The sequence below is a fragment of the Benincasa hispida genome, chromosome 11 (assembly GCF_009727055.1).
Source record: "Benincasa hispida cultivar B227 chromosome 11, ASM972705v1, whole genome shotgun sequence".
In the NCBI taxonomy this organism is placed as follows: Eukaryota; Viridiplantae; Streptophyta; class Magnoliopsida; order Cucurbitales; family Cucurbitaceae; genus Benincasa; species Benincasa hispida.
Genome location: NC_052359.1, coordinates 54,648,453 through 54,720,541, shown reverse-complemented (window position 1 = coordinate 54,720,541; position 72,089 = coordinate 54,648,453). Strand labels below are relative to the sequence as shown.

Below are 72,089 nucleotides of genomic sequence, written 5' to 3'. Positions count from 1 at the left end.
TCTTCGGGGTGATCGTCGTCGAATTGGTCGGCCCCGAAGCTCTCCAGAGATGGTTTGTGGCCTCCAGTACCAATGGAGATTAAGTAAATTGCTGTGAAGAATAGAATTTCGTGCAATTTTCTTGGCTCCTCGCATGTTTCACTGCCGCACGGCTTCAAGCTTGGTACCAGAGTTGACATTGTCAGCAGAGATAGCCCCTGTTTTTAATCTCATTAATATTTTGGGGAAGCAATGAATTAGAGAAGAGATTAAAAAACTAAAAAAAAAAGTTACCAAAAGGTAAATGATGGTGGAAATGAGAACAGTGGAGAAACGACCGAAATAAGCATCGGCCAAGAAGCCACCAAGCAGAGGCATCAAAGTGGTGACACCTGTCCAATAATTTACATTTCTAGCCGCTGTTTTAAGGTCTTCATGTAGAACCCTTGTCAAATATATTACCAAACTCGTCGCTATTCCAAAGTAACTCAGCCTCTCACTGAACTCAATAGCTGCACCAAAAATAAAGCTCCATAAATATTTAATACGGCTATGATCATGCAATCTCTGTCGTTTGTAACATGGTAATCAAAATGATAACTATTCCATTTTTTTAAAAAAATAAGAGTCTAATCTGTATCCCTCTTTTAATATATAATAAAAAACATAAACATTTTTTTGAAAAAAATTGCCGCATACCAAAAGTTATTGAATAAATATACAGTCCAATCAAACACCTAATTTTTTTCTTATGTAATATATCTTTAGCATATTCGTAATACTTTAGTGTTTTTGCACATACAAATAATGAATTTAAATATTTCAAAAATAAAAGAGAAGGAATTTTTCATGTGATAAATTAAAATTAAACCATTCATGGATGTAACTGAAGTTATACCTAAATATATTCGTTAGCCTACTACTATATTCAAAATTTAAAAATTTGATGTCTTGGCTACCTCTGTTTTTTTTTTTTCCTTTTAATTATTGGTTTTTTTTTCGAATGGTTAAAAAAATAGAGAAAAGTAAAATCTAATCGCTAGTCATATCCAAGATTCTTCCTAATAAAGAGAGGGGAAAAAGAGAACTTTTTTTTTTAATGCTTTGATCCATCCATCCCTATTTCACTTTCTCCACCTAAATAATTAAACAAAGTTCCAAACTATTTTCCCCCCTTGCTTCCGAATGATAAAAACTTTACGAAAAATACATTTTTTTTACATTGAATTTTAGTTTCCATTTAATTTTTAAATTTGAAATTATTATATTTTGTTGATACATAAATTTTTCATTAAATACTCAATTTTAATAATGAAATTATTATGTCTACTAACTAATTTAAAAGCATAAAATTAATTATAATTAAATTAATTTTCATTAATTCTTCATCATTATTAAAATTAATTTAAAAAATCATATCATAACATTATTACAAATTTAAGGTTAAAAATATAAAATATTGAAACCCAAGAATCAAATGAACTAATATTTTTAAACTTAAAAACAAATAAAAATTAAATTCAAAGTTTAAGAATAATTGTGTAATATTTAAAATTAAAACTAAATTGAAAACCTAGAAACTAAAAAAGCATTTTTCTAAAAAAACTTAACATAGACTCTTACTAAAAATTTGATAGTTATTTATTATTCTCTATGTGATGTTTGTGGGAATAAGAATATTTGAGGACTTTAGGAACAGTGGAAAGAAAAGAGGACAGCCAAAGCTCTAACACACTTGTTTTATTCTTTAATTATGATTAGCATTATTAAGTAATTATAAGCCTTCTCCTAAATCAATAACTGTTACACTCCAGAAAGAAAGACCCCAACTTCGTACGGTGGAAACAAAAAGGTGATAAATCTTTGTAAATTTTACTGCATTACAAGCGTTACGGAAAAGGATACTATATATGTCCGAGGATTCCAATTAAGATTAATAAGTTATATGAACAAGAATTTCAAACAAAGGGTATTTGTTGATAAACTTTTGAACTAAAATATATCGATTAGAACCCAATAAAGGGAAAAAAAAAATGATAAAGTAGAAAAGAATTTTGTGTAAATGAAGAGACAATTATATTCGTAAGTAAAGAAGTATTAGCTTAGACATTACGTGGAGTTGAACTAATAAAATTACAAAAATTACGAGAAAAAAAATGGTTACCGATGATGAAGAGGGAAGATTTCCAAACGCCGGTGGAAGCTCGAAGAGGAAGATTTCCTTTATGATCGACAGAAGAATCATAAACCCAAGTTTGATTATCCTTGTTTAATTTGGGATCATCTTCAAATAATTTTCTTTTATTTCCCAGTTGATGATCTGGTTTCATCTTTTTAGGAGAGGAATAGCAATATAAATTTTATTTTTTTTGCGTGTGTGTGTGTATCGTGTAGGGTTTAGAGTGAGAGAAAGGCAAGTGGGAGATGGTGAGGGAGAGATTGGGTTTGGACTTCCTTAAATAGGGATCTCAAAAAATCTGTACTGGACACCTTTCAATTTGACTCTTCTTGCATGTTGCAATCATTTATAGATTATTCTGTGCAAATACACATTTTTTATGCTCTTTTTCATTTTTTTTTTAATCTTTTTACACCTACCACTCAATTTCATAAGTTAGAATATTGGAGTCTAAATTGAGAATTGTCTAAAATATTTGGGACTATTTGGTGTTTTTTTTTTTTTTTCTTTAAAAAAAAAAAGGAAAAGAAAAATGGATTTTAGATAGATTTATGAAGAAATATATAGTATATGGAGTGAAATAAATCTGGAGGGACCAACCAAAAACGTCATATAAAAAGGGAATAGTGTTGGAGATGCCGTTTTTGTAGCTTTTGTTTCCCATTGGGTATTTGGTAAGGGGGCCATATTTTTGAAGCATTGGACTTTGGCAAAAGAAAAAGATGACCAAACGCCACTATTCCGACCAGAAAATACACCCAGCCGAAAAAATTGAGTTATTTTTCATTCAATCACTATTCTTTTCTTCGACTCTTCTGCCGACTTTCTGATTTAAGTTTTCAACTTGTTACCGGTAATTTCGAACGGATAAAAGGTTAAATGTAAAAATTGGACTAAGAAAATTATCTAATCTTAAAGAACAGACACGAGAGAGTTCTTATGAAGGAGAGGGAAAAGGATTTGAGTCCACCAAAGCCTGCAGACCAAGGTTGAGGCCAGAAAGGCCTTCATGGCCATAAGCCCGCCTCGTCAGGTCGAGGCCCATCCCATAAAGTAAGGTGGATCCGGTTCGACCCTCTTAATTGAAATATTTGTATCGATCCGATTTAAGTTTCGAGTGTTTGGTTTCAAAATAGGAAAATGAAAGACAATTTCTAATCTAAAAAGGATAAGGAAGACCTTTAAATTTAATTATAAATAGAGGATGACAGCTCTACAGAAGGTAAGTTCAAACTAAATACTAATTTAAACATCGGAGTGTGTGGTAAATATCACATTGGTATATTATTATTATTTATTGTTTTGTAGGTAACCTTTTCTCCAAAATAAAATTTACCGTTGGTGGCATGTGACAGTCAGGTGAAATCACTTAGATCGGATTTTGTCATCAACACAATCATTTTAACACTATTTATTATTATCTTTTGTTTAAATTTGTGTGATTTTAATTATCACGTTCAAATTACTTTGATGTCTTTAATAATTCAAAAATCCATTTGGTTGCATGAAGACAGCATGTTTGGTTTGAACACAACAATTTTGTTTAATCATTTTAAAATGATAATTCTCAAACACGTCCTTAATAATTTCTCAAACACATACTTATTAAAATGTCAATCGAGCAATTACTTATTTAAGTTTATTTTACTCTTCCTTCCATTTTTGGGTTGACTAAAATAAAAATTATTTAGAAATGTGTATTTCAGGGGAAACCTTAAAAAGATGGCAATATTTCATAATTGATATTATATTGTTATTGAATTTCTAATCGAACAATTATTTTTGCAAGTGCGATATCCTTTTCAACCAATTAGAACTAAAATAAATATTTTAAAGCGTTTTCTTTATTTTTGGCATTGTAAAGATTTATAAATGAAAATGAAAATGAAAATAGGACAAAAATTAAAATGAAAATGAAAATAAATACACAAATTTAGAGCTGAAAATAGAATGTTTCGAAAAGTTTAAGTACTTTAAATCTGACATGTATTTTGAAATTTTATTTCTTTTTACTGTTGGTGTTCAGTTTTGAAATTGTCAAATACAAAAATGTGTTTTTTGCATTCTCTATTTTGCCTTCCAACCCCATCACTGATATTCGATAGAATGGTATCCCCTTTTCTTAACAACATTCTTCTCTCTCCCTCTACATTTCTCTCATTTTGAAAAAGATATGTCAGGATAGTAAGTACATCCGAATATTTTTATTAAGTAGACATATTCTTAACATCTTGATTATCTTCCATAGAAATATACATTAAACATAAATGAAAGAGGATACAAATAGTCCATCAGAACTAGAGCTAAGCCCAGAAGAAGAAGAAGAAGGAAGAGATAGATTAGATATTACAAAAAGAATTAAGATTGATGGCTATCATTGTAGTCATAGTTATAATTATAATGATCCTAACATTGTCAAACAAAGCTTAATTCAATAACAATTAATATGACCATCTTTCTTAAAAGTCGAAGATGAGTCAAAAGAGCAGCCACCAATAAGTTTACTTCATATATTTCCATTCTTTATAATGGAATTAATCATTTATTTGTTGACCTGTGAAATAAACCCTAATGTATATAAAATGTTTTTGGCACCGAACCGAAGGAGGAACCCTAAATTAGTGGGAAAGGAGAAGTTAGACCATCAATTTGTAGGCGGAAATGGTGCGCATGGTCAACTATGAAAATATAACGAATATTATGGATAATATGTTGAAATGGGCAATTTTAAATATATATTGTCACCATCATAAAAATTTAACAACTATTTTTTTCCCGAACCATGCACCCACATGTTAAATGAGCTAAAGCACCCAGTTTTGAATATATATTATCCTACAGAATCCTCCTTCGGTCTGAAGAGAACTTCGTGTTAGAACATGGAATTAAAGAAAAAAAAAAAGTGTTAAAAGATTTTAACAAACAATGAATCATACTACTGACCTAAACCCTAATCTAATAAGTACCAACTTTTGAATCAAATCCTTCTCATTATTATTAATTTTTTAAAGATTAAAATATTGATTTCGAAATTTCAATTCTACAAATATACAAATAAAAAAATGGATGAAGATATTAATAAAATATTGATATTGTCAAAAATAGTCTTCTCAATTTTTCATTTGATCTCGATCCATCTCATCTGAGATCAACCACTGAGATTTATATAAAAAATTTAACTTTAACTAACTTATCTATTGTTTTAAATTTATAGGTGAAATTTTGGGCAGTTGACAATGAGATTTTATCAATATTTAGGTGTTATTTTTTCAAATTTTGTATCAAATCTTACCTAATTTTCAAATCTTTTAGTCCAAAGATCAAATTTTACCAAAAAAAAATATTGAGTAAGATTTCGAATATATAAAGAATTTCAATGTTATCTCAGGATTAATACCTATATATTTGGGCTTTTTCGGTAAATTGTATATTGAGATTCTTTATATATATATATATTTTACAAAATTTGGTCTTTTACAAAATTTAAAAATCAACGTCATGCACATGAGATCGATCTAAAAAATCATAGTTAGTAAATTATTTGAAAATTTGAAAATTTGAAAATTCATATAATTGTTGGAATAGAAATTATAGTAAAGATCTGAAAGATTATATCAAAATTTGATATAATATTTGGTAAAAATTTTGAATTTGGAGAAAACTTGAAAAGATAAAGGATTTAACATAAGATTTAATACGATTGAAAAAGTTCAAAACAATTGATAACATAGAAAAAGTTAAACTTTTATGTAAATCTGGATAGTCATTCTTAATCGAGATAGATTGAGAAAAACTAATTTAACGGGTTTTAAAAAATGATACTAGTAGAAGTTAGAGGAAGATATTTGCAATCATTTCCTATTATTTTCATTGATTGATTTTAGAAAAAAGAATGGGTTCACTTCAAATAACATTAAAAAAAAAAAAAAAAAGAAGATAAATAAATAAAAAAAGAAAAGAAAAGAAGAAGAAAAATCCACCATTCATTATTTCGAAGTTGCTAATGATGATTGGTGAAGTCTATATAACGAAAATCTGAAGGCAGTCACCTTTGAAAATATACAATTGAAATAATAGCCTTTTTAATAATGAAATTTTATACATTTAAATACAAGAAAATTAAAATGAGAACAAAATCTTCTCCATCATTAAAAGTTTGAACTTAGTAGGATCCTTTAATGCAATTAGATTTACCTATGGTATGCAAATTAGGCATGTTTGATAACATTTTTGTGTCCCGCTTTCTGTTTTCTTTTTTTGTTCTTGGTCAAATTCACAAAACAAAAGCAAACTTTTAAAAGTTAATTTTTAAATTTTTAAAATTTTGGCTTGATTTTTTAATCCATTGGTAAAACATAGACAATAAAGTAAGAAATTTATAAGTAAAAATAATGTCTATAGGTTTAATTTTCAAAAAACAAAAAAAAAAACCAATGGTTACCAAACGGGGCTTTAATAACTATTTATTGTTTTGTTGTTTCTTGTATTTTTTCCATCACATTTCTCTTATTTTTTTTCCTTATCACCGTCGCCGCCCACCACTTGTGACCATCGCCGTCCTCGTTGTCCAACTCTGGACACCCCCACTGGCGGCCACCTTCGACAACGACTACCTTAGATGATCAATTTTAGCGATCATTATTTTAAATTATTAGTTCATGATATTTTATAATCATCCTTTATAATAATTTGATAAAACAATATTAGTATATAACAAATCAAACAAATTTAAATATAAAAATATAAAATACTTTTGAGGGAGAGTTATCAAACACGTGAGAGTTTTTATTTTAAATCATTTTTATTGAAATTATTTAAATAAAAATGACTCTTTGAAAACATTTTTTTTAAGTCAATTCAAACAAATTCTGAATGCCATAGTTATAAAATATTAAAGTAAAGTTAAATTAATGTTTTAGTAAATAAAATTTATATATTATAAAATTAAAACATGTTTCAAATGTACAAAAAAAAAAATTCAAAATTAATATAATATATAAACATGCATATCGGAAAATTTGAAATTTGAAAGTAAAAAAAATATTTAAATATATCTATTGAAAATTAAAATATATTATAAATTTAAATATTGGAAATTTTAAAATTAAAATTTAAACTAATATATAAATATAAAAAAAAATTAAGAAATGAAAAGAAAAAAATTAACAAACAGAATTAAAAAAAAAAAAAAAAAACAAAACAGAAAAAAATAGTGATTCAAACCCACAGCCTATGAAGAAAGTCATTCGCACATGGCACCATCAACACAGCCTAGGTAGGTCTTGATTAATTTTGTGAAACAGTTTTTATTACTTTAGAAACAAAACATGGAGAAATTACTTTGGGTTGGTTTTGTAGTTTTTTAAATTAAAACATATTTTTTAAATTATAGAGACGAATTGGAAACTGTTATCAAATAAATCTATTTTCTTAAAAAATAAAAAATATAAATATAAATATTATCAAACGTGTCCGAAAAATAAAAACATAAATATTATCAAACGTGTTCTTTGCAATTTTAAATCATTTGAATCGGCCTAATTATAACTTTTCTTCCTCAAAATTCTTCTTTCTTCGTTGGAATTAAATTTGAACCAAATTAATCAAGTCAACTGATACGGAAACATCAGTTGGTTTTATCAATTTAAATATTTTCAAAGGATAGTTTTTCATAAAAAAATTTATTTGAAATCATTAACAACACAAGTACACGTACTTTTTCAAATATAGCATATCGTTTAAAATGTTTATAAATAAGACACACAATTCAAATTAGATCGTTTAATAAGTTTACAAATATGGCAAAGTTCAAATTAAACTCAAATACTTGTAGTGTAAAATAAAACATAATAAGAGAAATTCACACCTATGCTATATTTGAAGGAAAAAAAACATGAAAAGTTTAAGTTGTGAGATTTGATTAAGAAAAGAATAATACATATTAAATTCATACTACTAATACTACTTTACTACTATCCTATAAATTACAAATACGGATACAGATACGAGATATGGATATAATAAGATATGACGATACGTCAATTTATAAAAAACTAAAATACTGATACGTTGAAGATACGTTTTTCTTTTCTTAAAAAATCTAGGATATAGATAAACTTAGCATACAAGTTAATGATAATAATACAAAACACAGTAAAAGCACGATAGTACAATATAAAAAACAATATCGATGTTGAAGAAAAATAGTCAATAAAACACAATAGAAAAATAACTCGTATTGATTAGAGAAGAAGAAGAAGATTAGAGGGAGAAGTATGAAGATAAACAAAGAACTTATTCGTTGAATTGTTGAAGATATTGAAGTGAGTTATATTTTGGTGGATTTTGTGGGGACTCAAATGTGAAGATGAAGATTAGATATTCTAAGTTTTGGTATTTTATTTTTCTTTTCCTTTTAGTTTTGGTCTTAAGTAGTGAGCTTTTTATATATGCTACTTAGTTTTAAATTGGGAAAGATTAAATGAATTGCTTATATATATATTTTAAAAAAAGATAAGCATAAAAATAAATATGTCAAATCGCGTGTCAGATATGTATCCAAAAAGTATATGAAAGTATCGATATCTGATACAGATTTTTTGTCTCACATGAAATATCTATACCTCATAGTAACTAGTAATAATAGTAAGAATAAAACCTTGTCCACAAATTTCAACACACCATAATACAAAATACTTGATAAATAGCTCAAAGCAATTTAACTGAGCACCAATACTATTCATTTTTAAGTTTTTTGTTTAATTCAATAAACCAGACGCGTCTGCTTCAATTTCACTTGTCACTTGTATCGCATAATATAGAAAGACTACCAAGTGCATGCTCAACTAAAATTTATGCACTAACGAGAAACTATTTATTAGGTTTGCAGTACCTCTCTTGGTGAGTGAAGTTTATGGAGTGACATGTGTATTCCAAAAAATTTTGATCTTTTGTTTTTGGGGGTGCACTAATGTTCAAACCAGTCATGGTTAATGATTATTATAGTTAGTGAATTATAATAGTCTGTTTATGATGCAGTAATATAGATTATATTAGTTTGTGTTATCAGGTGAAATTGTTTTAGTTCGGGTTCAAATTTTTTTCTACTTTTTTTTATTCTAAAAGTGATGGTAACTTAATTATCATATTTTTCCAACCACATAATTTAATCGACTTATTCCTTAATTTGTGCATAATTCAACGGATTAAAACATATCTTTTGTAATCAAGTGAGAAAAAAATTAGGACACTATATTTTATACTATTATTAAATGGGTAATTGCAAATATAACAACCAAACCCAAAGTATTATCATATATAGCACAATGCAAATACAAAATAATTTGTAAATATAATAAAATTTAAATAAACTCTTGAAGTCTACCGCTGATGGACTCTATCGCTAATAGACGTATATTAACATTTTTATATTTACAAATCTTTAAAAATATTATTTTACGCTTAAGTTATTAGTATTAAAAGTGCTGTATAATGTAATTACCTATAAATTTAGACACCAAAGCATACAAATGTAGAAGTTTCTACCTAAATGGACTAACATAAGACCCAATATTACATAAATGTTAAAAAGTTCCAATATTTACAAATCCTTCTGACAAGAAATAATTAGGGAATTTTCTTTTTTTATATAAAAGCTCAATTACTATGATAACCTTCCAATATTGTGCTCCTTATTAATTAAAAAAATAATACTAAAAATTCTGAAAAAGAGTTTGTTTTCCATGAAATAACCTCCATTTATGCAATTAATGCTGCCCGAAAATCCAAAGAATGTGAAAAATAGAAAAAAAAAAATTCAAGTATGCAATTGATGGTTTTAAAATAAATATTGAAAAGAAAATAATGTGTAAAAACAATAAATCTGGAAAAAAATTATGTTGAACTTTTCAAAAAAATGAAAAACAAAAAGGAAAAAAAAATCCATGTACAATAATTTTTTTTTATTGTTTTTATTTATTTTTTAAAAAGTAAAATACAAAATTTAACAAAAAAAAAATGAGAATCTTGTAATCTTTTCATTGATAATTAAAATCTCAATAATGTGTCTGAAAATTGCCAACTAAAATTAAAATAAAAAAGCCCATTAGATTATTCAAAAAGAAATCTATTAGATAAAAAATTGAAAATTTAAAGATGTTTTAAATGCTTTTGATAGTTTATTAGAGACTGTTAGCCACGATTAATATAAAAACTAATACAAAAATCGAGAATTAAAACATGTAATTTAACAGCTACTTTTTCATTAATTAGATGAAATTGCAATTTTCACATGGCAGACATAAATTTAACTATATATATATATATACTTAATTAGTGGAGAAGAAAGCCTTTGTTTTTCATTATGGCCACACAAGATCTTTCCATTTTGATATCAAATCATTCAACAAACACAAAACACAGGATGAAACCTGTATGTGTCAACTCTAATCCACCACTAACATCACATTTCATTTCCTTTTATCTATCTTCTTCTTCCAGTTTCTTTATAGATACATTAATGGGACCATATTTGTTTCAATTTCTTCATCTTATTATTTTATATTTGCCTCCCACCAATATTATTTTCATTTTCTTTTCAATCATTAGAGGACTTGTAGAGAATTCATATTTACAAATATACCATTTTTAATAATTTAGCACCAATAAATTTATAAAGGTAAATTAGTCACACAAATAGAATGCCAATCAATATTAGATATCTATAACTAATATATATCTACTATTCATATATAAATAGATATCTATTATTGATAGACGAATGGGTTGTGTTTGTTTTGATATATTAAGTGAACACCCACTAATTTTATAAATTAGGAATTAAGAATACTTTTACTATAAATGGATTACAAATAGTCTTTGTCGACACACATCTTTTTGTTTCATATATATCAAAGTTGAAATATATGGAAAAAAAGTTTAAATTTATTATAAGTTGAGTGTTGTGATAGAAGTCATAACAAAGAAATTTAAGGCATGTGAATTTAATGTCTCTAGTTTCATCTTTATAGGTAGCTTTGAAGGGGTGACTGTCTATGAATTGTGAATCAAATCATATCAGAAAGAGAAAAATAAAGTATATCATATTAAAAGAAGGGAAGGAAAAAACAAAACAAAACAAAAAACTCAAGTAAAGGCCATTTTCCCAAGTTGAGTGGGAGATCCATTTCAGTCACAATCCCCAACTTATTATTCTTGATTAATTAGAATCTGTGCGATGAGATATCAAGTTGGCAAATATTACTATTGTTATTCATTGAATTAACTCCAAAATGATTTTATAAAAAAGAAAAGAAAAGAAAAAAAAAACAATATGAAGAAGTTTCGTTTTCAAAAATAAAAATCTAGAGAATCCGTTGAGCTTTGTGTACAAGTTTGAGAGGTAAGGAGTTAATGGGGAGAGAATTTCAAATATTTTGGTAATAATGAAGTATGAAACATGTGGTTGGATTTTTGTTGTTAAAATTTAGGGTTTGTATGCTTTTTTGCTGATTCTAACTTTACAGTTCATTGAAAATGAAACAACACTTTCAAAGCTTTACTATTACTGAATTGGTGAATTTATTCCCTCATTTTTTTTTCTTCTTATAATTAAAATCAAATTTTTTCTAATAGTCATACTCATTGACATTTATCTACCCACATATATACAGTGCATGGTAATTCTTTTTCATCTTTGTGATTTAATTAAGGTACTTTTTATCCACATCGAAAGTTATATTTTTGTTATTTGTCATATATTTGCAAATCTATAACACTGTTCAGAATATGTGCGAAATATGATATATATTTATTTTAAAGCACCTATTTTGACATTACATACTAATAAAAGTTATTCTATCATTAATATACTATTTTTACATCTATCAATATTATACATCTATAACCCATAAATGGATGGATAGAAGATGGAAAGATGTCAATAGTTCTTTTTAACTTTTTAAATATGTTAATCGGTAAGACTTAGAATTATATCATATTTGTAAGGATATTTGTAATAAACAGTAAAATAAGGAAAAAAAAAATCTAAAAATATATCATCTCTTTCAAATATTTGTAAATATGGAAGTATTGACTAGTCAACTTTTGATTTATTTTTTTTCTAATTTTCAATTTCGTCCTCTTTTATCTTGCCTTGTATACTTTTTTTTAATCTTTTTATTTATTTTTCTTTTCTTTGGTTTTTTTCTTTTTTTCTTTTTTTGTTTTCTTTCCTTTCTTTAGTTTATGTTTCTTCCTTTTTTTAATTTTCTTTTCTTTCTCCAATTTTTGTTTGTTTCTTTTCCTTTCCTTTTATTTTCTTTCTTTTATCCGGTTTTTGCTTCGTCTTTTTATTTATTTATTTATTTTTGTTTTCTTTCCTTTCCTTATTCCCTTTCTTTTTTTCTTTTTATGATTTTCTTTCCTTTCCTCGTTTTTGCTCATTCTTTTTCTTTATTTTCTATTTTTCATTTTCTTTTCTTTATCCGATTTTTGCTTCTTTCCTTCTTCTTTTTTTTTTTTGTTTTCTTTTCTTTCTCTGGTTTTTGCTTCTTCATTTTTTTCTAAAAAAATCTCTCATTTCTCCGACTTTTTTTTTCTTTTTTCTTTAAAATTTTCTTTCATTTCTTCAGTTTTTGCTTCTTCTCTCTCTTTTTTTCAAAAAAAAAAAAAAAAAAAATTATTTTCTTTATCCAATGTTTGCTTCTTCCCTTTTTTTTATAAGAATTATGAGGCTAAGTTTCATACCCAAGACTTGAAAGTACCAAATTCGTAAGTGACTTAACACCAACAAATCAATCATCAAGTTTGATTATTATAACGAAATATTAAATATAAATAGCAAATGAAAGTCTACCAGTGATAACCAATAATATTTTCTATCATTGATAACTCAATCTTTGATGATTTTTTCACAGTTACTAGTCACTTATAGAAGTCTATCATTGATAGCCAACTTAGTGAGTTTAATTGATAAAGTTGAATGTCGAACTAAAGTGTAAATGGAATGCCTATAATTTATCAGTAATAATATGTTTATCAGTGATAGAACTATCAACAATGACATGTTATTTGATAGTAAAAAAGAATGACAGAAGTTATCTCTAATAGCGTATTATCAATGATAAAAATTATCATTGATAACTATGATATCAGTGATAGAACTTAGGTGATATTCATATATCGATGATATCAATGATATAAAAGTCAATTCCATTTGATGGAAGTCTATCATTGATAGCCACTGCTAAAAGCTATTAGTGATAGCCACTGATTGAAGCTAACAGTGATAGTCATAGCTATCAGTGTTATCTGTATATCAGTGATATGACTTAGGTGTATATCAATAAAATGAATGATATTAATGATGTTGGTGATATGACTTAGGTAAATATTAGAGATAGTCACTTATAGAGCTCTTATTGATAGACTTCTATCACTTATAATTTTAAATATTAATCTTTAACATATGATAGTTTCCTTTCAAAAGTTGATAATTAATTATAAAAGTCTATCATTGATATCTACTGATGCCTTAGGTGTTAATATTAAATTTGATTCCAATGGATCAAGTGTATCAATGATAGCCATTGAAAATTGATATCAAATGAAAAGGTGATATTTCAAGTATTACTATTTTAAAGTTATATTAATATTTCTCAAATTAAAAGCTATTGCTAATAGCAGCTATCAATGATAGCAACTAATAGTAGCTATTAGTGATAGTTTTCAATTTGAGAAAACTGGAAAAAGAAGTGCGAAATGGTAGGCTACGTGTGGATTTTTTGGTCATTTACCTATATAACTATCACTGATAGCTGCTATCAGTGATATTTGACTCTAATTTTGTATTATATCCCTAATATGTTTATCCTTGTTCTACATCTTTTATTATTTTGAGTCTAATTATTATTTGTGTAACCAATCCTATTTGTAATTTTTTAAATCTAGGGGTAAAAATATATTTTTTGGGTCGAGTTCCTATGAAAATATGAATTCCAAATTTTAGGATTGATATATGATCAAGGGTTATTGCTTTTTACTAATTTTAATTTACGGCAATTCTATTGATATATATATATATATATATTTTAAAGGAAATGGAAATCTCATTGAGTCTAACACAAAATATTATTTGATCGTGAGTTGGTTATTTGGAATGTGTAGCTTTATAAATAATAGAAGTTAAAGCTAAAATATCTCTTAAATTTATTTCATAATACCTCTTAAACTAATTAATTTATGTTCAAGTCGGAAAACAAAAATAGGCTGTTGTATTAGAAGTTATTTAAAATATTCGGTGTTCGATGAGATGATACTCGATGGTGATTATCAGAAGTTCTTAAAATACTCGATGCTCAATGAGATTATACTCGATGGTGATTATCAGAAGTTCTTAAAATATTCGATGCAATGCTCGATGACTCGATGAGATGATGCTCGATGGATCTAATCAGTTTGTTAAAACCCATCTCTGTGTATATATATATACTTATAATTACTTTAATAAAGTATGTGAAGATATTCACTCTTTTAAATGTCGGTTGTTAATTTGTTATTAATTTTGCTAAGATATTTGAGATATTTTCTAAAATGACAGCAAACAAATATCATTAAAGCAGGCACTTTTTGTTAAGAACTTTATAATTTTAATTGCTTTTTTTATTTTCAACAATCAAATTTCTAAAGTTTTGTTTTGTTTTTATTTTTAATTTTTTTAGAAGCTAAAGTTTTGAATTGGATCTCAGGTATTATTACGTAACAAAAATAATTGATGAGCTTTTGAGGGGAAAAAAAGCCCATGATTTGGACTAGAGCTCTTTTACAGTTTTGTCTTATTGTTTGACTCACTTGATGACTGGACTTCAATTTCTATCAAATTGGTGAGAGACAGAGAGAGAGAGAGGCCCCATGAATCAGACAGAAAGGGAAAAAATGGTGCAGTGTATTTGTCGTGTTTAAAGCTGAAAACTAAAGCTCGCTTAGTAGGAAACTTAAAACAAAAATTTGAAAACAATTGATTTTAATGAAAAAAATCGTTTTTTTTTATTTTTTATTCTTAGACATGTGTTTGGTAGTAAAAAATGAATTCTAATTAGTTTTAATATGTTTGATAATAATTTATAATTCATAAAATTAGTGATAATTACTCACTAGATATTAATTGACAACAAACTATTAATTTATTCATGAACATGTATTATGATAAAAGAATTGTACAATAAATATTTTGCAATATTATATGATTTATAATACTTTACCTAATACATATTTTAATTTTTTTAAAACATGAATTGAGTTTATAAAATGTCTCCACTTCTAATTGTTTTTATTTTTACTTAATATAATTATGTACTTTAAAATTTAAAATTCGAAATCTAGTTATAATGAAAACATAAAAATATTTTTTTTAAAGAATTTGTATGGTTTGGATCACAGAATTCAAAAATAGTTTTTAGAAACATAAAATTGAATCTAATTATCAACCAAGCAACCCTAAATTATACTGTACATGCATGTTTAATTAAAATTTACATCATTTAAAATAAAAATATCATTTTACAACGACCGTTCATGCATTTACCCTTTAATTGTCGTTCATTTTGTAAAATTGAGATTTGATATTTACAAACTTTTGAGAATTAATGCATGGATAATTTTTAAATGCAATGGTAGTGAATTATCTAAATAGATTGACTTATGGAAATTTAGAAGTTTAATTGACTCAAATTATATGTTCCACAGGATATTGATCAAACAAAATCCGAATGAGCGTGTACAAATTGATACACTTATAAAAAGTTAGTTTAAGTTGATATAACTTCCAAAATTATAGAGTATAAATTGATATTTATTCAAATTTAAAATGACAAAAGATATAAGGCATTATTACAATAATGGTGACATCCAACCTTAAAAAATACGTAAGCTTTTACTAGTGTTTCTTTTAGATCTTTTATGACAATTACAACTAAATCAAAGTGAAGTTAGCTTTTCACAATAATTGACATATCTTTCTTCTCTTGGGATCGATCGTTTCTTCATCTTCATAACATTTTTACTAAAAAAAGATATAACTGCAACTAATGCAAATGCACACCTAGGTTAAAAGGTTAAAATTTTAAATTCTCATTCACACATGCTTGAAATCATATTAAAAAGTCTATGGTTTTTCTTCTACCTAGTACCTATTCTCTCATTCCAAGAATATAGGTAATATCTATTACCACTTTAGTATGGATTCTCATTATTTAAACGTAAAGAGTGATCCGTATATTATGCAAGTGACAAATTATGTTGATTCTTACAAAACTTTAGATTGAAATCAAAAGTAGAGTGATTAGTGCTTATGTCCAAAGGAATAAAGTTATCATTCTATTGTAAAGATATATATGTGGAGGCTCTTCATTTCTCTTAATAAGAGGTATTAGAGAGTCATGATCTATATCCCATCTATGTCACACATTTATTGTGTGGACGAGTCTTAGCTAGCTAGGTCTAGATTTAGTAGGAGAAAGGTAGGGTATAATTTTTGCAAGAGTGCAAACTTTCATAATGTCTAACAAAGAGAATATACGTAGTACTAAGCAATTATTTTCGCTAATAGATTTTGGATGAAAATAAAAGCAAAATCATGAGAACTTATGTTCGTTGATGCCAATTTTTGATTGAGCGAAAACGTACCTTACCTCCACGTTACAACAACGAAAAATTTGTAATTCGAGAAAAAGAGGACTTGCAAACAAAAAAAAGGCTCCAATGTCTAAGTTAGTAAGAGAATTAAAGAATGTAGAAAAAGTCAGAAGTTTTAAGATATCTCATGTGGAGTTATAATGATGTATTTATAGATAAAGTTGACCTAGGGTGTTCTCTACGGTTTCATATCAATGAGCAATTATCTTCTTTGATATATATAAAAAAATTTGGATGAAAATAAAAGCAAAGTCATGAGAACTTATATACTGAAAATGGACACTATTATATTATTATAGAGACACGTGGAGTTTTTATGATGTCCTTAACAATCAAAATACAAAAATTTTCTTTTCATCAACTTTTTCCTCAAATATTGAAAAGATAGAATAAATATGTCAGACTTTAAACGAGCGTCTTCTTTAATTTTAAAAGCTCTTCAAATTTAAAGTTGAAGGGTCGGGGTAGTATTACGTCATCAAACTAAATTTCGATGTTACATTATCTTCTATTATATCGATTTTTTTTATGATACAAAAAGTTAGGAGATTGTATGTCTTGTTTTTTAAAAGTAAAAAGATAAAAAGTTTGCAAGGGTTTTTAAGTGCACGTGCTAAATACACTAATAATATTCATACAACTTACTCATTATTTCTATCATAATAAGTGTACTTTATTTTCCTTTAGCTATCTTTAAAATTCCTTTTTCAATAATTCATTCATCACGTATAATTATTGTCATCCTTATATAGATCTCTTATTTACTAATTAAAGATCCCCTAAACATGTAATTCATTAACCTTTTTTTTTTTTGGGAAACAAATTCATTAACTATTTAGTTGTCTATTAATCTATATACTTTGATTATAAACCAAAGTGGGAATAATTCTCTCAAAAGATTTACTTAATTTACTATTATCTCAATGTTTTGGATTTCAATAAAAGCCACGTAACTATATCCTCAAAACATATATATAAATAATGTCTCACCATTTCACTTAAATCGATGATACTAGAAAAGATATCAAGAGACAATGCAGTAAGAAAAAGAAAAGACGTATTAATGGTTGTTCTTTTTAATAATCTAAAAGGTAGACAAATCATAAAATTTGTGTAGACTAAAAGTGACTTTAGTTTTATTTATTTTGATTGTTTTAATTTTCTTTTGAGATGATAGGATATGTCGTGGGAATGGATTGAATTGTTGAACAAATACAAGCACGAGCTCAATTGTGTTATTGCCTTAATTTGCTCTCTGCCACTGAACCCATTGGGGATTCGTGTCTAAAGTCTAAAGGGGTCACTACAAAGCTTCTTTAAATCTATGAATATTTAGACTAAGACATTAGTGATAATAGCACTTGACGTACTACATGCAATGCTTTTTCTTTTTATTTTCATAAAAATTAGATTTAGTCCACATGATTTAAAAGCTAGAATTCATTCCGACAACGTAATAAAACCCTCATAATTCATAAATTACCAAAACTATATTGATGAGGGTTTTATTTAAATATATGGATTATTTATGGAGTTTTTAATAAATTATAAAAACAAAATTCTTAATATTAAATTATAGAGATTAAATTCTAATTATTTTTTTCTCATTTTTTTAAAGTTAAAATTGAAGACAAATAAAACAACATGAATTGGGAAAAAATGGTAGTTTTCTTCTCTCAAACTTTTGAATGAGTTAATAATAGCAAGTTGGCAGTTTTTGTTTTTAAAAATTATTTGATAAGTTTTAAGAATATTCAATTGAGTAAAAAAACCTAAATGTTGTTTTGAAGAAAGTGCGTACGTGTGTGTGAGAGACATCGATCACAGTAAGACATTTTATAGTACAAAAAAGATTTACATTTTTATGATTGATACTGGTTCACAATACTATTTACATTATGGTGAAGAATCATTGATTCATTAATGAAGTACAACTTTAAAATGTCTCTAAAATGTTTGTGGTCTATAGGTTGTCTCATTAGGGAATGAAGAAACCTTCCACTTATAAAAAGTTAGAAAATATAAAGAGATGGAAACTGAATCGTTTACCTCTTCTTTGTGTACGATCGAGTCACGCGGTTAAACGATGCAAGACAACCTTTTCGTTTATCTTATCGTACTAAGCGATGGAGCCTTGGATACTACGCAATAGTGGTATCACATACCTTATCGTATTAAACGATGGAGCCTCAGAAACTAAGCGTTAGTGATATCACTTACCTTATCGTCTATCTTGTCTTGCTAAGCGATGGAGCCACAAAAGCTAAGCAATAATAGTATCGTTCACCTTATTGTTTACCTTTATCATACTAAACGATAGGACGTTGGCGCTACACGATGGAGGCTGCCGTCTACCATTTCGTTGTACACGATGGACTCTATGAATGATGTATTCAATCGTTTAGCTGATCGTTGTACACGATGAAATCAATTTACTAAGCGATAGATAGAGTGATGTTGGCTTTTGACTTTTCGTACTCTGTATTGTATTGAAAAGGGGAAGCATGCCCGATTTATACACTATTCCCTATTTTAGGGTTTCAAAGAATTAAAAGAATTATGTATTGAACAACTAATAAAATGAGAACACATGATCCAATACATGAGGAAGGAGTATTTTTTTGTTATCACAAATCCTAACAGAAATCTTGGAGCACTAAAGGGAATAATTCTTCATGACTCTCCACAGTGACATAACAACCTTCAACTAATGTGTCTTCTTGACTCTTCCTTGGTTGCTGATGTGGCATTTTCTCTAACACCCCCCTCAAACTTGTGGGGAGTTCAACTATCCCAAGTTTGGACCTAAGTTGAAGAATTGAGAGTGTGTCAATGGTTTTGTGAGGCAGTCAACTAGCTGATCCGATGATAAGGAACATATCAAATTTCAAGTTTCCTTTAGAGGACTAGATCTCTGACAAAGTGAACATCGATTTCAATGTGTTGGGCAACAAATGGAAGTGTTTAAATGCCTGTAGTGTATCAGACTTCTGTTTAAGTGGATATACCCAGAGATATCTATTGTAATCATCAATAAACGATATGTAATATCTATATCCTTCAGTGGAGTTTGTAAAGGCTGGACCCCATACATCTGAGTGTATTAAATCAAATTTGTGTTGTGCACGAGTCAAATAATTAGGAAAGGGTAGGGAATGGGCTTTACCAAGATAGCAAGGTTTACAAAACTTAATCTCTTCATTCAGCTTAGTAGGAAGATTACAAGTTTTCAATATATTCTCCAAAATTCGAAGAGAAGGATGACCTAGTCTCCTATGCCACAACCCTTTAGATTCTACTAAGTTTTGCTCCACTTTTGGATAGAACAAAGACTGTAGAATTGTTATTTTTATTCATTGGATTGAGAAAACAGCTTGCCTCTTTGATATTTACATCAACTGGAATCACCTCTGCTTCATTTAGCCGTCTTTAAGAGTTCCTTTCATCAGTACTTGTCCCGAACATTTGTCCTTAACAACACAACAATCATTATAGAACTCAACAAAAATATCATTATCTTGAACTAGTTTTGATATGCTAACCAGATTCTTCGCAATATTTGGCACACATTGTATGTTTTTTAGATTCAGATTGCACCTAGAGGAACTTAAAGATGCATTTCCTATTAAAGATATATCTAACTGCTGTCCATTTCATACTATAATTTGTTCCTTACCTATGTACTCAGAGGGGTTTGCTATATTGTTGGGATCTTCTGTCATATGATTGATTGCTCCACTATTTGTATACCAATTGAAGTCCCCATCTGATTCAGTTTGAAGAGACAAATTGAGGTTCTGTGAGGTGACAAATGCTGAGGGATTTTCTCCATGGTTACCTTGATTTTGAGTCTGAGTATTTCCTTTACCACTGTTTTGATTTGGGACAAACTCTCGGTTGTACCTCTGGTAGCATACATCTGTAGCATGTCCATACTTGGAGCAAACCTGACATGTAGACCTATTTCCTCTGCCTCGACCTCTTCCTCTATTTCCTCCACTATTGTTGTAACCTCTGGATCCATTAAACTGTTGTTTGTTACCTCATTGTGTGTTGTTTTGTCCAGGGACCTTATATAAAGAGTTGTTCCGATTTTAAGCAACATTGGCAGAGGCATTGTGAGCAAATGCTGTGTGGATTTTGAAGTGTTCTGATGTTCCAACCTCTTCTCGAACGACAATAGTTCAGACTGCATATCCAACTAAGATATCTCTGGTTTGCTTTGAACAACGACAACCATTGGATTGTACTCCTCATCCAGTCCAAGTAGTACATGAGACACTAGGTTGTGTGTATATACTGGGCTTTCAGCTTGAGCCAGATTATCAGAGTGAAGCTTCATAAGTTTCAAATATTTAGACATCGATTTATTACCTTTGTGTGTCTGTTGAAAAACTTGGCGAAGATAGTCTTCTTCTGCCCTCGACTGAACTCCAAATAACGAGTGTATGGCATCCCATAGACTCTTTGTGCTCTTGTACCCCATCAGTTGTACGACGACTTCAGAAGTCATGAAGTTGTATAACCACCCTAATAGAAGTTGATCTGCTATAACCCATACTTCACACTGTGGGTTCAAGGACTTTACACAAGTGGAGCTCGAAGCTCCTTTTGAGGCTTGAGAGTCTGCTTCTCTAGGTTCAGCTACTGACGAAGTAGACACAATGAACATAGGAGAACATACCTTTGTTCCTGATAGATGACCTTCAAGTTTGTATCCCTTCAGGATGGGAAGAGCTAACGTCTTCCACAACATAAAATTACCTTTCTCCAACTTGGTGTTGGTTATCTGATTCAGTAGTTGATTAAGAGGAGGTGTGCTGAACTTCGACGATTCACTGGTCGCATTAAGTCTTGTGATAGTGGCGTCTGTCATGGTAGCTCTGATACCAAGTTAGAAAATATAAAGAGATGGAAACTGAATCGTTTACCTCTTTTTTGTGTACAATCGAGTCATGCGGTTAAACGATGCAAGACAACTTTGTCGTTTACCTTATTATACTAAGCGACAGAGCCTTGGATACTAAACGATAGTGGTATCACCTACCTTATCGTACTAAACGATGGAGCCTCAGAAACTAAGTATTAGTGATATCGCTTACCTTATCGTCTACCTTGTCTTGCTAAGTGATGGAGTCGCGGAAGCTAAGCGATAGTAGTATTGTTCACCTTATTGTTTACCTTTGGCGTACTAAATGATAGGACGTTGGCACTACATGATGGAGGTTATCGTCTACCCTTTTGTTGTACACGATGGACTCTAGGTGCTAAACGATTAATGATGTATTCAATCGTTTAGCTGATCGTTGACATGACAATTTACTAAGCGATAGACAGAGTGATGTTGGCTTTTGACTCTTCGTATTCTGTATTGCATTGAAAAGGGGCAACATTTATACACTGTTCCCTATTTTAGGGATTCAAAGAATTAAAAGAATTATATACCAAACAACTAATAAAATGAGGACACATGGTCCAATACATGAGGAAGGAATATTTGTTTGTTATCACCAATCCTAATAGAAATCTTGAGCACTAAATGGAATAATTCTTCATGACTCTCCACAGTGACATGACAACCTTCAGTTGATGTGTCTTCTTGACTCATTTGGTTGCTGATGTGACATTTTCTCTAACATAAGAGATTACTACGAACTTCATTAATGACGTAAATACCTTTTGACATATGAAAGATAATATATTGATGATCATCTATATACGAGTGTCTAGTTAAATTTCTTAAGCTGAATTTATACATGGAGGAAGATACATCATATGAAGCGTTTAATTTATTTTAGTTCAACTATGAAAAAGTGAAGATTGAAATTTTAAATCCACTGAATTAATGATGTATATCCAACCAATTGAATTATGCTCGAAAAATATTTGAACGGTTGGAGGCAGTACCCACCCAATTGGCCACATAAAATGTAGGCTACATGTAAGTATATAGTTATTATTTATTTATTTATTTTTATTAAATGTAGACTCACCTAGTAACCATTTTACTTTTAATTTTTTGTTTTTAAAATTTATGTTTGTTTCCTCTCAATTCTTTATAATGATTTTCATATTCCTAAAAAGACATTTGAATTCTTAGTCACAATCTAAAAATATAAACAAGTTTTCAAATATTACTTTTTTCAATTTTCAGTTTTTGAAAACATTGACAGAAAGTAAATAACATAATATAAAAATTTAGAGTGAAAGTAGAGTTTAAAAACTTAATTTTCAAAAGTCAAAAATTAAAATCAAAATGGTACCCAAACTAAGCATTAACAGTGGGGATTTTTTCTTTAGAAGAAATAATTAGGTAAATAGCAGTAGTTACACTATCATTTGGAAAAATAGCAAATGATGAAGTAGTTTTGAATTATAGCAAAATGCATGGAGATCACATGAGTCAAACTTTTGGAAATCCTAAAATGCCTTTATCGTCTCTTTTAATTGCAGTGTAATTAATTCGACATCTGTATTAATGAGTCTGTAATTAATTCAACTATATATTCCAGCAGACTTTCAACGCCAACTAATTTGATTATTTGAAGCGGATAATCATCCTTAAATCTCGCGATTTTAGCATTTGTTATAAATTTATGTATCAAATTTAATACTTATTTTGAATTTTCAAATCTTCTACAACAATTAATTTTAAAATCTTCGTCTGAAATTTAAATTATCATATTATATTAATTATCCCAACTGAAATTTATCGTTTTTATTATACTTTCTATTAAACTTATTCAAGATTCACAGTTTTAAAATACTTTTGAACATTATATTTATTATCTTTTTGTTTCAAACATAAAATATTATAATAAAACACGTAGCCCTAACGTTCTTTATCCTCTCGATGTTTACTTCTTATGGCTGTTAAACGATTAAGAGTTTTGTTCAATGGTAAGTGAGATGAAAATAACTACTATCATGACTTCTGATTCATAGGAGTTTCTATTGTTTCAAACACATCTTTTAAACATCTTGTTGATCTAATCCAATTTAAGATTTTTCCAACTTCTGAATGTATTATTTCTCGGTTAACAATGTATCGAGATGGCTGCAGAAATCCTAATGTGATTAGAATCGTGGAAGTCAATTGATAACAAGTCTACTTTGCAGGATGAAAGGCTCGACTTAATCGTCCACGCCCAATAGTTCAAGTCGCATAGTCTCTTCTTTCCAAAGTGATTCCTGTCGAGTCATTGTGAAAAGGTATGCCAAGCATATAAACGGTGTTGGTATTAATCTGTTTGCCTTGGGGTCTTATACCCACCTTGATGATCAAGGAAGGATGTACCATCCTGAATATTGTTTGTTTCTCTTCTATTCATCAGATCTCCACGATTGTATTTGTTGGGCGTAGTTTGGAAACTAGTTACACTGTATTTGTAGGCAAATAAATATCTCATTGGAAGTATCACAAAAGACTTTCAAAAGATCTTTGATGACTAAAAAACCTTCATTTGAATTATAGTGTAATTAATTTTTCTTTAACCCTAAAATGTCCCCATCTGAATTTTCAGAATTTTGAATAGAGTAGAGGAAATTATGGTTGCGATGATAGCTTTAGAGACAATGATTCTATTTACGACCGCACCATTGTTGGCAGAGGAGCCAGAGAGGAAAATGTTGGCAACTTAGTTGGAGAAGGTCGGTGCAGTGATATGAGCTTAACCAATCGATAGTCTCTAGATATTAGTTTTGATTACAATGTAATTATGAATATTTCTTAATAAGTCAATTGCAATTTCATTTGTATGGTTGGGGGTAGTTTAGACTTTTATAAATTCGTTTATTTTTTATTTCTAATTTGTTTTGCCATTTTTTGTAAATAAAATTATGATTTGCTATTTTTACAAATGAAAAGTTAAAATCCACTATCCTTCTCGTTAGCCCTTTTTAGAATTTGTAACCAAGAAGGCTATTTGATAATGGGCTTCTCCAATGGGCCATTTGCGAAAAAGAACCCACTTCTAAGGACTTCTTAGCCCATATTCACGGTCCCCTTCGTTTTCTCCCGCAAGTTATTGGGCCTCATATAACCATACGTCATGAAGGTGGCCACTCAGTATCGTGGGCCTTATAACTCAGGCCCATGACTTTCTACTTTCGACTCTGAGGTTAGATTAGGTTTCAATAGTATATTAATTTCTGTTTTTTTTTTCTTTCATTATTACTTTTATAAATTGGACTTTTATTTAATTTGGTTCATGTATTTTAAAAATTTTAATTTCGATACTTAAACTTCTAAAAAGCGTCACTTCTATCCATATTTACAAAAATTTAACATTAATTATACACCTAATAGAAACTCTTAAATATGACTACATTTTAAGAAATTTAGATATGTAAATTGTGTCAAAACTAGCATAGTGTTTGTATTATCAATCTCAAATTCATAGGTTCAATTCGCCCACCTTATGTATTGTAAAAAAAAAAGTAATAAAAAAAAGGTAAGAAAATTGTAATGCTAAAATCTTGATTGAAAAAATAGAATAAAAATGAAAATGAAAGGACAAAAAAATAATTATAGTTTTTAAAAGTAGGATGACTAAAATGAGTCATTTGTTTCATGGGAATTCAAGATTCTCATGGTGTGGGTATCCGGATTACTACATTTATTTTGTGGTTGTTGAATGAGAAATTTTGGCGAATCACGAGTTGCCACATCATCAATGAAAACCCGAGCCTATTGGAAAATTTATAAGTTGGATTGGGCTGAGTAATTAAAGCCACTCGGGCCCAACCGAATTCAAACCCATGGTAAAATTTTGAGCTAAGTTAAATATTAAGCTCAAACCCATTAATTCGGCCCAACAACAAATAGGCCCAAGCCCAACTTTAGCCCAAACCCAATTTGGGCCCAATAAAGTAATTAGGCCTAAACCCATATAAGGCCCATGAGAAACACCTATAAATAGAGACATTATCTCTTCATTTGGGAGGGGGGTTGGAAGAATTGAAGGAAAAATCTCTCTGAAGATCTAAAGTCTGAAGCTTCAAGGATCTGAAGAACATAAATCATCTAAAACTTTGAAGATTAGAAGACACTAAAGCTCTCAAGATTAGAAGACATATCAAATCTCTGAAGACCAGAAGACATTAAAGCTCTGAAGATGAGAAAACATATCAAAGTTTTGAAGACCGAAGTCCTTTGAAGATACAAACAATCTAACCACGCTTGAAGACTGAAGTCCTTTGGAGATACAAACGTTCTGCAGACTGAAGTTCTTTAGAGATACAAGCATTCTTCCAAGACTTCAACTCCAAGATCATCACGCACTTCGCTTCCTCAAATCAAGCGTATGCATTCGACTGAGAGAGAATCAGAGGATCAAGTACTAGAGATCGAACCACATCGCATCAAATCAACATCAACATCAACACCAACTCAAGTTCAACTCCACGAAACAAGTTTTTCTGGAAGCCTCGTGCAAACACTAATCCTCCAAGAAGATCAACAAGCCTAAAGGTCGATCGTCCAAGAAGATCAACAAGCCCAAAGGTCNCGATCGTCCAAGAAGATCAACAAGCCCAAAGGTCGATCGTCCGAGAAGATCATTAAACCTAAAGGCCGATTGTCCGAGAAGATCATCAAGCCCAAAGGCCGATCATCCAAAAAGATGAACAAGCTCAAAGGCCGATCATCCAAGAAGATCAACAAGCCCAAAGGCCGATTGTCTAAGAAGATCAACAAACCCAAAAGTCGATAGTTCAAGAAGATCAACTAGCTTAAAGACTATAGTTTATTTTGAAAGCATCAAAATATTATGTATTAGAGATTGTACTCAATTTCCACAAAATTAATACAAATACAAAGTTCAAATTCCACGAAATAAATTTCTCTTAAAATCTCGTGCGAACACATTGGCACGCTTGGTGGGACCTTTCTACCTCTCACCGCTCTCTCGTCATCCAAATCAACAAATTTACATATGACACTAAAAAAATTGCATCCAAAGTTACTACCGCAAGCGATACTTACATAAGCTCTGTCATCACGGAGAAAATCTGGGAACAGTTGATGGAATCTCATAAAGGCGGGATTGTCATCAAAGAAAATCCCTTGTTCGACAACTATGCTTCTACTACTGATCCATCAGATAAAGAATCACAATTTAATATAGTATCTGTCATGGTGATTGACGTAGCGATTGAGTCGGCCATGACAAAGATGGAGAGAAAGATAAATCTCCTCATGAAAGTTGTAAAAGAACGAGATCATGAAATCGCTACTTTAAGAGATCAAATATAGGCTCAAGAAACTGTTGAGTTGAGTCAATCTCCAGCTACAAAAGCCAATGACAAAGGAAAGGCTATCTTGCAGGACGACCAGCGGCAACAATCTACCTCTGTCGCCACCCTGTCAATTCAACAACTGTAGGATTGTTGGGATTGGTGTCCTAATTCTTCTAGAGTCTCTTTGTTTGTAATATACACACATTGTTATGAATAAAATAAGAGTTATTTTATTTGGCATTTACTCATATCCAATAAACAAAGCTCCATAGTTATCGTATGTAAACTTAAGCATGTATATGAGATATACAAGTGGATCATGCCATAAGTGATAACTTAAATAGGTCTGTAGTATAAGGATTAAGGAGGGATTCTTGATCCTGTTGACATTACGGATACGGCCCACTTTGTAGAGGTTTGCAATTGTTGTGAACTACTACAGATGGTAGATCCTGACCATTCAAGTGGAGACATGCGAGCAGGGGTGTCCTATATAAAGAGTTTGTATAAGACCGGACCACGAAATATTTTTTTTTCTGTATATAAAGACATTGATACTAGAGACTTACATCTCACCTAAACGACCATAGGTGATATGACATTAATCCTAAGTGTTTTGGGAACTTCTGCCTTTGAAGCTGGTCCTTTAATTAGTATGAGTGAGAGTGGCCAGATTGCCAACTCAACATGCCTACCTTTTTGGGGACATGTCTGATTTGGGAGTTGGGAACTTAGTTACACAAGATGAAATTCACTCCTTCCCTAAAGCAGAAGTAAGTAGATAGATTGCTCCCTTAAGGGCTGATTTCGGGGCTTGAACATAGTGGCCACAGCTTCTCTTTGGAAGAGAGGACTCCGTCATAGTAGGACTATGACTTATGTTCATTAGAAGGATCGGTGGTACTTAAGGAGTTAGATGTAACTATGGGGCCTAACGGTTATTGGCCCAACTGTACTTACGAACGATCTGTGAAGAGTTATCGCACTATTGATTGGTTAATATGGACACATAATATATCTGTAGTAAGGAGAGTTCAGCTGTCGGTCTTTAGTGGAGTGCCTGGCAGTTAACAGATGGTGGATCCCGTGACTAAAGAGTTTAGTTAGTTATTCACCTACCATTGGAGCTTCGAGTTACAGGTCCATAAGGTCCCCTTGGTAGCTCAATAGATTCAAGTTGAGGATCAATTCTTGGTGTTTATTTGAAATGTTCAAATTGACGAGAGGTAATCCGATTATATATGATATGATCGGTGTGATGTATGAGATACATCGCGTAGAGGATTAATGTAAATGAGATTTACATTAAGTACCATAGAATAGAAAAAGAGCTATGGTTTATATGTTTCATGAGATGAAATATTACACCTATAGGTTATAAGTATACTATGGTAAGTTGGTTATCATGTATATTTATAATAATATTAATTATTGGATAATAATATCTTTTTCTCTAATAACCAATTGAGTGAGATATTATTGGTAGTTTCATGGTAACCATGAGATAAAAGAAAAAATGTTTTCCTAAATTTAGTAGTTGTTGAATTGAGATTTTCTATTCAAAAAAATTACTCATGGTGGCTGTCAAGTAACATAGATTTTCTAAACGACAACTAATGAGAGACTAGACGATTGTGGAGTGTTTCTATATGATAGGCACTCAGTTGGCCGATTAGTTAAATGATCGTGTAGCTGATGCTAATCAATCACATAACTTTTATTAAACGATTGGGCATCGTCCATATAATAGACTCTGTCATCTCCCATTTGCTCAATCATTTACACGATTGTTCCTTCGGTCTTGTTCTCTAACCAAGTCCACACAGAGCCCACACTTCTAGATGCTTACACCGAGAATACCAAATTGTGGTGGTGTCATACTCAACTCGACATAGTCATGGTTATTGGAGGCCATTCGATGTGTTCGTGATCTGGGTGATCGTTGTGTTCGAGATTGCTGTGGATTGTGCAGTGTAGTGGTTGTAGTGTTCGAGCGTTTGGGTTGCAGTATTGGAGTTTGTTCGAGCGTTCGTGATTAAGGGAGATTGAAGATGAGTCTTCAAAGGTATGTTTGTTCTATCTCTTAATCTTTAGAAAAGCATGCTGTAATTTCCGTTTCTTGATTGTAATTTTTAATGTTCATATACGATTGAAATTTGGAACGATCTTTCCGTTGTTTATGGAAATCCTCATGTCCGATTTTCTTCAATTGGTATCAGAGGCAGATTGTTCTGGTATTCCAAATTTCACTTCTATTTTGAATTGCTTTTACAGTCGTGGTGGGTTTTCTGCATTGCGTTTAATTGTTAAATGTGTTTGTGCATGACGTTGATGAATGTTTACGGGTTTAATTGCCTTTATTTAAAGCTTTCTTTAAATTACAAAGTGTAAATTTGTAAGGCCCCCTATGTTTTTGGGCATAATTAACATGCAATCGAGTCTGTAATTCATAGTGTTTGAGTTAGTCAAGTCGTTTGTGATGAAGTTTCGAAGCATGGAAATGTGATTCTCAGCGAAGAAGAAGACCAAGAGTTGGCCGGGTCGTGTAGCCTCAGGATTTAACTAAACGATCGTGTAGATTTTTCTATGCGATCGTGTAGTATTTACTAAACGATCGTTTAGGGTAAATGGTTTACTCTATCACGTAGCATTTGTTGCCCGATCGCGTAAACGCTGGAGGTAAACGATCGTAATGGGAGCATTTGATGCTTATCGTTTAGAAAAAGGCGCGCACTAAACGATCGTGTAGTTAGCATGCTCATTGCATAGTTACTAATTACACGATCACGCGGTATACGATACGAAGACACTCACTCAGCGATCGTATAGATGATAGTGCTTCATCGTATGGTAGTCGTTTAGACGATCGTATAAGGCTTGCATTGCAGAGCGCACTGCATGATCACGTACCTCATGCTTCATCACATAGTAAAAGGTACACGAACGTTGCTAAATGATCGTTTAGCTCTGGAAGCGTAAGTAAACCATTGAGTAAAGCGTTTACTCTTTCGTGTAGACGATCACAGAGTGTTTGGTACACGATCAGTGGAGACGCGTTGCTTCGCCCAGATGGTTGAAGACTCGGTTCGCTTGTTTGAATTAGAGACTTCTTGTTTTTATAATAGTTAGCTTTATTTTTGAGGATTTGAGGCAATTTTTCCCGGTTCATCAACATTTTTTTATTATACATGTGATGTATGTAGTTTATATGGCAAAGGGTTTGACATATAGATTTGAAACCTACCTTTGGTTGTGCAACTATTCATGCATCATGTATTATAAGTGTTACAATATTGCATGATGAAATTACAAGAAATCATGCACATGCATCATGAAAATATAAGAGTTATATTTATGCATGTAGTAAGCATATTCATGCATCATCTTTATATTATAAGTGTTATAGTATAAGGGTGAATGGCAGCATGTTTTGCTTGGTTTGTTGCTTGTTTGTATAAGTGTTATATAAAACGGTAGCAAAGAACGAATAATGCATGAAGCATGACACTTAGGCTGTTTATAAGCATTATGAATGCCTTGTATGTGTCTACTTTGCGTTGTGGTTGTTTTCGTTATAAGTGTTATAATAGAAATTAGAATTAAAATCGATAAGAAAGAGCTGCATGCGGACTTAGGGTGGACTCATGTTTTAGAAAGGGTTTTAAAATTGGATTGAGATAGACCTAAGTTCAAAGGTTTTAATAGGATTAACAACCTATTTTAATCTTTTTAAATCGGTTTAATAAGATTAAATTGATTGGCATAAAAGATTAAAATTGTATCAAATCTATCTATAAAGGACCTTTGTCTAAGGCAGGTTCTGTCTAGGCTGGGGTACTTAAGCTGACGGAAACGGAACACCCTTACCTGGGAACCTATCTAGAAAGGTGAATTAGATAGATTTTCTGCAACATGCAATAGTTAGTCAAAGATTCCATTAAAGAGTTTAATGGATGATGATCAAAAGTTGTTTAAACTATCCAAGGTAAAAGTTACTCTTAGAAAAATTTAAAAAGTCACTTATTCTTAGCCGTGTTTTTTTCCTAAGTAAACTAAACCCTAGGTTATAAAATACTAAGTGGGAGGAAGAGATATATATGATATATAATTGATTCCACTTATGTTTCTCCATGAATGTTCACACCGTGAAATTCATGCTTGGCCCCATGGTGCCCTGGGAGCATCCCCCTTTCGAATGGTATTTGCATGAGTCAATATGAAGGTGGACGGAGAGAGTGTTTATAGTAAATGGGTGAAGGGTGTGTGTCAACACGTTCTACGGACTTTGTCATTGGTTTGTACCGTGAGATCATTATGTACTTCCTCGTGGCGCTGTGGGAGCGTCCTTTTTCGGGTGGATTTTGTGCAGTTGGTCAAGATCAAGGTGAACTCTAGAAATGGATAGGGTCGCTTTAGGTTTTTCCCCAATCGGATTTTTCCCTTCGGATTGGCTGTTTGGGGCGGATCTCTAGGGCCTAAAATGGCGGACCACATTTACAGGAGATTGTTATGTAAGCTAATGATCTCTTGACCAAATCAATGATTGCTAGTCGTTATAGGAGCAAGAGTTGTTATGGTATTAATGACTGGTTGAGAATTTCTCAATTCAGATGAGGGTTAATTGAGCACCCTTCGACGACTTTTGTCTTAAACCTTTGAAGCGTCATTGAGAAACTAGATGTCACACGGGGTTCATGTTAGTTTTGCTAAACCTTATTGGATGTTGTATTTTTTTCAATGGGTATTTGCTTAAAACCTAACGTAGGTCAATGTGTTTTTTGTTTTCAGTAACTTGTTAGTATTTCTATTTGATACCTCCAATTTGACCAATTACATATAGTGGAAAGAGTCTTGTAAAATATATTTCGTGTAAACAACCTCAAATTTGTCATGGTTAGGAATGTCCTCAAGTCCCGACCCTTGATGCACCGCAAAGTGTTCGTAATGCATATGAGGTGTGGATGAAGGCTAATTCATGGCCCGACTTCACATTTTGGCTAGCATACCTGATGTTTTGGCCAAAAGGGTTGAGAACATGGTCATTGCATGTGAGATCATGGACTCGTTGCAAGATTTGTTTGAATGTCAGTTCTTACTGTTCGAGCACAATGGGATGCATGACAAAACCAGTAGTGTCAGTTCCCAAGTTAAACTCTAGGAAGAGGAAGCAAGTGTTGCTAACTCTGTTGAGGTTCATGGATGAGAAGTATTCTTTGAAATGAAACTTGGAGCTTATTTAGGTTCTGATACTGATCCCACTATTCTCCAAAATAGGAGGATGTCTAAAGACAGTAAATGTGATTTATTGGTCTTGGAAACGTATTTGGTAGAAAATGATGATTTTGCCTGGATCCTTGATTCGGGTGCTACCAACCATGTCAGTTCCTCTTACCAAGGATTCAGTTCCTGGAAAACGTTGCCATAGGGAGAGATGACTCTTTAAGTCAGGTCTGGTGAGGTTGTTTCAGCTATTGCTGTAGGCAGGCTAAAGTTATTTTTAGAGAAGAAAAGTTATCTGTTACTGGATAATGTTTTTGTAGTTTCTCATCTTAAGAGGAACTTAATTTCGATTTCTTTTCTCATTGAACAAGGGTATACCGTCTCTTTTTCTGAGAATAAAGTGTTTATTTTCAAGAATGGAATGGAGATTGGTTTTGGTTCGATGGAAAGTAACTTGTATGTACTAAGGTCATTAGTCATAAAAGCCTTGTTTAATACTAAAATGTTCAATACAACGACAATAGCTAAAAGATCAAAGGTTTCTCCTAAGAAAAATGGCCATATTTGGCATCTAAGGTTAGGTCACATCAACCTCAATAGGATTGAGCAGTTGGTAAAAAGTGGACTTTTAAAGAGTTTAGAAGAAAACTCCTTGCCCGTGTGCGAATCATGCCTTGTAGGCAAGATGACCAAATGACCTTTCACTGGAAAAGGTTACAAAGCCAAGGAAGCCTTGGAGCTTGTACATTTTGACCTTTATGGTCTGATAAGTGTTAGAGCTCAAGGTGGGCATGAATATTTCATCTATTCTATGGATGATTATTCAAGGTACCGGTATCTTTACCTAATGCAACATAATTCTGAAGCCCTTGACAAGTTCAAGGAGTATAAGGCTGAAGTTGAAAACTTGTTAGGTAAGATAAAACACTGTGATCTGATCGTGGTGGAGAGTATATGGACCTCCAATTCTAGAACTATATGATAGAACATGAAATTGTGTCCCAACTCTCGGTCCCAGGTACACCTCAACAGAATGGTGTATCAGAAAGAAGAAACAGAACCTTGTTGGACATGGTTCAATCTATGATGAGTTATGCTCATCTTTCAGACTCGTTTTGGGGTTTTGCAGTGGAGACTGCATGCTATATACTTAATAACGTTCTCTCGAAAAGTGTTTCTTCAAAACCTTTTGAGTTGTGAAGAGGTCGTAAAGGTAGTTTACGCCACTTCGAGATTTGGGAGTGTCAGACACATGTGCTTGTGACTAACCTGAAAAAGTTGGAACCGCGTTCAAAAGTTTGCCTCTTTGTAGGCTACCCTAGGGAAACGAGGGGTGAATACTTCTATGATCTGAGTGAAAACAAAGTGTTTGTTTCTATAAATGCTATCTTCTTGGAAGAAGACCGCATGAGGGATCATAAGCCATGAAAGTAAGCTTGTTTTATGTGAGATTTCTAGTGAGACTAAGACTGCTGAGGGTTCAACAAGGGTTGATGAACAGATCGGTAGATCAACAAGAGTTGTTGAGGTCAGTACATCTAGTCAACCAGCTCAAGAGTTGAGACTGCCTTGACGTAATGGGAGGGTTATGAACCCACTGAATCGCTACATTCATTTGACTGAAGTCCAGAACGTCATTTCTAATGATGGGGTTGAGGATCCATTGTCTTTTAAGAAAGAAATGGAGGATGTTGACAAGGATGAAGGGATTAAAGTCATGTATCAGAAGATGGAGTCTATGTACTTCAATAACGTATGAAAGCTTGTTGATTTGCCTGATGGGGTAAGATCTATAGGGTGTAAGTGGATCTATAAGCAAAAGAGAGGTGTAGATGGAAAGGTGAAAACCTTTAAGGCTTGACTCGTGGCAAAGGATTATACCCAAGTCGAGGGAGTTGACTATGAGGAAACTTTCTCACTTGTTTTCATGCTCAAGTCTATCAGGATACTGTTGTCCATAGCCACATTTTATGATTATGAGATATAGCAAATGGACATCAAAACTATATTTCTTAATGGTAATCTTGAGAAGACCATCTAATGACTCAACCAGAGGGGTTCGTAGTTCCAGATCAAGAGCAAAGAGTTTGCAAGCTTAATAGGTCCATTTATGGGCTGAAACAAGCGTATTGATCATGAAACAATAGATTTGACACTATAGTCAAGTCGTTTGGCTTTGATCAGAACACTGATGAGCCTTGTGTCTATAAGAAGATCATCAATTGCTCAGTACTTTCCTCGTACTGTATGTGGATGATATCTTACTCATTGGGAATGATGTAGGGTATCTGACTGACATTAATAAATGGCTAGTTGACCAATTCCAAATGAAAGATTTGGGTGAGACACAGTATGTTCTAGGGATCTAGATCATTAGAGATCATAAGAACAATAGGTTAGCCTTTGTCTTAGGCATCGTACATCGATCAAATGTTGATCAGGTACAGGATGTAGGATTCAAAGAGAGGTTTGTTGCCCTTCAGGCATGAAATCGTTTTGTCTAAGGATCAATGTCCTAAGACACCTCAAGAGGCTGAGGAGATGAGATGGATTCCCTATGCTTCAGCCGTAGGAAGCTTAATGTATGCAATGTTGTATACCAGACCTGAAATTTGCTATGCAGTAAGGATTGTCAGTAGGTATCAGTCCAATCTAGGATTTAATCATTAGACAACAATCAAGAGGATCCTCAAGTATCTTCGGAGAATGAGGGACTACATGCTTGTGTATGGAGATAAGGATCTGATCCTTACAGGATACACAGACTCTAACTTTCAGACCGATAGAGATTCTCATAAGTTGACATCGAGGTCAGTGTTCACTCTGAATACGTAGCCACTCTATCATCTTCCACTTGCTCAATCGTTTACACGATTGTTCCTTCGGTCTCGTCCTCTAACGAAGTCCACACAGAGCCCACACTTTTGGATTCTCACATCGAGAATACCAAGGTAGCCATTGTGGTGATGTCATACTCAACTCGGCATAGTCGAGGTTATTGGAGGTCGTTCGCTGTGTTCGTGATCTGGGTGATCGTTGTGTTCGAGATTGTTGTGGATCGTGCAGTGTAGCGTTCGTAGTGTTCGAGCATTGGAGTTGCAGTCTTGGAGTCTGTTCGAGCATTCATGATCAAGGGAGATTGAAGATGAGTCTTCAAAAGGTATGTTTGTTCTATCCCTTGATCTTTAGAAAAGCATGCTTTAATTTCGTTTTGTGCATGACAGTATGTTTCCGTTTCCGTATTGTAATTGTGAACGTTCATATACGATTGAAATTCTGAACGATCCTTCTGCTGCTCATGGAAATCCTTATGTCCAATTTCCTTCAAGGATATGATTACAAACTCCATAAGGGCTTAGTATGAAGGACCATCACAATCCTTTTTTATGTACTTCAAGTCATACACCAAGAGAATCGAAAACCTAAGAATGCCAGCTGGGTATCAACCTCCAAAGTTCCAGTAGTTCAATGGAAAGGGAAATCTAAAACAACATGTTGCACACTTCACTGAAACCTCCGAAAATGCAGGAACCAGAGAAGACCAGTTAGTCAAGCAGTTCATCTGTACCTTGAAAGAAAATGCTTTCCATTGGTATATTGATTTGGAGCTAGAAGTGATTGACAGTTGGAAACAACTAGAAAGAGAGTTCCTGAACCGCTTCTACAGTACAAGGCGCACTGTTAGCATGATAGAGCTGACAAACACCAAACAGTGGAAGGGAGAGACAGTCATCGATTACATCAATCAATGGAGAGCTTTGAGTCTGGATTGCAAAGATAGACTCACTGAATTATCTATAGTGGAGATGTGCACTCAAGGCATGCACTGGGAGCTTCTCTACATCCTTCAAGGGATAAAACCTCGTACGTTTGAGGAGTTGGCAACACGCGCTCATGATATAGAGCTAAGCATCGCCAACAAGGGAACTAAAGATTTTCTAGTCCCAGAAGGGAGAAAATACAAGAATGAAGCCAAAGGCACTAAAAAGATCGTAGTTAGTGCCATAAAAGAATCTATGGTCGTTCATGTGACCCCACTGAAATTTTCCTCCAAAAGAAAACAAACAAAATTTGAAAGAAGGCACAATGAGGGCGAGAAGTGTCATCCAACTCTTAAAGAAAGACAGGGAAGGTCTATCTATTCCCTAACTTTGATGTGGTAGAAATGTTGGAGCAACTGCTAGAGAAGCAACTTATTCAGCTGCCGGAATGCAAGTAGGCGTAACAAATAGGAAAAGTAGATGATCCTAACTACTGTAAGTATCATCAGGTCGTTAGTCACCCAGTTGAAAGGTGCTTCGTGTTGAAGGAACGAATTCTGAAGTTGGCTTGTGAAAATAAGATTGAGCTAAATTTGGCTGAAGTAGCTCAGACAAATCACACTACAGTAGCGGCGACTTCAAGTGTTCCAACACTATTTGTGTCCCATGCTCAAAGACAAAGCCTGATCCANGAAGTTGGCTTGTGAAAAGAAGATTGAGCTAGATTTGGATGAAGTAGCTCAGACAAATCACACTACAGTAGCGGCGACTTCAAGTGTTCCAACACTATTTGTGTCCCATGCTCAAAGACAAAGCCTGATCCAGTTTGGAGCCTTCGAGCCTATAGTTGTTCGGTTCTAGCAAGAGATTCAAACAACAAATTCCAAAAAGAAAGATGAGCTCGTTGAAGATGACAACGAACGGTGGATAGTTGTGACTCGTCGAAAAAGAAGACAGCCAAACTCCACCCAAAAATTTTTGCGTTCCTATCAAAGCTATAGAAGAAGGAACAAGACTCATAAAAAGAAAGGCAAAAAACTGACATGGAAGCCTAAGCCTGCTAAGAAAGAAGACAAGGACTTCCTTCAATTGCGACAGCTAGCAATTTTGGTAGAATTTCTCCCAAGAAGCTTTCTCAATAATCATCCAGAGAAAGTATCGGAAGTTATTGCATGTCACACTGTCGACATAGTGGAAGTCGACAACAATTATATAACTGTTGAAGAAGTCACGACTTAGAAGAAATAAAGTAAAGAAATTTTGTCTTCAATCGTATTAAGCCTTCAAGTGCTCGATGTTCAGTCTTTCAAAGATTGAGTATGGCCACGATAGGAGAAGAAAGCCAATGTCCAACGACTACTTCTACTCGAACTTTAGCCTTCAAAAAGCAAAGTATATTCATGATGCATTATTTTATTAAATGTGAAAAATGGATGATGATATGCGTTGATGGAATTACGTTGTGCACTCAAGTTTCTCCAGCGGAATTCTAGTATAAATTCCTCTGAGTTTCTTGGTAAGTTCCGGGTCGAACACAGGGACTTGTGAAAATAGTTGCGTTAGAGATTTTTATGAAAACTTGCGGTAACCGGTAAAATAAATAAGATGGTTGATTTGTTGTTGTGCTAATGAAAATAATAATAAATGCGGCAGAGTTTGAAAAGAGTTGGCAACAGAAAATACGATGAATATGCGGTGAACGGGTTGAGAAGGGTATCGGCTAACACTCCTTAGGTTGCGTTCATGCCTTATGATCATGCAACATGCATACAATAGTAAACCACTTCTCGGCGTGAATGCCATGGCTTCTAAGGCTAGAACACATGCGATAAATATGCGATAAGTCTATAGGGTTTACACATAAACCTCTATTTCTATTTATGCGATGAAAAAATGACATTCACACAAATATGTGACCGCATAATATCATTCCTATTCCTAGGATGCATGTGATGCAAGTTGACAAACAAAACTTATCTCTAAGTCCCTATTTCTTGTTTATGCAGGCTTAGTCTTGCTCTTTCAAGTCAGATTCTAAACTAACTCTCTTGAAACATTAGGTTCTTTTTTTAGATTCTCTCTCGAGCAAGTTTAAAGGGGATGTTTCGCACAATATAAAACAAGACAATCACAAGCAATGAACTTCCTAGATCATGTTAGCTTAGTTTCTCTCAACCCATTCAACTAGTTTAGCTACTCATGCATATTAAGAGAGTGAGGAAATGTAGAAATATAACTTCCATTGAATAGATAAAAGATGAAGTACAGAATAACAATGCAAGTATAGTAAAGAGCTTGGAGCAATTTCTTGCCACCAGGTGTTACACTGGTTCTACTTCATGTCCTAAAGATATTCTCGCTTTCGCGAGAGTCAACCCCTCTCTCTCTCTACGTTCCAAGGTTCTCTCTCGAGCCGCCTGGACGATCTCCGGCGTCACCACTCTTCTTTAGCTTCACCGTGAAATGGAAAAGAAAACTATGAACAAAGGTGTGAACTTGTAAAGTGATGAAGTAATTGACTGCTAACCCTTTCTCTGAAGAATGCACTTGGTATTTATAAGGCATCAAAGGTGAAAGGCGGATTCTCTCTCATGACTGTACAGATGGGACAACTTTAATTCCTGACTGATGTGCCAGATAATTGTCACCGATAAAGCGAGATGTACTTTGGTACCGTTACTGGCTGTCAATTAATTTGGATCCGGCTGCTGTCAGCTTTCTATCCATCGATCTTAATTGTCCTTTCGACCAGATGCACCCACCATGTTTCAGTGATTCTTCTTGGGTGGATGTTTGCGAACACGATCAACGCAAAGTCTTATGGTGGATTTGCGTTTGACCGATGTATCCTATGATCGCATTCTTTACATTGTGTTAACGCATTATTTCTGCACAAAAATATAGAGATCAACTGCCCTAATGCGTTGGACGCATGAGACCGCAATATTGTAGAGTTATGCTTAATGGACGCAATTTAACATATTCTATCAACGCAATCCAACGTTGTTTAATAACTTAGTATTATGATAACGTGCATTATCAATTCGCATCAAAGAAAGATCGATCTTCAGCATCTGCTTTTGATCATCTCAAGCAACAAACAATCAACATAAAAGAAGGATGAAAATCTTGAAGGCAACGTCATTCCATGAAGAAACAACAAAAGAAAGGTTCACAGCTTTGCTCCTTCATGCATGAAAAGGAAATTTTCTGTTGACATAAAATAGAGAAGTTCCTTGAATAGTGAAGCCAAAACTCATCATATTAACGAATCCTACAAATGAAGAGGAAGATCAAAACCATGATGAAATAAGAGCTTCTAAAGTTAAATGAAGAAGCTCCTCATTGCAAGAGCCTAACTGCATGATGCCCTGGCCCACACGAGCTTAAAATGTGACGCCCTTCCCCTTTCCAAAAAAAAAAAAAAAAAAAAATCTTGTACAAACTATGTTACGACTTGATCCCTGCCATTATAAAGGATATGTAGACAACTTAGAGAAAGATTTTAAGTTTAGTCGCGCATAAAAAAACATTCTTTTTTGTCTACGTTATGACTTGATTCCTATCATTATGAAGGGTACATAGGCAGCTTGAAAGAAACTTCAAGTTTAGTCTAGTTAAAAAAAACCTGAACTACGTCATGATTTGATCCATTTCTTTAAGAGTACAAAAGCAACTTAAAGAAATTTAAGTATGATACTACAAGATTGATGTTGATCATCCTCGTTAAAGAATGACACTCCAGATTGAAGATGTTCATCCCTATTGGGGAAAACACAACAGATCGAAGATGTTCATCCCTTGTAAGAAGCTAGTACAGTAAATAAAAGACACACACTTGGAATGCGCTTCTCTTCTTCTTCAAAATCAAACTTGGATGCTCCTCCATCTTTAAGTTCATAGACTTCTCGATGCTCTTATCTTCAAATTTAGAGGCTTCATCGATGCGCCTCTATCTTTAAGTTCAGAGGTTTCATTGATGCTTCATCTCCATGCTCAAGTCTGGAGGCTTTACAATTCCATCTTCATGCTCAAAGTCGCGACGTTGAGCTTAATGCAAAGATTCATCAATGCTTCGTCAAACTCAAGTGCGGAGAATTCGCCGATGCTTCAAGCTCAAATCTAGAGGATTCACCGATTCTCAATCTCAAGTGTAGAGGATTTGCCGATGCTTCATCAAACTCAAATGCGGAGGATTTGTTGATGCTTTTTCAAACTCAAATGTGAAGGTCTCGTTGATGCTTCTCTATCTTTAAGTTCATAGGCTGCATTGATGCTGCTTCATCTTCAAGTTCAAGATTGGCGTGCATGGCCCCACTTCCATCTCCAAGTTCAAGATCGGTGTGCATGACTCTGCTTCCATCTTCAAGTTTAAGATTGGTGTGAATGGCTCCACTTCCATCTTCAAGTCAAGATCGGTGTGCATGGCTCTGCTCCATCTCCAAAGTCTGGCATGGCTCACTTCATCCATCAAAGCCTTGCGTGGCTCGCTTCATCTCCACAAGTTAAGCGCAGCTTCGCTTCATCTCCAAAGTCGTGGCATGGGTTCGCTTCATCTCCAAAGTCGTCGTGCAGTTTTGTTTCCTCTCTAAAATGTTGGTGCGGCTTAGCTTCATCTCCAAAGTCATGGCATGGCTTTGCTTCATCTCCACAAGTCTGGCATGGCTTCACTTCATCTCTACAAGTCTGGTGNGCTTCATCTCCACAAGTCTGGCATGGCTTCACTTCATCTCTACAAGTCTGGTGGAGCTTCGCTTTATTTCCACAAGTCAAGTGCGACTTCGCTTCATCTCCACAAGTCAATTGTAGCTCCGCTTCATCTGCACAAGTCAAGTGCGGCTTCACTTCATCTCCACAAGTCTGACGTGACTTTGCTTCATCTCCAAAAGTCAAGTGCGACTTTGCTTCATCTCCAAAAGTCAAGTGCAGCTTCACTTCATCTCCAAAAGTCAAGTGTGGCTTCGTTTCATCTCCAAAATTCAAGTGCGGCTTTGCTTCTTCTCCAAAAGTCAAGTGCGGCTTCGCTTCTTTTCCAAAATTCAAGTGTAGCTTCGCTTGGAATGAAAAGGAAGTTAAAAAAAAAACAAAACAGAATAGATCAAGAGAAAGAAAAAAAAAAGAAAAAGAAAAAGAAAAGAAAGAAAAGAAAGAAAAGAAAGAAAGAAAGAAAAACGAAAGAAAGAAAAATGAAAGAAAGAAAAAAAAAAGGAAGGAAAATTGAAAGAAAAAAAAAAGAAGAAAAAATGGTGAAAAAAAGAAAGAAAGAAAGAAAAGATAAAAAAAAAAAAAAAAAGAAGAAAGAAAACGTTGGAAGAAGAGAAAAATGAGAGAAAGGAAAGTGTAGAAGAAGAAGGGGATGAAGATAATGGAGGGGTTTAGGGTCCTATCTATAGAGGTTCCCAAGTTCGGTAACAAATTAGGAAATCCAAATCAAAGATTTGATTTAAATATTAAATTTTTATTAGATTTCCTAATTTGATTCTATCCTAATCTCAAATTAAATTAAAAAAAATAGATTAAACAAATTTCCTATTTAATTTAATTTTATTAGGTTTTGTCCTCAAATTTATCTTCAAAAGATTTGAGAATATTCTAAATTTTATTCAAAATCAAATTAAATTGGGGATGAAATTTGAATTTTTTACTAAATTCAAATTTCTAAATTCTTATCTCCTAACCAAATTAAATTGGAGATAAAATTAAAATTTTTTCTTAAATTAAAATTTGGCCATATTCCAAATTTTATTCAAAATCAAATTGTTCAATTTGAGATTAAATTGTATATAAGATCTCAAATTAAAATTTGGACATATTCCAAATTTTATCCAAAATCTAAATCGTCCAAATTCACACGTTTTTATCCTCAAGGTAAAAAAAAAAAAAAAAAATTAAATATAAAATCTCAAATTAACGTAAAATTCAAATTTGGGTATCTTCCAAATTTTATATAAAACTCATCCAAATTTAAGTTCTTATCCCCATTTCCAAATCAAATTGTGGGAATGATCTAAAATTCATTCAAAATTAAAATTTTGCCATATTCCAAAATTTATTCCAAATTCAAGTTGAAACTTGTTTTTATCTTCAATCTAAATAAATTGCGGATAAGGAAAAAATCTTCAATTAATCCCTTATTAAAATTTGGGTATATTCGAAATTTTATCTCAAATCCAAATCAAATTGGGATAAAATCTCAAATTAAAATTTGGTCATATTCCAAATTTTATCTCAAATCCAAATCAAATTGGGATAAAATCTCAAATTACAGTTTGGTCATATTCCAAATTTGATCTCAAATTCAAGTCAAGTTTAACTTTTATCCTCAATCCAAATCAAATTGAGATAAAATCTCAAATTAAAATTTGGCCATATTCCAAACTTTATCTCAAATTCAAGTAAGTGTACCTAATCCAAATCAAATTGGGATAAAATCTAATTAAGTTTATACCCTCAATCCAAATCAAATTGGGGTAAAATCTAGTTAAGTCTATACCCTCAATCCAAATCAAATTGGGTAAAATCTCAAATTAAATTTTAGCCATATTCCAAAGTTTATTCCAAATATCTAGTTAAACTTATCATGGTTTGATTGACACATCAATTGAGGTCAAATTTTAGCCATATTCCAAAGTTTATTCCAAAAGCCGATCATCCAAGAAGATCAACAAGTCCAAAGGCCAATCGTCCGAGAAAATCATCAAGTCCAAAGGTCGATCATCGATCAACAAGCCCAAAGGCCGATCGAGAAGATCAACAAGCCCAAAGGTCGATCATTCAAGAAGATCAACCAACTTAAAGACTATAGATTATTTTGAAAGCACCAAAATATTATGTATTAGAGATTGTACTCACTTTCCACATTAATATAAATTCAAAGTTCAAATTTCATGAAATAAATTTCTCTTGAAATCTCATGCGAACAACGGTAATATAAGATATTCGAATTTTGAAGATTCTTGGGCATCCTAAGATGTCCTTATGGAGGACACACCCACATCCACACATCACTCTTATTTATTTTTATTTTATAATTAAAACAAATACGATAAACTATGTATTTATGATTAAAACAAATACGGTCAACTATATATTTTACTCTCTTTAATTATATTGGAGATGTTTTTATTTCTTTTTAAAGAAAAGCAATCAAATTTAAATTTAAATTAATATTTATTTTATAAAAAATCTTAAATTAACGTATATTATTTTTTTTGAGATGAATAACAAATAAAACAATAAAACTATATTAATTTAAAAATAAATTCATATTAGTATAAAAAAATATGTTATATAAGTTCAAAGGTTGTTTTCAAATATAAAAAATAAGTCAGCTTATTTATGAATATAACATAATATTACTGTCTATCAGAGATAGATACTGATTAAAACTGAGATGTATATCACTAATGCTGATAGACGTTTATCATTGCTATCACTAATAAACGGTAATATTTTTTTTTATAATTTAAACATATTTTCAGTAGTTTGTCATTTAAAACAATTACTGTAAGTTTAAATTATATTCAATGATTTATAAATTGATGAATAGTCGTAAAGGCATCCTTGAAACATTATGTAAATTTAAGACATTCTCGAGTATAAATTCTACAAAAACAAATATGGTTCTTCAAGTATTCCTAGATATTCTAAAAATATTATTGCAAAAAAAAATATGATTATCTAAGGACATCAAACATCTATAATGCAGGCATTTAACGATTTTATGCAAATGCCATTGTCAGAGCTACTATGGCAAACACCATTGTCACAGGACTCAACAAGACCACTGAATCGTCGAAGTTCAGCACACCTCCTCTTAATCAACTGCTGAATCAGATAACCAACACCAAGTTGGAGAGAGGTAATTTTATTCTATGGAAGACGTTAGCTCTTCCTATCCTGAAAGGATACAGACTTGAAGGTCATCTGTCTAGAATGAAGGTATGTCCTCCTATATTCATTGTGTCTACTTCATCAGCAGCTAAACCTGGAGAAGCAGACTCTCAAGCCTTAGAAGGAGCTTCGAGCTCCACCTACGTGAAGTCCCTGAACCCACTGTATGAAGCTTGGGTTACAACAGATCAACTTCTATTAGGGTGGTTATACAACTCAATGACTCTTGAAGTTGCTGTATAGTTGATGGGGTACGGGAGTGCTAAGAGTCTATGGGATGCCATACACTCGTTGTTTGGAGTTCAGCCGAGGGTAGAAGAAGACTATCTTTGCCAAGTTTTCCAACAACATGCAAAGGTAATATGTCGACGTCTGAATATTTGAAACTTATAAAGCTTCACTCTGATAATTTGGCTTAGGCTGGTAGCTCAGTATCTACACGTAACCTAGTGTCTCAGGTACTCCTTGGACTGGATGAAGAGTACAATTCAGTGGTTGTTGTTATTCAAAGCAAGCTAGAGATATCATGGTTAGATATGCAATCTGAACTACAGTCATTCGAGAAGAGGTTGGAACACAGAACACTTCAAAAGCCACTACAATGTTTGCTCACAATGCCTCGGCCAGTGTTGCTTACAATCGAAACAACTCTTCATACAAGGCCTCTGGACAAAGCAACACACAAGGAGGTAACAAGAAATAATTTAATGGATCCAGAAGAAACAACAATAGTGGAGGAAATAGAGGAAGAGGTCAAGGTAGAGGAAATAGGCCTACATATCAGGTTTGCTCCAAGTATGGACACGCTGCAGATGTGTGCTACCAGAGGTACAACTGAGAGTTTGTCCCAAATCAAAACAGTGGTAAAGGAAACACTCAGTATTAAGGGAACCATGGGGCAAATCCCTCATCATTTGTCACCTCACAGAACCTGAATCCTTTTCTTCAAACTGAATCAATAGAGGACTTTAATTGGTATGCAGATAGTGAAACAACCAACCATGTGACAACAGATCCTAACAATATAGCAAATCCCTCTAAGTACACAGGCAATGAACAAATTACAGTAGGGAATGGACAGTAGTTAGATATATCTTCAATAGGAAATGCATGTTTAAGTTCCTCTAGTTGCAATCTGAATCTGAAAAACATACTATGTGTACCAAATATTGCGAAGAATCTGGTTAGCATATCAAAACTGGTTCAAGATAATGATGTTTTTGTTGAGTTCTATAATGATTGTTGTGTTGTTAAGGACAAATGTCCGGGACAAGTACTGGTGAAAGAAACTTTTAAAGATGGACTATATCAGCTAAATGAAGTAGAGGTGATTGCAGTTGATGTAAATATCAAACAGGCAAGTTGTTTTCTCAAACAATGAACAAAAATAAAAATTCTACAGCCTTTATCCTGTCCAAAAGTGGAGTAAACTTAGTCGAATGTAAAGGGTTGTGGCATAGGAGACTAGATCATCATTCTCTTCGAACTTTGGAGAATATATAGAAAACTTGTAATCTTCCTACTAAGTTGAATGATGATATTTAGTTTTGTGAACCTTGCTGTCTTGGTAAAGCCCATTCCCTACCCTTCCCTAATTCTTTGACTCGTGCACAACACAAATTTGATTTAATACACTCAGAAGTATGGGGTCCAGCCTCTACAAACTCTACTGAAGGATATAGATATTACATATCGTTTATTGATGATTATAGTAGATATCTCTTGGTCTATCCTCTTAAACAGAAGTCAGATACACTACAGACCTTCAAACATTTCCTACAAGTTGTTGAAACACAATTTAAAACACACAATTTAAAACAAACATAAAAACACTGCAGTCAGATAATTGTGGTGAATATATCAATTTCTATCAGTTATGTAGCTCACAAGGCATTGCCACTCGGTTTTCTTGTCCCCATACATCTCAACAAAATGAAAGAGTTGAAAGAAAACATAGACACTTAGTAGAGATAGGACTAACTTTGCTAGCATAAGCATTAATGCCTCTTTAGTTTTGGTGGGATACGCTTTTCAATGCTTGTCATTTGATAAATGGTCTTCCAACGCCAGTTCTAAAGAACTAGTCACCTATACAACTGATGTATGGTAAACTACTCAATGTTACAAAACTAAGAGTGTTTGGTTGCACCTGTTTCCCATGTCATCGAGCATACCAGCCGAACAAGTTTCAGTTTCACTCTGATAAATGTGTTTATTTGGGTCCAAACATGGTTCACAAAGGACATCGATGTCTCAATAAAGATGGTAAAGTATTCATCTCTAGGAATGTTATATTTAATGAATCTGATTTTCCTTTCTCCTATGGCTTTCAGGTGCTTGGTACTTCAACACACAAAATATAGTGAACAATGGCCTTCAAGTTCTCTCCCAACATAACTCCACTATTGCACAGTGCCTCCATTCATTCACCACAATCTGTCTCAAACCCTTATAACAATCCCTCACCATCAAACACCTCCATACCAAATATCAATCTAGCCTCTTCCACCTCCCCTATGCCTATTGAACCTATCTCCTTTCCTCAAACATTAGATGCCTTGCCTAGCAACTATCCAGGACATATAGCCACTCAAACTTCCATGGCCAACCCTTCAAATCAATCACCTAGTAGCCCTTCCGCATACCTTACATACAACCCCTGTTTCTAACACCTTTCATCCATTGCAGCCTACTCATCCAATGATTACGAGAGGAAAAGCTGGCATTTTCAAACCAAAAGCTTGGCTAAGCACTACTCAACGTGACTGGTCTTTGACTGAACCAATGCGGGTATCTGATGCACTTGTTACACCTCAATGGAAATAAGCTATGGACATTGAATTTCAAGCACTTATCAACAACCAGACTTGGCAGTTAGTTTCTGTAAGACCCTAACACTAAATCTAAAGTGGGAGGTTAAATAGAGAAGAAAAATCCTTGGTAAGGATATTGGGGCAAAGAGTGGAAAACATTAATACTAAATTATCCAAAAAGGTGACTAAAAGACCAAACGCATATGGGAGGCTTAAATATGTTGAATGCAAGAGTGCATGGAGGATGTAAGGAAGAGGACCTGAAAAATGGGCAAGAGCTTGCATACAACAAACGCAAGGGCATGCGGACACAAGCAGGGCATGTGTTAAAGGCATGCGTCGAGTGAGCATGCTAGGCGCGCAGGCCATGTGTCGAGGCCAAGCGCATAGGCTATGCGTCAAGGCCAAGCGCATAGGTCATGTGTCGAGGCTAAGCGCACAGGCCATGCGCCGAGGCCAAGCGCGCAACCCATGCGTCGAGCATGTATGCCAAGCGCCTTGCCTATGCATCGAACGGGCAAGCCAGACGCCCATCCTATGCATCGAGTGCTGCCGAGTCTTCCGAGCAGCCATGCATCGATGCCTTTTGCCAAGCGCACGCCCATGCGGCAAGACACGTCCACGCGGTCGAGCACGCCTATGCGATCGAACGAGCCTAGGCAGCACACCCATGTGTCAATGATCAGCATCGTGCGTCCATGCTTAGTAGGCCGAGCAAGCATACCTAGCAAGTTATATGTCGAAGGTGAGCGGCCACCCTATGCGTTGGTGATGGCCGACTCATGCGATGGCTAAATGGGACTTTGATGAAGGAAGGGTGAGTTGCTATGCGTTAAGGACAAAAGGTAAGGCTAATTAATGGAAAAGCTCCAAGGGAAGATGCCAATAGTTTTACGAGCATAAGTCTTAAACAATTTAAGTAGAGAAATATGTTTAAGTATTTAAGTAATTTAGGTGGCAAAAGGAGGATCACACGAAGTTCTACCAGGAGGTGGACAAAAGAGATTTCATGCAATGGAAGTCTTATCACCCTAAGCAGGAGGTGAGTGAAGGAGATTTCAAGCAAAAAAGGGAATTTTGGTTGGGAAGCTGAGATGAGAACAGTTCAAGGCTAGGCTGGGTAGGCTAAGTATTGACAGCTCCAAAGTGAGACAAATAGAAGTTGAGTTGTCACAAGGGGGTGAGTTTGGAATGGCTATAAATAGAGGGGTTGGGCGAGAGGGATTTATTCATACCATCACCAAAAATCTTGTGTTGAGAGCATATTTAGAATGTTACATTTGAGTTATTAAGCTGCCAAGTTAATTGAAGATCAAAAGAAACAAAGGTTACTTTGGTGAGGTATTGAGTTAGCCAAGACGCACAGCCAACCCACACCCTGCGCGCACGCCTTGTAGTGTTGCGTCCGTCCGCGTGCCTTGGTCGACGCATCCCGCGCGCTAGCCCAGTGCAGCTGCCCCCCTCCCCGTGCGATGCATCATGCCTAGCACAGTAGGCCACCGAGCAATGCGTGCCCACGCGTCAGCCCCCTGTGCGGCATAGCACACCCACCTGCCTACTGTCAAACGCCGCTTCTTACCACAGTCCAAATAACCTCTAAAGAGGCTAATTTTAGGATTTTGCTAAATTGGAGTAGAGTAAGGCTGGTATTTCATTATATAATGGTATTTTGGCTATTTTGACATTATTTATTGATATAACAAGTATAATTGGGGAATTTCCATTGATATGGAGGAATTCTCAGGAAAGTTATTCTCAAGGTGATTTTAGTGGAAAAACTTGCTTGCAGTGAGTGTTTTACTTAGTTTTATGCATTGATATATGGATAAATGCATACGTAAGTGCAAAATGCATGCTTATGAGTTTATGTTGTTTGCCATGATGTTGTTTATGAAATTTCTATGGAAACTGAGATTATATCCGAACTACATAAGTTAGCATGCTTAAAATGGGTACTTGGCGGGAAAATATAGTCGGCCTCGGTCGATGGGAAATAATAGTCGGTGACGACCGACGGAAATATAGTCAAGTTACCTAAGCATGACTAGCGGAAAAAGAATTGTCGATGTGCACATTGGCGGGAAAAGTGGGTTATAGGAAAGTTTCCATAAAAAGTTGTTATGATTGATAATATGTCCATGATATGAACATGCAAAGTATAGCATGGAACTGGAGGATGATGATTGAATGATTGTACACATGATCATGCATAAATTATACTGGAATTGTGATTATGTGATTGATTTCCCAAAAATATGTTTTGCAAAATGATTATTATTTTAAAAGCGCCACTCATTGGGCTTAGTAGCTCACACTCTTTCAAATTTTTTCTTATATCCCCCCCCCCCCAGGTGGCAAAGCGGAGCATTCAGGAAGAAGTCTACAAACCCACACAAACACCAGAACTTGGTAAATTCTCAGGGCACGATTCGGATCATGTGATAAAGAATATAGGAAATTGAACTAGATGTATGAAAGTTAGATTATTGTAAACATGTTAAAGTCTTTAATAGATGGATGGGGAGGGGGGGGGGATGGTTAAATTAAAATGTTGTCTTGGAATACTACTGGTGTATTCTCATGCTCTCTTCCAAGTCTTGGGGGCTAAGGCTAGGGAGGGGGTGTGACAGTTTTTCCATTGCCATCCTTCAATGTGTTGGGCAACAAATGGATTTTCAGACTAAAGACAAATCCGGATGGGTCAATACAAAGATACAAAGCACGTCTAGTAGCCAAAGAGTTTCATCAACATCCTGGAATTGATTTATTTGAAACGTTCAGCCCAGTGGTCAAAGCATCAACAATCAGAGTTGTCTTAAGCATTGTTGTCTCCAAAGGATGGGTTCTTCATCAGCTTGACTTCAACAATGCTTTCCTAAATGGAAAATTAATAGAAGATGTCTATATGCATCAACCACCCGAGTATGTAAACTCTAAGTTCCCTAATCATGTATGTAAATTGAATAAGGCTATATATGGACTGAAACAAGCCCCTCGGGCTTGGAATGATCTATTCACCACTACTTTAATTAGCTGAGGATTCACCAACTCAAAGGCAAATACATCATTGTTTATACTTAACTCAAAAGGTTCAACTATATTGCTCCTTGTCTACGTGGATGATGTAATAATTACAGGAAATAACAACCATTTGATCTCTCGATTAATGGCTACCTTGGATAATATGTTTGCTCTCAAAGACCTAGGAAAGCTGAATTACTTCTTAGGTACCCAAGTTCAATATCTGGAGCATGGTTTTATATTGAATCAGTCGAAATATGTTGATGATATGTTACAAAGGATTTGCTTTTCAGATCTGAAATCTACAGCCTCACCCAACAACTTAGGCAAAAATCTATCTATCAATGATGGAGTTCCTCTCACTGACCCATTTTTGTACAGAAGCACAATTGGAGCACTCCAGTACATAACGAACACCCGTCTGAACATCACTTATATGGTAAATCATATTAGTCAATTCCTCAAAGCTTCTACAGATGCTCACTGGCAAGCAACAAAGAGAGTTCTTCGATACATTAGTGGCACCAAGAACTATGGCCTACTGTTTCAACCAAGTCATTCCCTTGAAGTATCAGCTTATTCAGATGTAGATTGGGCAGCAAATATTGATGATAGAAAGTTAGTAGTTGCATACTGTGTATTTGTTGGTGGAAATCTTGTCTCCTGGTCCTCAAAGAAACAAACAGCAGTAGCTCGATCAAGTACTGAGTCAGAGTATCGAGCCCTTGCCCACACGACTTCAGAAATTATTTGGCTTTAACAACTACTAAGTGAATCCAGTAGTCTTATTCAGCGAAACCAATCATCTGGTGTGACAATGTGAGTGTAGGGGCCTTAGCCAACAACTCAGTTTTCCATGCTCAGACCAAACACATTGAAATCGATGTTCACTTTGTTAGAGATCTAATCCTCAAAGGGAAACTTGAAATTCGGTATGTTCCTTCATCGGATCAGCTAGCTGACTGCCTCACAAAACCAATGACACACTCTCAATTCTTCAACTTAAGGTTCAAACTTGGGATAGTTGAACTCTCCATAAGTTTGAGGGGGGATGTTATAGAAAATGCCACATCAGCAACCAAGGAGGAGTCAAGAAGACGCATCAACTGAAGGTTGCCATGTCACTGTGGAGAGTCATGAAGAATTATTCCTTTTAGTGCTCCAAATTTCTGTTAGGATTGGTGATAACAAACAAATATTCTTTCTTTATCTATTGGCCCATGTGTTCTCATTTCATTAGTTGTTTAGTATATAATATTTTAATTCTTTGAATCCCTAAAATAGGGAATAGTGTATAAATCGGGAATGCTGCCCCTTTTCATTGAATGTGAAGAATACGAAGAGGCAAAGTTAAAATCTCTCTATCTATTGCTTAGTAATTTGGCTTCATCGTATACAACGATCAGCTAAATGATTGAATATATCATTCATTGTTTAGCGTTTAAAGTCCATCGTGTACAACGAAAGGGTAGATGACAACCTCCATCGTGTAGCGCTCAAACCCTATTGTATACAAGAAGAGGTAAACGATACTTCCTATCGTGTAGTGCCAGAATCCTATTGCTTAGTACGACAAGGTAAACGATAAGATAAACGATATCGCACTTCACTATCACTTAGTCTTCGAGGCTCCATCGTTTAGTATGACAAGATAAATGATAAGGTAAACGATATCACACTTCATTATTGCTTAGTCTCCGAGGCTCCATCGCTTAGTACAACAAGGTAAACGATAAGGTTTGTCTTACATCATTTAACCGCGTGACTCGATCGTACACAACGAAGAGGTAAACGATACAGTTTCCGTCTCTTTATCTTTTCTAATTGTGCTGGCTCTAGTTAAATTCTTTTTATGGATTCTCTAGTTTTTGAGTGAGAAAATGGTGTAAGTAGTCAAAGGTTTTGAGAGAGTGCTTTTACAATTGGGATGGGGAGAGAATTATTCTATGTGATTGTAATAAATTTTCACATAGTAGATTTCTTTTTGATGGGCCATGATTTTTCTCCGAATTGGGAGTTTTCCACGTAAATTATTGTATTCTCAATTTTATTGCTTTATTTTAATTTCTCTTATTTTTCTGTTTATTTCTACAGTAGAAGTGGAGGTATTTTCCAACATTTTTCATTGTTACATGAGGGTTAAATTTTAGAGCTATTCACAATTTTTTTAAAGTAAATTTAATAGATCTAGTTGTAACGTAAAGGGGAAAAAATGTAAAATTCTCCTTGGATATACGACAAATGCTTAAGGCTGCCATTCCCCGTTTGACCATATAATGTAGCATCTATCAGTTATAAGTTAAAAACTGGAATGCTTTGAAGGAATAGAAAAAACAAGAATACAATGAACAAAGACGATATGACATCTTGGGAATGAGCAAATTGGGAATTGGGTGTGTGGGTGTCTTGTGTCACGGTCATGCTTGTCCAGGGCCAGTTGCCCATGGCCGCATGCCCAATCCAACCCTCTTCTAGCATACTTTCATATCATGTATTGTATTAGATTAGTTAGTTTTCTTTCTTTATATTTTCATTGTAAGTGACCACTCGCCCTTTTGCATATGCAAGGGTGCCAGTTGGCTTTTTGTTCAGAAAGCACTATATGGGGATAAGACTAATCATCACTTCCCCATACCCGGAGTAGTAATCTATAAAGCTGTTATTGTTGCTTATTGCTTTCTAGACTACTACAATCTTTCTTTCTTTATTCACATTCACAAAAATTACTTACGAAAACCTTTTCTCCAAACCCGTTTTCTAAAACCGTTTTCCCTAAAACGGGGGTGGAGATTGCGAGAGGCACTCGGTGTGCCACCAGCAGTCCGTATTCGAGTTGGCTGACTTGTTCGTGAGTGGGAACAAGTGCCGCACAATCACTAAGAGAAGATCCCGAAAGAGCGATTGGGACAATTGATATCAGAGCCAAGTCGGCTCATAGAGGGAAAGATCAGTGATCATGTCAGCGACGAAGAACCTGAACAAGTCCCATGTGGATAGGTTGGTAGAGATGGAAGAGCAAATGCTCTACCTGAGAAAGGTCCCGGATAGTATCCGTTTCCTAAAGACTCGGCTACAATTGATACTTGGGATAGATTGAAACAAGAACTTCGCTCGCAGTTCTTCCCTAAAAATGTCGAGATCTTGGCTCGACAAAAACTCTGAGAGGTGAAGCAAACAGGTAACATCAGGGACTATGTAAGACAGTTTGCAGGACTCATGTTGGACATACGAGATATGTTCGAGAAAGACAAGGTCTTTTGCTTTGTCGAAGGGCTGAAACCGTGGGCGAAATCAAAATTATATGAACAGAGAGTACAGGATCTCCCTTCTGCCTATGCGGCAGCTGAACGACTATACGATTTTAGCATTGACTCGCAAGATGTGAGGAAACAGTCAACTTCCTCAAATGAGGGAAACAGAAACAGTCGTTCCAGTCCTCCCAGATCTGGAGGAGGAGACAAGAATACAGGAGGGACTGTAAACCATCCCAACCGAGATCAAGAAACAACGGCGGGGGCCGCCGCAACAGCATAACAATTACAATCGCCCCTTATCTTGTTTCATATGTAGAGGGCCACACAGGGTGGGCAAATGTCCAAATCATACCGCGTTCAATGCTTTTCAAGCCATATTAGCCTCTAGCTCAGAAGACAAGGCTGAACTAGGGGAGACAGTAATCGAGCCAGCTGCAGAAATTGAGAATTTCAGGATGGGGGAATTGAAATTCTTATCTGCGCTCCAGAAGAAAATGGGAAAGGCGACGAAGCCACTAGAGAGAGGACTCATGTATGTGGACGATTGGGTCAACCAAAGATCAGCCAAGAGCACTATTGTCGACTCTGGGGCCACCCATAACTTCATGACTGAAACGGAAGCCCGTAGCCTGAACATGACCTGGGAAAGAGATGCATGGAAGATGAAAGCTGTGAATTCTATAGCCCTATCGATTACGGGGATAGCGAAGAGAACTCCAATGAAGTTAGGAGACTGAAAGGGCCTCATTGACTTCGTGATTTTCAAGATGGATGACTTTGACGTGGTATTGGGGATGGAGTTCCTACTTAAACATAAAGTTATACCAATGCCCCTCGCCAAATGTCTAGTCATTACCGGATCTACACCCACCATAGTTCAAGCCAGTATCAAGCAGCCAAATGGGGTGAGAATGATTTCAGCCCTCCAATTGAAAAGAGGTCGAGCCCGCGACGAACCCACGTTCATGGCCATCCTGATAGAATCAGTTGAAACCACAGAAGAGAAGATCCCCCGAGACGTTCTATTTGTCTTAGAAGAGTATCGAGATGTCATGCCTAAAAGCTTTTCCAAGTCCTTACCCCCACGAAGGGGGATTGACCATGAGATCGAGTTGTTACTAGGAGCAAAGCCCCCGCCAAGAATGCATATCGGATGGCCCCGCCAGAATTGGCCGAACTCAGAAAACGGTTAGACGAATTGTTAGATGCTGGATTTATCAGACCGGGAAAGGCCCCTTACGGAGCCCCAGTAATTTTACACAAGAAGAAGCATGGGAGCCTCCCGTTCTGCATCGACTATCGGGCCTTGAAAAAGCTCACAGTCCACAACAAATATCCCCTTCCTATCATTACTGACTTATTTGATCGGCTTCACGGCGCTAAGTATTTCGCGAAGCTGGACCTTTGGTCGGGATATTATTAGGTTCGAATTGCTGATGGAGACAAACCTAAGACGACCTATGTCCCGAGATATGGAGCCTTCAAATTCCTCGTGATGCCCTTTGGCCTCACCAATGCTCCAACAACTTTCTGTACCTTAATGAACCAAGTGTTTCATGAATACCTCGACAAATTCGTCGTAGTGTATCTTGATGACATTATAGTGCCTCGTTGGATGACCATCGACATCACCTCCAACTAGTCTTCGAAAAACTAAGGAAAAATCAGTTGTATGTAAAGAGAGAAAAGTGCTCATTTTCCCAAGAGCGCATAAATTTCCTCGGCCACGTGATTGAGTGTGGCCGCGATCAGAGACTGGAGGGTACCATCATCCGTGATCGAACTACAATCTTTCCTCGGACTAGCCCACTACTATAGGCAGTTCGTAGAAGGATTCTCAAGAAGAACAGGGCCATTAACCGAACTGCTTAAGAAAGATAGCCAATGGAGCTGGACTCCTGAATGTCAAGCCACCTTTGAGGGCTTGAAGAAAGTGATGATTGAGGAGCCGATCCTCGAAATTACCGAATGACCAAGCCATTTGAAGTCGAGACTGATGCTTCTGATTTCGCATTGGGTGGTGTCCTCCTCCAAGACGGACACCCCATCGCGTATGAGAGTAGGAAACTAAATGATGCCGAACGAAGGTATGCCGCCTCCGAGAAAGAGATGTTAGCAGTAGTTCACTGCTTGAGGGCTTGGAGACAGTATCTTTTGGGGGCCAAGTTCGTGGTCAAGACCGACAACAACTTCATTTGCCACTTCTTCAACCAACCGAAGTTGTTGTCGAAACAGGCACAGTGGCAGGAGTGTCTAGCGGAGTTCAACTTCTAATTCGAACATAGACCGGGGAAAAGTAACCAAGCGACCGATGCTCTTAGCCGAAAGAGCGAACATGTGGCCCTATGCATGTTCGCCCGCCTACAAGCAAGTACGTTGAGTGAAACAGTACGAGAAATTGTCAAAACTCACTTGACAAACGACACAGCGGCGTAGGCCATCGTATAGTTGGCCAAAGAGGGGAAGACACGCCAGTTTCGGGTGGAAGACGATCTACTATACACCAAGGGCAATCATCTCTACATCCCCAGATCCGGGGAGTTACGAAGGTCGTTGTTGAAGGAATGTCATGACACACTGTGGGCAGGACATAATAGTTGGCAGAGGACTTATGCCCTCTTGAAACAAGGCTACTACTAGCCAAGCCTTCGAGACGATGTCATGCAATTTACCAAGACTTGCCTTGTCTGCCAACAAGACAAGGTCGAAAGGGCGAAATTAGTGGGTCTGCTGGAACCCCACCTATGCCTCTAGACCATGGGAGAGTGTGTATCTCGACTTCATCACCCATTTGCCCAAAGGTGGGAGAGTTCGAATCGTCCTTGTTATCAATGATCGGTTCTCAAAATATGCCACTTTCATCCCAACGCCGAAGATGTGCACAGCCGTGATGACTGCCCAGCTGTTCTTCAAACACCTCGTGAAATTATAGGGCATCCCCGTGAGCATTGTTAGCGATCGGGACAGAAGATTCACTGGGAAAATTTTGGACAGAATTGTTCAAAATATTGGGGTCAACACTGAATATCTCCTCTAGCTATTATCCCCAAACTGACGGCCAGACGGAACCCTTCAACAGTATGCTCGAGAAATATCTGCGTCACTTTATCGACGCTAGTAGAAGAACTGGGTCCAGTTGTTAAGGAGTGGCTCAGTTCAGCTTCAATAGCCAGTAGAGTTTCGCGACCAGAAAAACGCCCTTCAAAGTGGTGTGCGGTAAGACAGCCACTCATGCCACACTTGGTGGACTATCCTTTATGCAGGCAAAAGTCCTCAGGCACATAACTTCAAATAAAGAGTGGAGTAAAATCTCTGAGATAGCTCGCGCCTACCTGAAAAGAGCGTCAAGAAGGATGAAGAAAGTGGGCCGATAAGAAGCGGAGGGCCCTCGAGTTTCAAGCTGGGGACAAGCCTGATCAAGCTACGACCGAAACAGTTTCATTTTCGAGGCCAGAGAGACCAACGGCTAGTAAGGAAATATGAAGGTCCAGTGGAGGTAATTGAGAAAATCAGGAGAACCTCAAATAAGTTTCAGTTACCCTCATGGATGAAGATTCATCCTGTCATCCATGTGAGTATCCTAAAGCCCGATCATCCCGATCCCAAGGATGAACAACGAAATATGCTAAGGCGCCCACGATCACGATGAAGAATTCCGCTGAGAAAGAAGTTGCACAAATCCTGAATAAACGTACGCGCCGTATTGGAAGACCCAGACGAGAACTGACAGAGTTCTTAGTGAAATGGAAGGATCTCCCCGACGAAGAGATCAGTTGGGAGCGGGCCGAAGATTTGAAGAATGCAGCTCCAGCCATCGCAGATTTTGAACAAGTGCGGTTGACGGGGACGTCAACCAATTAAGTGGGGGAGAATGTCACGGTCATGCTTGTCCAGGGCCTGTTGCCCATGGCCGCATGCCCGATCCAACCCCTTTCTAGCGTACTTTCATATCATGTATTGTATTAGCTTAGTTAGTTGCTTTCTTTATATTTCCATTGTAAGTGACCACTCGCCCTTTTTCATATGCAAGGGTGCTAGTTGGTTTTTTGTCAGAATGCACTATATGGGGATAAGACTAATCATCACTTCCCCATACCCGGAGTAGTACTCTATAAAGCTGTTGTGTGCTTATTGCTTTCTAGCCTACTACAATCTTTCTTTTTCTTATTCACACTCACAAAACCTGCTTACGAAAACCTTTTCTCCAAACCCATTTTTCTAAAACGTTTTTCCCTAAAACGGGGGTGGAGGTTGCGAGAGGCACTCGGTGTGCCACCCGGCAGTCCGTATTCGAGTTGGCTGACTTGTTCATGAGTGGGAACAAAGTGCCACACAATCGCTAAGAGAAGCTCCCGAAAGAGCGATTATGTGTGTGGCCTAATTTCTCCCATTGAAACTCACAAACCGACCACGCCAAGCCATAGCCATGCCCACCACCTACTCCTCTAGCTTTTCCTATGCAATGACTACGTTTCTTAAATCCTCGATTCACCAAAAAAAAAAAAAAAAAAAAACCTCAAGTCCATAGATAAAAGATAAATTTAATTATATCAACATTCACCGTGTATTGATATTTTTATATTTTTATAAGTTTGATATCAATATGATGAGTGAGTTGGTATTTTCTTTATATCGTTAAAAAAAATCAACCAAACATTTCAAAGAAAATGAAACAAAAAATGTCACTAATGTTATCAATGTTGTATGATCGACTGATTTTACTACAAATAAAATTTGAGCAACATATCTTGTATTGTGTCAAATATAATGTTCCATGAGGAGCATATTTTGGCATAAGTTTTTTTTCTTTATCTATCAGCGTGTATCATAGATTTGGTAGTTTGCTTTCCTATTCTTGCAAACAATAATTTTTTTTCTTGAAGATCTTCTCAAATAGGATCATATATAGCTATTTGATCATATATAGTGTGCTTTTGTCTATTTTTTAGGGTTAGCCCTTCTGAATAAAAGAATACATGTGCTGAGTGTTTTTGAGAATATTCAAGCTGAATACTCTTAGGTATATACTCACAATAAATCTAATGCTCCTCGCTGTAGAGGGTTTTGCCTATCTTCACCTATTAATGAAAGTGATTTTTGATAGAAAGGGTGAGGAATAGAACGATGGAGAGATAGGGTTTTGTAAGTATGCGTTTTAAAAGGAGAGAGAGACAGTGCATGTGAGTGTGAAATGAAATAAGTTGAACACTTGTAAATCATGCATGTGGCTAACCTTCTTCATCCCCTCCAATTACACCCCATTTTCCATCTACCATCTGACCCTCTTTCCCTTTCTTTACTATAAAGCAGATTCTCCCTTCATTTCAAATCTTGTTTTCACACTTGACATATTTTAGTTATACCAATGCTAAATTTACATTTCAATTTTTATAATCTCACTTCTTTCTTTTACCTACAAATTATCACCTCTTCACTCATATATCATACCTCATTTCTTTTTCTAAACTAATAATAAAGATCACTTTCATTACATTATTTCCAATTTCATACCAACTTTCTCAATCTCCACTTTAATTATAATCAAAAGTGAGTTTAAACCATAGTTCAATTCCTCAAAACACAATAGATTATATGGATTTGAAAATTAGCACAGGGCTTAAACAAGTGATCATAACATACAAGGTAATAGGTAGTTATGTTAAATATAATAAGGGGATTCCAATTATAAGCCGAAGAAAGGTGTCCATAGAAGGAGATTTAGGTAGATTTGAAGAATAAACAATAATACATATTATTGGAGAACAGGATGAAGGGGTTAGTAATGAATCACATCACCGACGAAATAAAGAATTAATGAAAGAGAGTTTGGTTACACACGGTCCGATAGGATAAAAGGATAACGCGACAAAGGCAAGATAAAATTTATGTCAATGACCGGCTTTAATTCGCATGTAACCAAAAATATGCAATAATACCTTTTTCTATTATTATTATTATTAATGAACGGAGGAAAAAAAGGTCTAATCCGCATATAACCGAAAACATGCAATAATTATTTCTTTTTCTAAAAAATAATTGTAATAAAATGAATGAGATTAATGTTGAAAATTTGAAAGCGACGCGTAATTTATTCTTTTGAGAATGAGTGCTGTAAACTCAAGCATTCTGCATGCCAATGGCAATGCCGTAATGCCCCTGCACCGTTCTATCCCTTTTGAGAGCCTAAAATATGCGACTAATGTTAAAAAGGATAAATTATTTGAAAAATGTCCTTACAATTTTACACCATTGCATGTCATACGGGAGAAATCATAAAAATATCTCAATGTCATATATATATATATATATATATATCGAATCGTTATTAATAATTAAATTGAACTTAACTCAACGATGATTGACACAACTTTTTTTATTTTTAGGAATCGAAAGATCGATCCTCATTTTCATAACTGATATACTCACAAAAACATAGTTATTAGAAGATGTATATATTTTTTAAAACAATATCCTAATGTTTGTTTAATTTGTTGAAGGATACGTTAAACTATCAAATCAATATTCTATCCATAAATAGATGAGTAAGAAGCAAATTTTTTAGGGTTGATATAGAAACAAAAATTTGAAAATTAATTACAAAACGCATAGTTATTTAATTGTTTGCCAATTTAAGAAGTTATTGAACTGTGTTTGATAATAATTGCTTGAATTTCAATCAATCATTATTAGTTAATAGAATAAGAAACATACAGAATAAAAAAGGAATTGCTCACTGAAATCTTCTGTATATTATTGATATAGAATGATGCAATTTATACAAGAAAATCCCTTAATTTGAGAAAGAATAAAAAATGAAAATAATAATTGAATACGTACAGATGGTAGACTATAAATGGATAGCCTCTAACTATCAAGATTCCTTCTTAACAAATTATGTTGTTTGATTATCTTGGAGAGGCAGTGACGTGAGCAAGCTGACTGATTTTACTTCTCTGATTTGGCAACCTATTTTACTTCTCAGTTCTTCAACTTCCTCAATATCCCCCTCAAATGAGAGGGTAGTGCAACTACACCGAGTTTGGAGCGCAAGTTGAAGAACTGAGTGTGTGTTAATGACTTTGTAAGATAGTCTGCTATTTGGGCGGATGATGGTATGTATTGCACATCAAACCGTCCTTTTAGGACCAGGTCTCGTACAAAATGAACGTCAATCTCAATGTGCTTAGTCCGAGCATGGAACATTGGATTGAGGACCAAGGCCCTAGCACTTAAATTGTCACACCACAAGACTGGAGTGGATGTCGGAGACAGACCAATTTCCCCTAACAATTGTTGCAACTAAACTATTTCAACTAAGACATGAGCCACGACTCTATATTCGGACTCAATGCTTGACCGAGCTACAACCGATTGATCACGATACTAGATTTCCACCAACAAAGACATAATAGGCTGCTATAGATTTTCGGTCATCCACACTTGCTGCCCAGTCAGCATTAGAAGGTGCTGTAATTGATAGATCCGAGCCAAGTTGAAAAAACAATCCAAATTGTTTTGTTTCACTGATGTATCTGAGTACACATTTAACAACCTGCATGTGAACATCTGTGGTTGCTTCAAGAACTGACTGAGCTAGTTTATCACATATGTGATGTCGGGTCGTGTGGTTATCAAGTATTGTAAGGTGCCAATCGTGCTACGATATAGAAATGGATCTTCAGTAGGTTGCCCATCTAATATGGATAATTGTTCATTCATTACACTGGGGGACGACGCATGTTTCAAGTTATGAAAGCCAAGTTTATTGAGTAAGTCATCCATATATTTCTCTTGATTTAAAATTACACCATTCTCAAAATAATGGATCTGCACACTCAAGAAGTAATTTAAGATTCCCAAATCTTTGAGGGAAAACCGACTATTAAGAAATGTTATCACTCGTTCAATATATGCAGTATTGTTGCCTGTCACAATGACATCATCAACATATACTAATAGCAGAAGTAAGATTGAACCATTACGAAATATAAACATTGAGGGATCAGACTTGGCATTATGAAAACCCCAAGAGACAAGGACTTCCTTTAATGTGTTGTTCCATGCTTGAGGAGCCTGTTTCAGACTGTACATTGCCTTATTTAGTTTACAGACATAGGTTGGGTAGTTAGAGTCCACATACCCCTGTGGTTGGCTCATATAGACATTCTCCTTAAGGGGTCTACTCAGAAAGCATCGTTGAAGTCAAGTTATCATAGTATCCATCCTTTTGATACAACAAGAGAAATGACAATCCAAATAGTTGATGCTTTGAATACTAGACTAAAAGTCTAGAAAAAGTCCACACGAGGGTTTTGATGAAAGCCTTTAGCCACCAATCTAGCTCTGTAACACTGTATGATACTTGAGATTCCTTTTTATTTGAAATACACACTTGTTGCCAACAATGTTCATAGATGAATCCGAAGGTACAAGAATCGAAGTATTGTTTTACATCAAAGCTGAAAATTCAACATTCATAGCCTTTTTCCATTGAGGGTATTGATTGCATCTTGTACCCTTGTTGGTTCCGTAAGAGACCAATCCCTCGATACTTGAGTTGTCAAGACCTTTGGCTTGAAGATGCCTATTTTCCCTCTCTTGATCATAGGATATGTAAGTAATTTGATAGGTGGTCAGGGAGAATAGGGTTCCATAGAATGCGAAATAGGAGGTTGTTGGTCAAGGGATAGAGCAGGGGATTTAGATAAAAGGCTGGTAGTAGAGACCAAGGGTTGTGAATTGTTTTGAGCTTGTTGTGAGTCTGTAGGATTGTTTTATGGCAATATGGGTGAGGTTGGTGGAGGAGACGGTGAGGAATTTTCAGTATCTATGGGCAATGAGGAATGTGGATTGTCATTTAGTGTAGGAGGACAACATGGGGAAGGTGAGCTTGGAAGAGAATTAGTGATGGGTGTTGTTTCTATGGGCAAAGGAAGCCAAGTATCTGGAGTTCCTAATGGAGTAGATACTGTCTATTTCTCTGCAAAACCAATCTTAAATGAAAAATCATTTTCATTAAACATAACATGTCTAGATATGAGCACTTTTCCTGACTTCGTTAAGCATTTATAACCTTTATGATTCACACTTGGCCCAAGATAGACACACTTCTCAGAACAAAAGCTAAATTTATGAGAGTTATATGGTTGTAAACAAGGAAAACATACACAGTCAAATATACGCAAGTTGCCATAATCCAACTGTTTCTTAAATAATATTTAATAGGGGACTTACCTTGAAGAACTGGGGCTGGCAAACTATTGATGAGGTAGACTGCATATGTAAAGGCATTCCACCAATGGGACAATGGTAAAACGGCTTGTGCTAGCAACGTCAATCCAGTGTCAACCACATGTCTATATTTGTGTTCAACCCTTCCATTTTGAGACGAGGTATATGGACATGAATATCGTGAAGAAATGCCTTGTTGATGACAATATTGATGAACTTCAACATATTCACCTCCATTATCGGATTGAAGAGCCTTGATCACCCCATTGAACTAGGTTTTTACCATGGCAACAAAGTGATGAAATGCTATGAGTGTATCACTCTTCAGTCGTAGTGGGTAAATCTAAGTGTACCTACTATAATCATCAATAAACGTAACATAATATCTGTATCCTTCCGTGGATAAGATGGGAGTAGGACCCCACAAGTCAGTATGCACAAGGCTAAATAATTTAGTAGCTCTTGATTTTGAGATAGAGAATGGTAGAGCATGGGCTTTGCCAAAACAACAAGATTCACAAAACATCAATTCTTCATTAGCTTTGACAGGCAGATTACAACTTTTGATGAATGAATCTTATATTTTTTATGATGGATGACCAAGACGTCTATGCCAAACCATCTTAGATACTCTACTATTAACAGGCACAGTAGAATTAGAAAAGGCAAGAGTAGACAGATTGTTATTTATGTTTACTGGCAGCAGAATTTCCCTTGTCATCTACCTTGATCACAACATTATCCAATTATAGAGTCCATCTTTAAGTGCATCCTTCAACATAGTTTCCCCCTATCCTTGTCCTTAATAAGGTAGTAATCATTATAAAATTCAATGAGGACATTGTTGTCTTTAGTGAGTTTAGATACACTGATTAAGTTTTTGGCAATATCAGGAACACACAACATATTTTTAAGTTCCAACACTTTTTCACCATCACTTAAATATGCATTACCAACATGAGATATTTTTAGATTATTTTCATTTGCCATTTTGACAGAATGCTTACTCCATACTTACTGGGATTGGCAAGATTGTTGTAGTTGGTAGTCACATGACTCGAAGCCCTACTGTCGGCATACCAATTTGGATCAACAACTACCTCAAGATTGGCAAGAAATTTATTATCATCTTGAGAAAGGAAGCTTGATTTTATGGGGCTTCTTTGCATTGTTGTGTATTAAAACCACCTCCCTTATTCTGGAGAAAATTTGGCACAAACTCTTTGTTGTATCTATTGTAACAAAAGTAGGTAGTGTGCCACATTTTTCCACATACTTGACACATTGGTTTATTTGCTCGGCCTTGACCACGTCCTCTGTAGTCCTCGTCACTTCTCTGATTTTCGCTTGAGGACTGATTATTGTTGGATGAATTCTGATTGTTACTCTCATTTGTGCTCCTATAATTTGCCATGTTTATAGAGGTATTTTGATTGAAGCCTACTATGTTCTTCTGATTTGCCTAATGATCAAGACATTTTTCGAATAGGAGAAGTTCAGATTGTATATCATACCAGGATATATCCATCTTACTTTGAATCGTGGCTACGATGGCATTATAATCTTCATCGAGCCCTAACAAAATTTGTGACACTAGATCTTAAGTGGAAACTGGACTTCCAGCTTGTTCGAAGTTATCGACATTAGTTTTCATGTCGATTGGAAGACTTGCCAAAGATAGTCCTCTTAAGCTCTGGATTGAACTTCGAACAACTGCTGATCTTTCGCACACGCACACCCCATAACCTGGACTGCCACTTCGGGCGTCATAGAGTTGTACAACCATCTAGGGAGAAGTTGGTCTATTGCCATCCACACTTCGTATTGATGATTTACCTCTCGAGCATTCGAGGAGAAAGATCCAGCATTGCTGGAACTACCATTAGATGCGACAATTCCTATGGATGTTGCTGCTTCGATGGTGGAACTCTTCCTGACGATAGTCTGTAGATACATAGGAGGACAAACTTTTTGTCCTGTTAAATGACCTTTAAGTCTGTAGCTGCGAAGTATCAGAAAAGCTAGGTTTTTCCATAGCAAGAAATTACTTTGATCCAACTTTATAGATGTGATCTGGTTGAGTAGTTGGTTTAGGGGTGGGTTGCCAAAGCTGTGGTCGTCGAAATTCACAACTGAGCTTTTGGTAGGATTGGCGTTGGCCATATTTTCTCTGATACCAAAATAAGAAACAAATAGATAATGAAAAGGGAATTGCTCATTGAAATCTTCTGTATATTTTTTATATAGAATGATGCAATTTATACAAGGAAATCCCTAATTTGGGAAAGAATAAAAAATGAAAATAATAATTGAACACGTATAGATGACCGACTATAAATGGGTAGCCTCTAACCATCAAAATTCCTTCTTAACAAATTCTGTAATTTGATTATTTTGGAAAGGCGGTGACGTGGGCAAGGTGACTGTATTTACTCCTCTGATTTGGTAGCCTACTTGTCCTTCCTTAATAATATATAGATATGTCAGTTGACAAATCTTAGATTGAACATTGAAGGCATTCAATTTGTAGCAGTTACATAGAATACTAGTTTCTCCAATCTTTTTTCTGAAAATTCAAATTTCAATTATTATTATCATTATTTTAAATTATATATATAAATTTGAATGTTCGACTTTAGAGAAGGACTACATGTCTATTACCATATCATTGAATTATCATTTATGAGTTCAAAATTTATTTTTTAGTATGGCAAATGGCTTAAGGAAATTTGGCCTTCCAACTTGGAGAGAATGGTTAGTGAATTTTATAAATATTGAAAATGTGAGTCAATTTTATATTAATCTAATAATATGATGTCACAAAATTATGCATAGAAAAGGTCGGTGAGTTGCTACGATTTGTTTCTATAAATAGGTGGGTAATCGATACAATGGTTTTCAGTAATCCCCTCCATCTCTACTCCCTGTTTTCTGTTCTCCTTCTCCGTCTAACTTCCGGCGACCGGAAAGTGATTGAAGTTCTGAAAAATGTCGGAGAAGAAAGCATCTGATGGGTCGTCTTTTTCCTTCACTTCTGATCTCTTTGGGACCAGAGACACTTCTGATCTCTCTTCTACTCACATTTTTGGCCCTATATACTCATCTTCTTTCAAGGTATTATTCTTATTGCTGTAACCACTTTAATTTCTGTATATGTATATACACTTTTAAGCAGTGGCTTTAACTTAAATTTGGGCATTTGCCTGTTTCCTTTGTTTTCTGTATTTGGGAAGGCCTCCCAGCACTCCGAAGTCGGTGGCAAATCAAAAGCTTTTTCATGCTCCCTCAAAACTGGTTACTTGCATTACTCTTTTTCTCTTCCTATCACAATAATTATTGGACTTAGTTTTACGCTGTTGAATGTGTAGGAGAGAAATTTTGTGAAATGTATCTCATATCTGCACCTAAATTAGCCAAATTTTGGGGATGTTATTGCTGACCCTGTTTGTTTGTTCAGAAGGAACTTCGGAATATAAGGAATGCAAGAATCAGAGCACATCAAGCAGAGAAATGGATTCGTTTTATCAGGAACAGAGAACAGACCCATGTCATCTAAGTTCTTCAATTTACTATGGTGGTCGGGATGTCTATACCCAAAACCCTGGAACTGGATTCAACTCCTCTGTGAGTGTTGCATTGTTTTCTACAAAATCATCCATTGTTTGCTCTGAACAATAATCTTCTAATTTGTATCGGGATTTTGTCAGCTAAAGAGAGATGGGGGAGAGGACGATTCTGGTGGTGCTTCCAGAGGAAATTGGTGGCAAGGTAGATGCCGATGAGGTGTTTGATTAAATATCCCAACCAAAATTTTGAAAATATTTACTTTCTTTTTCATAGAAATTGGAAACCGACTTACGTTTCTTTTATCTTCTTTCTATTATTTACTAAAAATGCAGGGTCTCTGTACTACTGAGAATCTCACCCACCATTAAGGTCTTACTTTCCATGACAGTTCTCTTCAAACCCTTCAAACAACATTTACAAATCCTTTGGTCAACTGCAAATATTAAGCTCAAAATGCAAGTTAATTAGCTATTTGATCCTTTTATTCAGAGCACTTATTCCCTGCTTCTTATGCTTTTTTTTTTTGGTGCAGGTGCATGATACCATACTATTACTATAAATATAGTATATGGAGATGATCAATGATAGAGGTTTAAATTTTTATACAGGATGATATTGTAGTATGCAGCAAATATGAAGGACATGTTATTGCTTATTATTAAATCATCCATTAAAGAACTAGTCATGGTTATCAAGTTTGAAGCATGTATATAAAATATATTTGGTAAGAATGGATATGAAGAGAAGGGAATCTAGAACAGTTTGGGCATAGGATATAGTCTTATCCTTATCTTCATGTGCTGCTCATCTTTTCTTATACTTTAATGACCTTATCCAACAAATAAATTCTTAGATGTTTCTTCTATTGGTGAAAATATGCTTGGTTGGTTTTATGATGCTTGTTCACGCAATCCGCTTTCAACTCTAAAATACGAGTATTTTACCAACTTCAGCATATATATTCTTTTAAAGTAAAAAAAGGTTGCGTTTTGAAATTCTACCTCCAATTAAAAGTAAGATTTTTTTTTTTATTTGATGACCTATTTACAAGTATTTTTATGATGGATGACTTTGACCTCACATGAAATCTAAGTTTTTATTTCATCTTACATATTTTTTAACCTATCTCATTAGGCCATGGGTAGTCCTAAATTACTATCTTTATCGCTATCTTCATTTTTCTCACCCGAAAATACAACGAATTGTGAGAAAATTTGAGAAAATACAAAAAAAAAAAAAAAAACAAATAAATAAAAATTGTGATAGAGATGACTATTGCGTTAGGACTACGATAAATATGACCATATCTAATACGATAGGTTATAAAATGCGGTAGTGTACTATCATATATTTGTGGGGTGGGTCATTAATCATAATAACGTTTGTGAATAGGTCTTTATGTGAATTGGTCTCGGTTGTGTTACATGTTCAAGTTTTTTTATATCAAAATAGTTTTCTAGGGCAAGGTTTAAAATGTTGATGTTTTAATTTTATGAAAATGTTGGTGAAGATATCGATAAAATGTTGTCTAATTGGTAAATGAAGATTTTATGATTTAAAAAAAATAAATATGTTTATTTATTATTATTATATTTATATTTGTGATTGTTCACACGAAGTTTTTGGAGAAACTTATTTCGTGGAGTTGAACTTGTGTTGATGTTGATTTGAAGCAGAAGTGGTTCGATCTCTAGTACTTGATCTTTTGATTCTCTCTCAGTTGAATAAGTACGTTTGACTGTTTGGAGAATTCTCTCTGACCTCTGCAGAATTTTCTGTTCCCCACAAATGAAGAGAACTCTATTTATAGAGCTCTTAAGTGGATTGAGCTTAGGCTTGGTTGGTCCATAGACCTGGCCATTGAACCCAATTAATTAGATTTGGACCTTCTTTGACATTTGAGCCAAATTATATTCATGGACTAATTTAACTTTAGCCCAAACTTTAATATTTAATTAGACCAAAATAATTAATTTGATCCAACGGTCAAGATAAAAACACATGGCATCATCGACATTCGCCACTTTATGGCTTCAATTTCAACTTGGGACATATATCAACTGTTAATAAATCTCAAATTCAATTACTTGTAATTTCGTCGTTGATTTGGTAAATAATGTGGCAATTTGTGATTGATCCAAAATTTCTCATTTAACAATTCCCCTTTTTGAGGTTCATGCATGTATAAGGGTAGATGAATCTCGAAAAAGATAGAGTTTGATCAAAGTGACGTTCTTGACTTTGACTCCACTTGATGTGCAAAATTAGTCAAACTATGAATTTAGTACATAAGTTTGGTTAAATTTTGAGATAAAATTTGGAATATGGCCAAATTTTAATTTGAGATATATATATTTTTTGTAGAAATGCCTCGATACGCAACTGCCGCCTTGACACACATATGGGTGACCCTAGAAATATCTAAACAACCCTATTATATCACCCCTTGATCAACGTATGGACCTTGGAAAGGTCTAAAAAATCCTACTATATCACATATAGATGACTCTAGAAAGGTCTAAATAACCCTATCATACCACTTTTTGATCAACATAAGGATGACTCTGGAAATGTCTAAACAACCCTAATATCACACTTCTTGATAAACATAGGGATGACCCTGAAAAGGTCTAAACAACCCTATTATATCATTCCTCCTTGATTCATGAAGAAATGACTCTGGAAAGGTCTAAACAATCCTACTATAACACTTTTTGATCAACATAGGAATGACCCCAGAATGGTTTTAACAACCTTATTATATCACTCTTTGATCCACACAGGGATGATCTCGAAAAGGTCTAAACTGAAGGGATTGGAATTCCCACAGTAGAAGCATATGAATGCATTCGTATCTTAGTTTTTCGTTTTACATAACTTAAGAAAATTGAGGACGGAAACAAGGATAAACTAACAACTATTAAGCATGCTTTTCTACTGAGTTTATAGAGAGAGAAAAGGGAAATGGAAACTAACCCTTGAAGAACCAATTCTTTACGTTTCCATTCCGCAGCAAGATCGAACCTTTCCCGTGTTGGGTTTTATGTCCTAAAATTCGCAGGATCGTGAGATTTCTATGTTGCGCCTGCTAGTTTGATTTAGGCGGCCCTTGCTAGTCGTTTAACGATGGTTATCCCCTCGGTTTACTAGTTTTTCAGCTTCTTCTCAAAATCGTTGTTGAGGTTCAGTTGCTAAACGATCGTCTAGTTCCAGGCGATACACGATGTGAAGAAGAGCTAGACGATCGTATAGCAATGGGCGCTAATCGTTGTGATTTTGGACGTTAAGCGATCGTGTACCTACAAGAGCTAGACGATGCGCTAATATGCTATACGATAGCACTACGCGATTGTTTAGCTTTGCGTGGGAACTAAACGATGCCTCCCATTGCTTTTAAATTAAATTTTTAATCTAAATGTTTGAATTAAATTAAGGGAGGGAGTTATAAAAATAACTCCCCCAATAATTTTCTCTCTTCAATCGTGGGAATGGGGTTGGTTGAGATCGGTCTTCTGTTTCCCCTTGCTTCTCACGCAGAGAAAGTGACAAAGCGATTTTTATCCCAAAATCATTTTCTCTGGAAAAAGCTTCTCCTCTAAAAAAAAAAACTTTCTCTCCCTCCCAAATAAATCAAAGAGCCCACAACTCTTGTGGTTTCTCATCCCAAAGGAGAATACAGAGGTTTTTGATTGGTGTCGTCCAATTTGGGTGTTCAAAATGTTTGTGTGTTGTAGAATTCCTAATGAAGATTTTATGACTTCAAGGGTAAGTGAATATTAACCCAAATTTTCTTTTCTAATATGTTTAGCATGTTGTAAACTTGTGATTGCATAGTTTTTTCGTTCTCTGTAATTTTATCTTTATGTGAAAATCGATTTTAGGACATGATCATGATTCCGAACAGTTTTCACAAACCTTTAATTGGTATCAGAGCGTGATTTTTTTAGTACTAAATTTCAATTTTAAGGAATTTAAATATAGAGTAATGGTGGGTACTATTTTTATTCTGCATTTATGATGATGAATGTGGGAGTTTTGCACATTGTGGATGTTTCAGGATTGTTCTCTCTTTTTACTGCTTCTTTTTCAAATTTGGTTTGTAAGGGCCAGTTGTTTTGGGTGTAAATTTGCTATCGAGTCTGTAATTTATTTCGTCTAGGTCATGGTTGTTCCAGCGAAGATATGAGAGTGTGTCAAATTTGGAACCAAAACGAAGAATATCGATACAAAAACCGCATTGTACAGAAGCTGTTCCTTTGGGGTGGGAATGAAGCTAGAGCATAGCGCCATGACACTTTGAACAAATTGACGCACTGGAGCGTGAGTTTGGCCGGTTTGTAGTGGTTCATGTAGATGGTTCGGTTCGTGAGTAGTTTAACGTCTTGGACTGGTCCAGGCAGTTTTGATGTTGGTTTAGTTTTTTAATTAATTAAATTAATATAAACTTCATATTAATTTAATTAATTATTAGTCAATCCCAATCTATTAATATTTTTTGTTTATTTTTTTTAAGTTATGCATTGGATGTATGATTTAATATTACTATTGAAGGAATCACATATGGGGATCTCCATGAGCAGTGGAATAGATCGTTCCAAATTCCATTCGAATGAACACAAACAATTACAGTCTAATCGAAAACTAACAAGTTATACATCAATAGAAATTACAGCATGCTACAATAGATTCAAGGGATAGAATATGCATACCTTTGAGGAACCATTCTTCAAGAATCCCTTGATCAATCTCCAATGCGTCCAACAATAACACTCAAACGCAACGAACAAACCATCAACAGCACGACCAACTTGATGCTCCTTGAACCCAATCAAGTTCAACTCGATTCACGAACAGAGTAAGGACACCACCACAATGTAGGATTGTATCAACAGCAGCAGAAGCACAAGGATCATCTAAGCATTCAAATTCACTAATTTTGGCATAATATAAAGCATGCTTCTGTAGAAAAATGGGTTTCAAGACATACCTCTTGTAGAACTTCTTCAAAGCTCCATCTCAAGCTGCTATCTTCTCCATATCTTATTGTAGACCACCTTAAGATCTTCCCCAATATTCTCTTGGTGCTCTAGATTGAGTTGTGGGACTTAGAACAAGCTTGAATCAAAGGATGAAGGAGAAAATCTCACTCAAGCAACCTTGTTGAAGAACCATTAGTTAGCTTAGGATTAATAGGAGTTCATAATTAGCTTAGGATTAAGATCGAGTTACCTAGGTCATCTAAGTGAAATAGTCAGTCTTAAACAGTAAACAAGTAAGAGTGACTTATTTCTTGGTCCTGATCTTATGCAAACTCATTGCATAGAACGCCCCCACTCCTCATGTCATAACATGTAAGAATTAGGATCACATTGTATGTAGCACTTTACAACTCTTTGTAACAACTACAGAGTAGGCCGCATCCAATGGTGTCATCAGAATAAGGCACCCAACCTCATTCATGTACCATAGATCATTTTGACTATTTACTCGAACTCGATCCACTCTTATGTCTCCACATAAAGTTCAAGTACTCATACAATAGTCATGGGTCTTAGTTTATAGGATTTAGACTTTCATACAATTTATGAGATAAATAACAAGTATATTGATTATAGAAAATGTTTATCATTTTACAAACTGCGAGCTTTTAGGACATAAAACCCAACAATACTCCTATTTGGACTAAAACTCCAGTGGATCAATATATACAAATATATACAATGTTGAGTTTACATGGAGAGAATAAAATGTACAAATACAATAAACTAGAGCATCACAATACCCATCAATTCTCCCACTTGCCCTAGTGATACAAAACTCGTAGACCTTGTCCTACTAGGTAACCCTCGAACACTTTAGTCGAGAGGGCCTTCATAAATGGATCAGCTATGTTTTGTTTTTTTTTTTTTGCTGATTCGCTTACAGCAACATACTCAACTTCCATTGTGGAGTTCGCAATACAACTCAGCTTGATGCTTCTCCACACAACTGCTCCGCCATTCAGAGTGAATACTGACCCTGGAGTTGATTTCCTCGAATCAATATCGGTCTGAAAGTCAGAATCAGTGTAACTAGTAAGGATCAGATCCTTAGGACCATACACGAGCATATAATCTCTCGTTCTCCGAAGATACTTGAGAATGTTTTTAACAGCAGTCCAATGGTCATGACCAGGATTGGATTGAAATCTGCTGACAATTCCTACGGCATAGCATATGTCGGGAAGAGTACACAACATTGC

General features: G+C 34.7%; 3 protein-coding genes across 7 annotated transcripts in view; 2 read left to right on the top strand and 1 right to left on the bottom strand.

The window, feature by feature from the left end:
* Positions 1–2,431, bottom strand: part of LOC120090373 (protein NRT1/ PTR FAMILY 5.6-like) — a 5,197-nt gene extending 2,766 nt beyond the window's left edge. Inside the window, exons 1-3 of the mRNA XM_039047991.1 lie at positions 2,144–2,431; positions 274–491; positions 1–197 (exon numbers count right to left, since the gene is read on the bottom strand). The exon at positions 1–197 is cut by the window's left edge and continues 348 nt beyond it. Coding sequence (XP_038903919.1) covers positions 1–197; positions 274–491; positions 2,144–2,309 — 581 coding nt within the window. The 5' untranslated portion in view covers positions 2,310–2,431. The remainder of the gene's footprint in view (positions 198–273; positions 492–2,143) is intronic.
* Positions 2,432–49,941: 47,510 nt separating this feature from the next.
* Positions 49,942–50,556, top strand: LOC120090762 (uncharacterized mitochondrial protein AtMg00810-like). Its single transcript, XM_039048471.1, has one exon. The coding sequence runs from the start codon at positions 49,942–49,944 to the stop codon at positions 50,554–50,556; it is 615 nt and encodes a 204-aa protein (XP_038904399.1).
* Positions 50,557–65,112: 14,556 nt separating this feature from the next.
* LOC120091479 lies at positions 65,113–66,723 on the top strand. 5 transcript variants are annotated; one of them, XM_039049532.1, is made up of 6 exons: positions 65,113–65,395; positions 65,515–65,575; positions 65,742–65,905; positions 65,989–66,049; positions 66,181–66,217; positions 66,381–66,723. In XM_039049532.1, exons 1-5 carry the CDS (start codon positions 65,270–65,272, stop codon positions 66,195–66,197), a joined length of 429 nt encoding a protein of 142 aa, XP_038905460.1. In that variant the 5' UTR covers positions 65,113–65,269; the 3' UTR covers positions 66,198–66,217; positions 66,381–66,723. The 5 variants fall into 5 exon arrangements, 4 of the variants coding, with proteins under 4 accessions (XP_038905460.1, XP_038905459.1, XP_038905457.1 ...); XM_039049531.1 differs by having other exon boundaries at positions 65,119–65,395; positions 65,739–65,905; positions 65,989–66,064; XR_005485719.1 differs by having other exon boundaries at positions 65,122–65,395; positions 65,739–65,905; positions 66,181–66,303.
* Positions 66,724–72,089: the final 5,366 nt, after the last annotated feature.

Bases quoted from the DNA above. Each gene is read 5' to 3' on its own strand.
- LOC120091479 (XM_039049528.1), top strand. From the start codon at position 65,270: ATGTCGGAGAAGAAAGCATCTGATGGGTCGTCTTTTTCCTTCACTTCT. The intron at 65,396-65,514 runs GTATTATTCTTA...GTATTTGGGAAG, and splicing joins TATACTCATCTTCTTTCAAG to GCCTCCCAGCACTCCGAAGT. The intron at 65,906-65,988 runs GTGAGTGTTGCA...GGATTTTGTCAG, and splicing joins GAACTGGATTCAACTCCTCT to CTAAAGAGAGATGGGGGAGA.
- LOC120090762 (XM_039048471.1), top strand. From the start codon at position 49,942: ATGGCTACCTTGGATAATATGTTTGCTCTCAAAGACCTAGGAAAGCTG.